At 36.6% G+C, this 71,114-nt stretch overlaps 4 protein-coding genes across 8 annotated transcripts; 3 read left to right on the forward strand and 1 right to left on the reverse strand.

Annotated features, from left to right (window-relative positions):
- Positions 1–23,720: 23,720 nt before the first annotated feature.
- Positions 23,721–24,981, forward strand: LOC140810916 (uncharacterized). Its single transcript, XM_073168842.1, has 2 exons — positions 23,721–24,551; positions 24,752–24,981. The coding sequence occupies exons 1-2, from the start codon at positions 23,781–23,783 to the stop codon at positions 24,845–24,847; spliced, it is 867 nt and encodes a 288-aa protein (XP_073024943.1). The 5' UTR covers positions 23,721–23,780; the 3' UTR covers positions 24,848–24,981.
- A 2,448-nt stretch (positions 24,982–27,429) lies between these two features.
- Positions 27,430–35,308, forward strand: LOC140803278 (uncharacterized). Its single transcript, XM_073159079.1, has 17 exons — positions 27,430–27,592; positions 28,067–28,208; positions 31,122–31,218; positions 31,401–31,471; positions 31,616–31,651; positions 31,849–31,905; positions 32,002–32,083; positions 32,182–32,244; positions 32,850–32,897; positions 33,453–33,514; positions 33,764–33,833; positions 33,909–33,974; positions 34,070–34,132; positions 34,433–34,498; positions 34,580–34,624; positions 34,701–34,777; positions 34,993–35,308. Exons 1-17 carry the CDS (start codon positions 27,430–27,432, stop codon positions 35,009–35,011), a joined length of 1,227 nt encoding a protein of 408 aa, XP_073015180.1. The 3' UTR covers positions 35,012–35,308.
- A 1,193-nt stretch (positions 35,309–36,501) lies between these two features.
- On the forward strand, positions 36,502–42,022 carry LOC140825720 (splicing factor U2af large subunit B). 5 transcript variants are annotated; one of them, XM_073187661.1, is made up of 14 exons: positions 36,502–36,647; positions 37,102–37,203; positions 37,673–37,938; positions 38,287–38,400; positions 38,657–38,730; positions 39,333–39,403; positions 39,483–39,527; positions 39,596–39,655; positions 39,985–40,045; positions 40,135–40,247; positions 40,411–40,857; positions 41,106–41,241; positions 41,495–41,562; positions 41,643–42,022. In XM_073187661.1, exons 1-14 carry the CDS (start codon positions 36,645–36,647, stop codon positions 41,778–41,780), a joined length of 1,698 nt encoding a protein of 565 aa, XP_073043762.1. In that variant the 5' UTR covers positions 36,502–36,644; the 3' UTR covers positions 41,781–42,022. The 5 variants fall into 5 exon arrangements, with proteins under 5 accessions (XP_073043762.1, XP_073043770.1, XP_073043754.1 ...); XM_073187669.1 differs by lacking the exon at positions 41,643–42,022 and having other exon boundaries at positions 41,354–41,564; XM_073187653.1 differs by lacking the exon at positions 36,502–36,647 and having other exon boundaries at positions 37,090–37,203.
- Positions 42,023–42,610: 588 nt separating this feature from the next.
- Positions 42,611–49,214, reverse strand: LOC140825746 (uncharacterized). The gene is given in 28 exon segments (XM_073187696.1): positions 42,611–42,918; positions 42,920–43,012; positions 43,149–43,519; positions 43,821–44,159; positions 44,245–44,376; positions 44,477–44,550; positions 44,638–44,709; positions 44,787–44,858; positions 44,959–45,030; positions 45,135–45,206; positions 45,286–45,357; positions 45,427–45,498; positions 45,570–45,641; positions 45,729–45,800; positions 45,883–45,954; positions 46,033–46,104; positions 46,188–46,259; positions 46,369–46,440; positions 46,563–46,631; positions 46,706–46,777; positions 46,871–46,942; positions 47,015–47,086; positions 47,241–47,312; positions 47,429–47,500; positions 47,608–47,679; positions 47,781–47,852; positions 47,960–48,098; positions 48,521–49,214. Coding segments are annotated over 28 exon segments (2,970 nt in total). The 5' UTR covers positions 48,639–49,214; the 3' UTR covers positions 42,611–42,651.
- Positions 49,215–71,114: the final 21,900 nt, after the last annotated feature.

Consider the following 71,114-nt stretch of genomic DNA (forward strand, 5'->3'; position numbering starts at 1 on the left):
TGCAAAGCGACTACATGAGAAGTAGGAACTAAATAGGGGTTTCACATCTCGAATTTTCTCCTAACCCTCAGAGACCCAAGCCTAAAAAGTGCAAGGGCAAGACATAAACTAGTAAAGAAATTGAAATACATGGAATTTAAAAAATACCCACACAAAAAATATGGATTTACAGTATGGAAATGACATTTTGTCATATGGAGAAGAATGAGTTTTGAGCATTTAGTTTCCTTTAGATAGGGTAAGATTTTTTGCGATATGCTGACAAATTTACTTTTGATATGTTTTTAAAATATGAATGCAAATGTAGACAATCGCACTGTATCATGTTAAAACCAGAACAAGAATACGTACACACACATCATTACAGTGAAACCCTTCTCCTTTATTGTTATACTATGTAGGTGTTCTTGCGAAGCAACAATGACTTATGAACATCTTGGAAAATGAAGAAGCATAAGAAGATAGTTTGACTCTATCCCATATGAAATAATGCTCTTATGTAGTCTTATTTAGTTCTCAAAAAATTTGGAGACGTGGAATCCTTATTTAGTTTTTACTTTCATGTAGTCGCTTTGCGCATATTTTTTTTTCTAGTTACGGCTCCATTTCTATCCATATCCCATCATTGCAAATCCCATCACTGATTCTTATTGGTCCTTCTTTCCCTGTTTGGCCACTGGACAAATTGGACTTCCTTAGCATATTCAATCAAGTTAATTCTGTAATTATTTGATTTTCTTACATCAATAATGATGAGCAAATGCCTTTCGGACACTTGTACAGTTGGAAAAACGAGTAAGTGGAATTCATTATGCTTAATGTGAAGCAGCGTCTTGCTTTATCTTATCAAGATGATACGAGTGACAATTGCACCGTGTTGAGCCTACAAGAATTAACACATGAGAAATTTACGGCTAACTGTTACGCCCCGAGCCCGGGCCCGCGGATGCGTGACTGTACAATGGGCTTTTATATCAACTACTTCGTATTCGTCCTCGCTTTACAAAAATGATTGTCCCAATTTGCTAGAAATCCTTTGTAAGTATAATATAATAAACTCATTTTAAATATTTAATTTTTATCATGTGAGATAAGGGGTATCACAATTACCCCTCTTTCATAACGCGACGTCGTCGTCGCAGCCTAACCCTCGATCCACCGGCGCCGAGAATCTAGAGATGTCCTACAGGTTCAAGAGGTGGCTCGCATCATGTAGCATTTTTTTCTCGCAGGTTCAAGAAAAGAAGCTCGACGGGTATCTTATCTGTAGGATGTTCTGTGGAGCATGTAGGCGGGGTATAATGCATTCTACCCCGCCTACATGCTCGACAGGAAAATTTGCATCATGTAAAATTTTTTTCTCGCATCATGTAGCTTGTAGCATTTTTGTAACTAACATCCAATTGTCCTCGTTTTACGAAAATGATTAACCCAAGTTGCTATAGAAGTCCATTGTAAGCTCATTATAAATTCATTTTAAATATTAAATTTTTAAGATATGGGACAAGAGTATCACACTTACCATGATATAGAGGTAGTTCCCTTGTCTGAATCTCTAGGATTCGTTACATAAAAGAGCTCCAGGATGTTCTTCCAAACTTGAACAGAGTCTTGGCTAAGGACTTTGTGAAGTAATGGAGAGTTATTGCTGACGAAGAAGCGGTCGCTAATCTGAGAAATGGATTGTCGCTAATTCAACATGATTGAATTTACTAAGGAAATCCAGTTTTCCTGGTGGCCCAACAGGGAAATAGGGACCAATAAGAATTAGTGATGAGATTTGCACATATGAGATATGGACATAAATGGAGCCGGTAACTAGAAAAACAAGATGCGCGAAGCGACTACATGAGAAGTAGGAACTAAATAGGGGTTTCACATCTCCAATTTTCCCCTAACCCTCAGAGAACAACCCCGACCTCCACCCTTAGAAAGGCATTTGCGCATCACTATTCACGCAAGAAAAACGAATAATTAAAGAGTCAACTTGATTGAATTTACTAAGAAAGTCCAGTTTGCCCGGTGGCCCAACAGGGAAAGATGGACCAATAAGAATCAGTGATGAGATTTACACATATGAGATATGGACATAAACGGAGCCGGTAACTAGAAAAACAAGATGCGCAAAACGACTACATGAGAAGTAGGAACTAAATAGGGGTTTCACATCTCCAATTTTCCCCTAACCCTCAGAGAACAACCCCGACCTCCCCCCCTCCCCCAGAAATGCATTTGCGCATCACTATTGACGCAAGAAAATCGAATAATTACAGAACCAACTTGATTGAATCTACTAAGGAAATCCCGTTTGCCGGGTGGCCCAACAGGGAAATAGGGACCAATAAGAATCAGTGATGAGATTTGCACATATGAGATATGGACATAAATGGAGCCGGTAACTGGAAAAACAAGATGTGCAAAGCGACTACATGAGAAGTAGGAACTAAATAGGGGTTTCACATCTCGAATTTTCTCCTAACCCTCAGAGACCCAAGCCTAAAAAGTGCAAGGGAAAGACATAAACTAGTAAAGAAATTGAAATACATGGAATTTAAAAAATACCCACACAAAAAATATGGATTTACAGTATGGAAATGACATTTTGTCATATGGAGAAGAATGAGTTTTGAGCCTTTAGTTTCCTTTAGATAGGGTAAGATTTTTTGTGATATGCTGGCAAATTTACTTTTGATATGTTTTTAAAATATGAATGCAAATGTACACAATCGCACTGTATCATGTTAAAACCAGAACAAGAATACGTACACACACATCATTACAGTGAAACCCTTCTCCTTTATTGTTATACTATGTAGGTGTTCTTGCGAAGCAACAATGACTTATGAACATCTTGGAAAAGGAAGAAGCATAAGAAGATACTTTGACTCTATCCCATATGAAATAATGCTCTTATGTAGTCTTATTTAGTTCGCAAAAAATTTGGAGACGTAGAATCCTTATTTAGTTCTTACTTCTCATGTAGTCGCTTTGCGCATATTTTTTTTCTAGTTACGGCTCCATTTCTATCCATATCCCATCATTGCAAATCCCATCACTGATTCTTATTGGTCCTTCTTTCCCTCTTTGGCCACCGGACAAATTGGACTTCCTTAGCATATACAATCAAGTTAATTCTGTAATTATTTGATTTTCTTGCATCAATAATGATGCGCAAATGCCTTTCGGACACTTGTACAGTTGGAAAAACGAGTAAGTGGAATTCATTATGCTTAATGTGAAGCAGCGCCTTGCTTTATCTTATCAAGATGATACGAGTGACAATTGCACCGTGTTGAGCCTACAAGAATTAACACATGAGGAATTTACGGCTAACTGTTACGCCCCGAGCCCGGGCCCGCGGATGCGTGACTGTACAATGGGCTTTTATATCAACTACTTCGTATTCGTCCTCGCTTTACAAAAATGATTTTCCTAATTTGCTAGAAATCCTTTGTAAGTATAATATTATAAACTCATTTTAAATATTTAATTTTTATCATGTGAGATAAGGGGTATCACAATCACCCCTCTTTCATAACGCGACGTCGTCGTCGCAGCCTAACCCCTCGATCCACCGGCGCCGAGAATCTAGAGGTGTCCTACAGGTTCAAGAGGTGGCTTGCATCATGTAGCATTTTTTTCTCGCAGGTTCAAGATAAGAAGCTCGACAGGTATCTTATCTGTAGGATGTTCTGTGGAGCATGTAGGCGGGGTATAATGCATTCTACCCCGCCTACATGCTCGACAGGAAAATTTGCATCATGTAGCATTTTTTTCTCGCATCATGTAGCATGTAGCATTTATGTAACGAACATCCAATTGTCCTCGGTTTACGAAAATGATTAACCCAAGTTGCTATAGAAGTCCATTGTAAGCTCATTATAAATTCATTTTAAATATTAAATTTTTAAGCTATGGGACAAGAGTATCACACTTACCATGATACAGAGGTAGTTCCCTTGTCTGAATCTCTAGGGTTCGTTACATAAAAGAGCTACAGGATGTTCTTCCAAACTTGAACAGAGTCTTGGCTAAGGACTTTGTGAAGTAATGGAGAGTTATTGCTGACGAAGAAGCGGTCGCTAATCTGAGAAATGATTGTCGCTAATTCAACTTGATTGAATTTACTAAGAAAATCCAGTTTTCCGGGTGGCGCAACAGGGAAAGAGAGACCAATAAGAATCAGTGATGAGATTTTCAAATATGACATAAGGACATAAATGGAGCCGGTAACTAGAAAAACAAGATAAGCAAAGCGACTACATGAGAAGTAGGAACTAAATAGGAGTTTCACATCTCCAATTTTCCCCTAACCCTCAGAGAACAACCCCGACCTCCTCACCCCCCCCCCCAAAAAAAGGCATTTGCGAACACTATTTACGCAAGAAAAATCGAATAATTACATAGTCAACTTGATTGAATTTACTAAGAAAATTCCAATTTGCCGGGTGGCCCAACAGGGAAAGAGAGACCAATAAGAATCAGTGATAAGATTTGCACATATGAGATATGGACATAAATGGAGCCGGTAACTAGAAAAACAAGATGCGCAAAGGACTACATGAGAAGTAGGAACTAATAGGGTTTCACATCTCCAATTTTCCCCTAACCCTCAGAGAACAACCCCCGACCTCCCCCAGAAATTCATTTGCGCATCACTATTGACGCAAGAAAATCGAATAATTACAGAGTCAACTTGATTGAATTTACTAAGGAAATCTCGTTGTCGGGTGGCCCAACAGGAAATAGGACCAATAAGAATCAGTGATGAGATTTGCACATATGAGATATGGACATAATGGAGCCGGTAACTGGAAAAACAAGATGTGCAAAGCGACTACATGAGAAGTAGGAACTAAATAGGGGTTTCACATCTCGAATTTTCTCCTAACCCTCAGAGACCCAAGCCTAAAAAGTGCAAGGAAAAGACATAAACTAGTAAAGAAATTGAAATACATGGAATTTAAAAAATACCCACACAAAAAATATGGATTTACAGTATGGAAATGACATTTTGTCATATGGAGAAGAATGAGTTTTGAGCCTTTAGTTTCCTTTAGATAGGGTAAGATTTTTTGTGATATGCTGGCAAATTTACTTTTGATATGTTTTTAAAATATGAATGCAAATGTACACAATCGCACTGTATCATGTTAAAACCAGAACAAGAATACGTACACACACATCATTACAGTGAAACCCTTCTCTTTTATTGTTATACTATGTAGGTGTTCTTGCGAAGCAACAATGACTTATGAACATCTTGGAAAAGGAAGAAGCATAAGAAGATACTTTGACTCTATCCCATATGAAATAATGCTCTTATGTAGTCTTATTTAGTTCTCAAAAAATTTGGAGACGTAGAACCCTTATTTAGTTCTTACTTCTCATGTAGTCGCTTTGCGCATATTTTTTTTCTAGTTACGGCTCCATTTCTATCCATATCCCATCATTGCAAATACCATCACTGATTCTTATTGGTCCTTCTTTCCCTGTTTGGCCACCGGACAAATTGGACTTCCTTAGCATATTCAATCAAGTTAATTCTGTAATTATTTGATTTTCTTGCATCAATAATGATGCGCAAATGCCTTTCGGACACTTGTACAGTTGGAAAACGAGTAAGTGAAATTCATTATGCTTAATGTGAAGCAGCGCCTTGCTTTATCTTATCAAGATGATACGAGTGACAATTGCACCGTGTTGAGCCTACAAGAATTAACACATGAGGAATTTACGGCTAACTGTTACGCCCCGAGCCCGGGCCCGCGGATGCGTGACTGTACAATGGGCTTTTATATCAACTACTTCGTATTCGTCCTCGCTTTACAAAAATAATTTTCCTAATTTGCTAGAAATCCTTTGTAAGTATAATATTATAAACTCATTTTAAATATTTAATTTTTATCATGTGAGATAAGGGGTATCACAATCACCCCTCTTTCATAACGCGACGTCGTCGTCGCAGCCTAACCCCTCGATCTACCGACGCCGAGAATCTAGAGGTGTCCTACAGGTTCAAGAGGTGGCTCGCATCATGTAGCATTTTTTTCTCACAGGTTCAAGATAAGAAGCTCGACAGGTATCTTATCTGTAGGATGTTCTGTGGAGCATGTAGGCGGGGTATAATGCATTCTACCCCGCCTACATGCTCGACAGGAAAATTTGTATAATGTAGCATTTTTTTCTCGCATCATGTAGCATGTAGCATTTATGTAACGAACATCCAATTGTCCTCGGTTTACGAAAATGATGAACCCAAGTTACTATAAAAGTCCATTGTAAGCTCATTATAAATTCATTTTAAATATTAAATTTTTAAGCTATGGGACAAGAGTATCACACTTACCATGATATAGAGGTAGTTACCTTGTCTGAATCTCTAGGGTTCGTTACATAAAAGAGCTCCAGGATGTTCTTCCAAACTTGAACAGAGTCTTGGCTAAGGACTTTGTGAAGTAATGGAGAGTTATAGCTGACGAAGAAGCGGTCGCTAATCTGAGAAATGGATTGTCGCTAATTCAACTTGATTGAATTTACTAAGAAAATCCAGTTTTCCGGGTGGCCCAACAGGGAAAGAGAGACCAATAAGAATCAGTGATGAGATTTGCAAATATGAGATAAGGACATAAATGGAGCCGATAACTAGAAAAACAAGATAAGCAAAGCGACTACATGAGAAGTAGGAACTAAATAGGAGTTTCACATCTCCAATTTTCCCCTAACCCTCAGAGAACAACCCCGACCTCCACCCCCAGAAAGGCTATTGCGCATCACTATTGACGGAAGAAAAACGAATAATTACAGAGTCAACTTGATTGAATTTACTAAGAAAGTCCAGTTTTATCGGTGGCCCAACAGGGAAAGAGGGACCAATAAGAATCAGTGATGAGATTTGCACATATGAGATATGGACATAAATGGAGCCGGTAACAAGAAAAACAAGATGCGCAAAATGACTACATGAGAAGTAGGAACTAAATAGGGGTTTCACATTTCCAGTTTTCCCCTAACCCTCAGAGAACAACCCCGACCTCCCTCACCCCCTCCCACCCCCCCAAAAAAAAAGGCATTTTCGAAACAATTTACGCAAGAAAATCGAATAATTACATAGTCAACTTGATTGAATTTACTAAGAAAATCCAATTTGTCGGGTGGCCCAACAGGGAAAGAGAGACCAATAAGAATCAGTGATAAGATTTGCACATATGAGATATGGACATAAATGGAGCCGGTAACTAGAAAAACAAGATGCGCAAAGCGACTACATGAGAAGTAGGAACTAAATAGGGGTTTCACATCTCCAATTTTCCCCTAACCCTCAGAGAACAACCCCGACCTCCCCCCCTCCCCCAGAAATGCATTTGCGCATCACTATTGACGCAAGAAAATCGAATAATTACAGAGTCAACTTGATTGAATTTACTAAGAAAATCCCGTTTGCCGGGTGGCCCAACAGGGAAATAGGGACCAATAAGAATCAGCGATGAGATTTTCACATATGAGATATGGACATAAATGGAGCCGGTAACTAGAAAAACAAGATGTGCAAAGCGACTACATGAGAAGTAGGAACTAAATAGGGGTTTCACATCTCGAATTTTCTCCTAACCCTCAGAGACCCAAGCCTAAAAAGTACAAGGGCAAGACATAAACTAGTAAAGAAATTGAAATACATGGAATTTAAAAAATACCCACACAAAAAATATGGATTTACAGTATGGAAATGACATTTTGTCATATGGAGAAGAATGAGTTTTGAGCCTTTAGTTTCCTTTAGATAGGGTAAGATTTTTTGTGATATGCTGGCAAATTTACTTTTGATATGTTTTTAAAATATGAATGCAAATGTACACAATCGCACTGTATCATGTTAAAACCAGAACAAGAATACGTACACACACATCATTACAGTGAAACCCTTCTCCTTTATTGTTATACTATGTAGGTGTTCTTGCGAAGCAACAATGACTTATGAACATCTTGGAAAAGGAAGAAGCATAAGAAGATACTTTGACTCTATCCCATATGAAATAATGCTCTTATGTATTCTTATTTAGTCCTCAAAAAATTTGGAGACGTAGAATCCTTATTTAGTTGTTACTTCTCATGTAGTCGCTTTGCGCATATTTTTTTTCTAGTTACGGCTCCATTTCTATCCATATCCCATCATTGCAAATCCCATCACTGATTCTTATTGGTCCTTCTTTCCCTGTTTGGCCACCGGACAAATTGGACTTCCTTAGCATATTCAATCAAGTTAATTCAGTAATTATTTGATTTTCTTGCATCAATAATGATGCGCAAATGCCTTTCGGACACTTGTACAGTTGGAAAAACGAGTAAGTGGAATTCATTATGCTTAATGTGAAGCAGCGCCTGGCTTTATCTTATCAAGATGATATGAGTGACAATTGCACCGTGTTGAGCCTACAAAAATTAACACATGAGGAATTTACGGCTAAATGTTACGCCCGGAGCCCGGGCCCGCGGATGCGTGACTGTACAATGGGCTTTTATATCAACTACTTCGTATTCGTCCTCGCTTTACAAAAATGATTTTCCCAATTTGCTAGAAATCCTTTGTAAGTATAATATAATAAACTCATTTTAAATATTTAATTTTTATCATGTGAGATAAGGGGTATCACAATCGCCCCTCTTTCATAACGCGACGTCGTCGTCGCAGCCTAACCCCTCGATCCACCGACGCCGAGAATCTAGAGGTGTCCTACAGGTTCAAGAGGTGGCTCGCATTATGTAGCATTTTTTTCTCGCAGGTTCAAGATAAGAAGCTCGACAGGTATCTTATCTTTAGGATGTTCTGTGGAGCATGTATGCGGGGTATAATGCATTCTACCCCGCCTACATGCTCGACAGGAAAATTTGCATCATGTAGCATTTTTTTCTCGCATCATGTAGCATGTAGCATTTATGTAACTAACATCCAATTGTCCTCGTTTTACGAAAATGATTAACCCAAGTTGATATAGAAGTCCATTGTAAGCTCATTATAAATTCATTTTAAATATTAAATTTTTAAGATATGAGACAAGAGTATGTCACTTACCATGATATAGATGTAGTTCCCTTGTCTGAATCTCTAGGGTTCGTTACATAAAAGAGCTTCAGGATGTTCTTCCAAACTTGAACAGAGTCTTGGCTAAGGACTTTGTGAAGTAATGGAGAGTTATTGCTGACGAAGAAGCGGTCGCTAATCTGAGAAATGGATTGTCTAACACAACAACCGGCTCCACTCCACCTGCTGCATTTTCCAACAACATGCCTCCGCCAACCTCCAACTCATGCTCTTCCAATTCTCCAACAGCCTCCAACTCATCAACGACAGCATAATGGCAAGTCGTTTCTCAGATTAGCGACCGTTTCTTCGTCACCAATAACTTTCCCCTGATTCACAAAGTAATCCACAACAACCGACTCCACTCCACTGGCAGCATCCTCCAACAACACGCCTCTGCAAACCTCCAACTCATGCTCCTCCAATTCTCCGAGAGCCTTCAACTCACTGACGAAAACATCCTCCAACGGCTAGCCATTTCTTAGATTAGCGACTGCTTCTTCTTCAACATTAACTTCCCCTATTTCACAAAGTAAGTCACAACAACCGGCTCCACTCCACCGGCAACATCTTCCAACAACATGCCTATGCCAACCTCCAACTCATACTCCTCCAGTTCTCCGACAGCCTCCAACTCACCGTCGACAACATCCTCTAATGGCAAGTCATTTGTCATATTAACGACCACTTCTTCGTCAGCAATAACTCTCATCTGCTTCATAAAGTCTTCAGCCGAAACTCTGTTCAAGTTTGGAAGAACATCCATGAGCTCTTTATGTAACGAACCTTAAGATGAGATTCAGACAAGAGAACTACCTCTATATCAATGCAAGCCATAAATTCCGTCTAACACAACAATCGACTCCACCCCACCAGCAGCATCCTCTAACAACATGCATCTGCCAACCTCCAACTCACACTTCTCAATTCTCCGATACCCTCCAACTTACCACCAACAACATCCTACAATGGCAAGCTATTTCTCATATTAGCAAGCGTTTCATCGTCAACAATAACTCTCCTTTGCTTCACAAAGTCCTCAGCCGAGATTCTGTTCAAGTTTGTAAGAACATTCAGGAGCACTTTTGTCGAAATACCTTTATATCAAGGTAAGCCATAAATTATGTACAACACTACAATCGGCTCAACTCCACCGGCAGCATCCTCCAACAACAAATCGTCGCCGACCTACAACTCATGCTCCTCCAATTCTCCGACAGCATCCTCCAACGACAAGCCATTTCTCATATTAGCGACCGCTTCTTCGTCAGCAATAACTTTCCCTTGCTTCACAAAGTAAAATACAAAAACTGGCTCCACTCCACCGACAGCATCCTCCAACAACATGCCTCCGCCAACCTCCAACTCATGCTTCTCAATTCTCTGACAGCCTCCAACTTACCGCCGACAACATCCTCCAATGGCAAGCCATTACTCAGATTAGTGAGCGCTTCATCGTCACCAATAACTCTCCCTTGCTTCACAAAGTCCTCAGCCGAGACTCTGTTCAAGTTTGGAAGTACATCAAGGAGCTCTTTTGTGTAACGAACCCTAAGATGAGAGTCATACAAGGGAACTACCTCTATATCAAGGTAAGCCATAATTCCGTCCAACACAACAACCGGCTCCACTCCACCGGCAGTATCCTCCAACAACATGCCTCTGCGAACCTCCAACTCATGCTCCTCCAATTCTCCGACAGCCTCCAACTCATCGCCGACAACATCCTTTAATGAAAAGTCATTTCTCATATTAGCGACCACTTCTTCGTTAGCAATAACTCTCCCATGCTTCACAAAGTCCTCAGCCAAGATTCTGTTCAAATTTGGAAGAACATCTAGCTGCTCTTTTATGTAATGAACCCTAAGATGGGATTCAGACATGAGAACTACCTTTATATAAAGGTAAACCATAAATTCCTCAGGTGTCAATTTTGTTTTGGCTTAGCACGGTGCAATTATCCCTCATATCATCCTGATAAAATGAAGCAAGGTGCTGCTTCACACGAAGCATAATGAATCCCACTTTCTCACTTTTCCACCCGTATAAGTGTCCGAAAGGCATTTTTGCATCACTATTGACGCAAGAAAATCAAATAATTACATAGTCAACTTGATTGAATCTACTAAGGAAGTCCAGTTTGCCGGGTGGCCCAACAATGAAAGATGGACCAATAAGAATCAGTGATGAGATTTACACATATGGGATATGGACATAAATGGAGCGAGTGACTAGAAAAACAAGATGCGCAAAACGACTACATGAGAAGTAGAAACTAAATAAGGATTCCACATCTCCAATTTTGTTGTTCATAAGCCATTGTTACTTCCCAAGAACACCTGCATAGTATAACAATCAAGGAGAAGGGTTTCACAGCAATGATGTGTGTGTACCTATTCTTGTTATATGTTTAACATACAATGTGATTGTGTATGTATGCATTCATATTTTAAAACCATATCAAAAGTAAATTTCATAACGTATTTAAAAAAAACCTTACCCTAGCTAAAGGAAACTAAAGGCTCAAAACTCATTTTTCTCCATATCACAAAATGTCATTTACATACTGTAAATCCATATTTTTTGTTTGGCTATTTTTTAAATTCCATGTATTTCAATTTCTTTACTAATTTATGCCTTGCCCTTACACTTTTTAGGCTTGGGTCTGGGGGAAGGGGGGCTGGGTTGTTCTCTGAGGGTTAAGAGAAAATCAGAACATATCATCACCGATGAACCTCGCATGTTCGCTCCAGACGGGGAAGAAGTATAATTTGACATGAGGAATAAGCGGAAAAAGAAAAACTAACGGAAAAATTTGGAGGAGAAGGTGAACGCAAAGTAGCAGAATGGTTGTCGGAGATATGGAGAGCTGAAGAGTGAGAATGTGCAATAGTTTTGTTAAAGTAAAAAATTGGGGAAGGCGTCAACTATTTATACTTGGGGGAAGATGATCCTGAGCCATATATTTCAAAACGATAGACGAGCACGATGCTCCTTGAAGATTGTACGGGGTATATGAAAAGACGGGTACAAAATTCGAAGTGACATCCGATCTTTTGACTACTAAGGCTTACTTCATGCTCACGTCAGCCCTACATCCATGAATTTCCCGCCCAAACATATTCGTATTACTCGGGACAACGAGTAGGACTCTAGCTTGACTATTTGAGGGAATGAGTGGTGATACCCTGGGCAAATCTTGTACTCGGGCCATCTCTTCTCTGCTCTGACCCGTGTTCAGAAGGAGTCAGGCTCATAGCTTGTGAGAACCAAAATTTTTGGGCTTGTAATTATTTGTTTAAATGTAGACATGTATAAGAATTTATTTTCGAGTTGTGATATTATTGTAAAAATAATAAATTTGAAAATATTAAATAATACATTATATTCAAAAAAAATTTCTAAGCCAATAAATACATATAATTTGAAATCTAGTACAAGATACACGATAAATTAAGGCTGCATATCAACCTAGTTTGAAAGGAAATATTACATACAAGACAGTTTCTCACAATAAGGAAGCATCTCAATATTTATGGAAAAGGTATCTCGAAATTTATGGAATGAGCATCTCCAAATTATGGAATGATATCAATCAAATTATGATAAAATTTTCACATCACTCTAATAAATACCACCCTACACCATTCAACATTTCACACCATTCATACACTCAAAATTTTCGAAATTCTCTCTAAACTCTCCCTAGAATTTTTGAAAATTTTGCTCTCCAAAATTATGCTGTAATCATCAAAATTATGTCCACGTTCAGCAAAATATTTCTCTAGCGCTGATGATCTGAATCCGATCTTCACCGTTTAGAATATGCTTTCATATATTTTGAATAACATATACGAATTTCAGCCAAATCCAACAGATAGTTTTTTGTTTATAGCATTCGCAAGAAAACTACTCAGATTTTAGATGTGAATAATATATACATACGGTTTTTTGTCCATAAGCAGGTTAAAATGACTTCAAACTCGATCTCGACCGTTCATAATTTATTTGACGTACTTGTGAATATACCTTAAAATTTAAGCCCAATCCAACTGTTCAATAAGGCGGAAGGAATTTTATAAGACGGCTACTTTTTCGGTAGATGTGCTGCTGCGTCTTCGAAGTGTCAGTTGCATGATTATTCTATGGTTTCCGAGTTCTTCACGTTTCCTTCCAGTATAAGGTAAGTGGGCTTGGTTTAAAATATATTGTGTATGAATTGTTTTGTTTTTGAAAGTTTCGGTCGAGCATCGTTATTCTGTTTCTACCCCTTCTTGATACGATTATCTTATGTTTTATGGTTTGGCATTGTGAGGATTCAACTGGATATGAGTGGGAACCCCAATATGCTTATGATGATGACATGTTATGAGAATAATGTTATGCATGATATGATATGTGGTTTTCAAAATTCATATGTATTTGTTATGTATGTGCTCGAACGACCCCTGCTTACTGAGTGATGACCATATCACTTACCCCTTACTCTATCCTCCCTAGATATCAGAAGAGAAAATCGAGAAAGATGAACAAGACCAATTTTGGGGCTGATAATAAAAAGAATCAAGAAGCTTATTTTAGTTTTCGCTCCGCATATTTTTATCGTTTTAAAAATCTACATTGTAAAAACAATCTTATGATTGACTGTGAGTAATAAACTGGTTTTTGGTTTATACTATACTACGAGGCTTGTTATTTTCAATTATGTGGTTGTAAACAACGTCGGTATTGACTAACCCCAGTCTCGGGACATGACATAGCTAAGCCTCGGGTAGTGGGAGCTCGGGTAGTGCAACTAAGAGCAGTGATCTACATCAAGGTAATTATCCATGCGCTCCAGTACAGGTGTCATGTCAGAACTCGCAGGTATGAGGCACCACGACTTGATCATCGTTAAGAGGTCTTTCGGCGCACGTAAGGGTGATGTGACTAGATCGGAGTAACAATATCAGTAAACAAGGTATGGGCAACTATCCATCATGAGTAACAGCTGGGCTGAAAACAAAGTCATCATTGACTTTCTTCCTATAAATATCAGGTTTGTTTGATATTAATGCATTCAGATATATACTCTTATACAAGAAAAAAATACACACTCTATAAATCACTTTATTGACTTGAGCGTCAGAGTGGTTACGTAAAAAAACCTCCTGACATCCAATTAACAATCGTTATTTAAGTGTGCATATATTTTAAATCTAAGAAGAACCCTTTAGGGGCAGAAAACAAATTGAATAAGTGAAATTACCCACCCCTCTCAAACTCACTTCACGTGGTCCTCATCACATTATCTTGCTTATGATGCATGTACATTTTCTAGAATGACAGTGACTTCATGTTTGCCAATGATTGTAGTGGAAAACTTGCAATGGTGCCTCGACGGTAGTTGAACCGACAAATGAAATATAACGGTGTTTCTTGATCATGGTGATGGCTACTTCACGGTATTCTCTTTTTTAAATGTATTCTTCACCATCAAACTATCCTACGACCCTCCATCACATTGGCAATACCTTCTTCTCCCAAATCAATGCTCCCCCGCTTCATAGGGTCCACTGCATAAACGTTTTTTAAATTTGGATGAACATCAAGAAGCTCTTCAATATAACGAAACCGCAACGAGAAATCACACATGTGATTGTAAATCGAACCAAATAAGGCATGGCATTCTTCCATTGTGAATGCTTTGATGCCAGCTGCAGAGATATCATTATCAACACGGCTCTCTGCCAAAACGAAGATGAACTGAAACGAATCAGATTTCCACATAACAAAAGGCTGAATCAAGGTTACGAATATTGAATTGCATTGCTGCGGATTTCACGTAGCAAAGTTTCTTTCGAAAGTTTTTGATCCCAGGTGGCCAAACAGGAGGCTCGCCAAATGGGCTAATCTCACACGAGATTCGGACAGAAACAAGGTGGCTGGCTTGAACAACATGAGCGGCAAAATTCTTGGAGACAGAATAGCAAACGCACAGCCATTTGGCATCCAGTATTTTTTCGAAAATGGAGATAATTAGCTTTGCTGGGAGACGATCGAAATGGTTCTCGGAGGCCATCGTTCTAATGTTGTGCAATTCACACGATTCTAGTATTTATCAATGATATGGATTGTAATCTTTTATTATTGTTACAGATATGTATTGTAATTTTTAATTGATTTTGTATATCTTATCAATGGTTAGAAAATTTCACACGCACACATACATATTTACAAGTAATTAATTTTTGTTTCTATTTTTTTTAGTAAGTTGGTTAATAGTCTCAATTCCTAAATAAATACATCGATCTATAAAATAATCTATATATTATTATTATCATTATACTTTATTATATTATATTAATATAATATAGTTTGTAGATATTTCAAAAAATTGAGATATTTTAGTAACAAAAAATTATCATGATAAGGTCAAAACAGTATAACTCAAAAGAGGAGTTTCGGTAAAACTCTCAACACTATAATTATTGTTATTATAAATAAACATATGAAAAATTGTAATATTCATTGTAAATTGTCAACTATGTCCATACTTTGCATATTTAAAAAAGTTGGTAAAAAAATGATGATATTTTTTGCAAAAGAAATTATTATGACAGTGTCGAAACTGAAAATGTCAATAAAACTCGAAATAAGAGTTTTCGGTAAAACTCTAACACTACAATTATTATTTTATAAATATATTGTCATATTTACAAGTTGTTCGATCAATAAAAAAATAATAATTTCTCTACAATTGCTCACATAATAAGGTGTGTATTACAAGAAATCTCGAACGAGTCTAGGGGGTTTAGGGCATTGAACCAACGAATATTAAAATTGAAAAGATTGTCGAAGCATAATATAAAATTAATCTTTAATCCTTTATTGTTATATTAATATATTCATACTAAATACATAAAATAGATCAATATCATTTTATGAGATATTTGAACCGTAAGGCTGAATTACATTTTTGATGTTTGACAAAATTAAGTTCTTGTGGAAACTCTGAATTCATTTGATAGATAAGAATTTACAAATTCTTCAACAAAAAACTGTAAGGCTGAAATATAAAGACTGTTCTAAGCATTGCATTCTGGGTATTTTGTTTTTTAACATCGATCGACTATTTGACTAAGAAAATGATCTCCGACCAAAGTAATTTTACAAATTTTCTCTTTCTGAAAATCTTTATGTCCATAATTCTTTCTACTTGAGTCAGTTGGTTTTCTTGGATAGTCAGTTGGCATGGGCTGTTATCTCTTGTTCAATACCGGAAGGTGCTTTTAGGTAGAAAAGTAGGATGACTAACTGACTGCTTACTCCATCAATATTCTCATTAAAATTTGCTTGAACTTCATCAATCTTGGTTCAATGCTGAAAATTATTTGTCTGAATCTTTTCACCAAGATGAGTAGCAGTAGCCAGTACCTGATTCTTCTTAATCTGATCCAAGCGACTGAAGTTATCAATCATGCCTCTGGACAAGTGAGAGACTTTCTTGAGCATGCCATCTTCCTCGAAAACAAGGCTCCACTGCTTCATAGGGTCAAGTGCAGAAACATGTTTTGAATTTGGAAGAACAGCAAGAAGCTCTTTAACATAAAGAAACCTCAGCATGAAATCATGCAATCGAAACGAAGAAGGCGTCACATTCCTCCATTGTGAGTTGACTTTGGGTTTTGATATCTGTCATATCATCGTCAGATGAAGTTGCAACACGCCAGCTCTAGCTGAAAACGAAGGTGAACATAAATGAATTGGACTTCCACCTAACTAAAGGCTTGGAGATTTGCTGGAGATTAAAGAGACGGAAGTGGATAGTTGTAGATTCAACTTTCAAGGCAACCAAGTTTCTTTAATAAGTATATGGTTCCCCGTGGCCAAACAAGAACATCAAACATGCATGTCCACCACATGAGATTTGGGCAGAAACTAAGTGTGTTTGAAGAACGCGCGGCAAAATGCTTGGAGACCGACTGGCAAAAGCACAGGCATTTGGTATCCAAGATTTTGTCTAAAACGGAGATAAGCAACTCTGCTGGGATACGATCGAAATGGTTTTTCTCTTTAGAGGTCATCTTAATTCTTTCCAGTATACTCTTTGCACTTTTATTATTGTGCGACTCACAAGATTCTTATCAATTTATAGCTCGCATGATTCTCTAATATTTAATTTAATTGATTCTACGACAAAATAATATCTTATTTATTTATTTATGGATATGCATGGATTGTAATATCTAATTGAGAGTGTACCATATAATAGTGCAATTCATATATATATATATGTATATATATGTATGTATGTATGTATGTGTGTGTATTTTAAGAAAAAATATCGTTGACTTCAATTACATTTTTATATTATTATTATATGATTGTAACTCAAGTGTAAAATTATTATTGGTTCAACGAGCAATAAGTTTTCGATTATAATGTTACCATAAATAAGTTTACAAGTACCCACAATTCTTTATTGACTGAGTCATTTCATCTAGTAGTTTAGCTTCACCAGGCATGTATATCTTAAACATCCAACCACTGTCCAGGTACCTGACTAATTTCTTAATTGGTTCAGTTTTGGTGTCATGCGATCACAAATGAATAATAATTTTTGGTACTCATACTTATTTAGGTCTAGATGGGATTAGTCTTTTTTGAACCCAAACTTGGATCGGTTTAACTAACTGACCATTTGTTGTGTTCCATATCGGTTGTGAATGTGTATGTGCATGGTGTGTTTTGTGTCCAGTAGAAATCATATATTTTTTATCTTTCCCAACTTCATTGGCCAGCTTATATCTTTTCTGAATAAGTTTGCAGTTAAAATATTTATTAAACTTGTCTTTCATTGAGTTATGCTTATCCTCCAGTTTAGCTTAGCATTGGAACTCTCGGGCACGTAACCTTCACCAAACTTCCTATTTTTGTTCATATCCTCAATAGGTTTTGCAACTTGATGGATGAGTTCTTGAGGTTCATGTACCATATTGGATCACACAAAGTGAATATATTTATCTTTGCATATATTCAGTTTTGGTTGAGTACTTGATTCAGAAATACTTTCCTTGTTACTGAAACCGAAACTAGTTTTGTCTCCAACGTATTTATGTAGCTTTTGCATTTCAGCTAAGATAATTGAAGACTTATTACATTATAAAACTAGTTCAGTTAGCTTCAAATTTTCGGTTTTGTCCTTCAGGTTCTCATCATGTATTCTTTCATTCTCCATTTTCAGTTTCGCAATTTCTACCCTTAGATTCAACATTTCACTAAACTATTCACAATCAGTTCAAATCCTGTTTTCTAGGAGATCATTTTTCTTAGCTTTAATTTTCTCGAATGATTAAGAATTTTTTTTTTACTAATTTACCATGTCTAAATTTATTCATTACATGATAAAAATAATTTATAAATTATTAAAATTATTTTTTATTTTTATATTAATAAAATTTTAAAAATATTATTGCAAATTAAAATTCATCGATTTATATTCCATTAATAATAAAATATAACTTTATATTAAATATATCATAGAATAAATTTATTTCAATCTTAAATATTATAATTTAAAATTATGGTTTAACATTTTCATTGTTCAATATAATAAAAAAATATATAGATTATGTATAATATATATTTATAAGAATATAGTAGGGTCAACAAATCTATTCTAAACATGTGGAGTTGTGCAATTATTATTAGGGATAAAATTTTCTCCGTGGATTTCGAGATTTTTCAAATCTACGAAGCAAATCCGGGATGGATATGATGAGAATATCATTTTCATCCCCGAGCTCACTCTGAAACCCTCGATAATAATATCATTACTAATATGATAATAATAATAATAATAACTAACAAAAAAAAACTCAAATTCATAACATTTAAATATTGTCTCTAACTTGTCATCTCATGATAATTATGTGGTTTCATCTTTTTATCTATTAAAACCAAGAATTACAAAAGTTTGTATTATTTTAATAATATTAATATTTATACATGTAATTGGATTATCGTATCAATGTTCTATAAGTGAATTTTGAAGATGTGATGAAAATAATTATTTAATTTATGTCTGGTCGGGGATGATAATGATAAATCTGACTCATCTCATTACTATTCTTATATTATTTGAATCGATGATGATTACTATGATTAAGATTTAATCCGCGAAATAGGGATAAGAATTTTTTTTAATGAATGATATGAAATTTTGAAAGCAGGATTTTTTAACAATTTCCCAAGCGGTATACTTTATATCAGTATCCTTCACACGACATGTGTACGTACATATTAACATTTTTCATATTCAATAATTTTTGTGTTAAAACATTATATATCATATTAAAATTAAAGAGTTTTTTTTTAATTACAACTAATTATGTTAGGGGTAATGTGATCATTAAATTTAAGAGAGTGTCTCATGTAAGACCATTTCACGGATCTTAATATGTGAGACGGGTCAACCCTACCTATATTCACAATAAAAAGTAATACTCTTAGCATAAAAAATAATTCTTTTTCATTGATGACCCAAATAAAATATCCGTCTCACAAATACGACCCATGAGACCTGTCTCACACAAGTTTTTGCCTAAATTTAAAAGCATAGGGCAAAGTAATATGTAATTTTAGAATATGAGTATTTTTTTTAAAAATATATCATGATACAAAAGCTCGTTATTCTGATTTAAAAAAAAGTTTGTTATTCTAATAATTGATAGACACGATAGTAATCATTTCAAAAAAAAAAAGACATGATAGTGATATACATCAAATTAATCAAAAATCACATTTCAAAAAAAAAAAACACATGAAATCAATTAAATATCAAATGCCAGATATACCAAAACCAAATCAATTAAAAAGTCACAATCCATTAGATTTTTAAAAAAAACAAAGATATAAGTTGCACAATTATGATAATCAAACTTGCTCAAACCAAGGATAAGACACCACCAAATCACATAAAATACTAGGATGGCGTGAGTTGCACAGTTATGAAAATTGCAAACCCGAGCTATACAAAAGTTTTCTCTTGCTCTTGCTCTCGCTCTGAATCATCGGAAGATCATGAAAGAAAACACACAGAGATTATGTAGCAGAATCCACTCGAAGAAGATTAGTGCCTCCGAAGAATTCTATACGGAGGAAAGCCATTTCGATCGTCTCCCAACAGAGCTAATCATCTCAATTTTCGACAGAATCTTGGACGCCAAATGCCTATGTATATGCTGTTCGGTCTCCAGGTATTTTGCCGCGCATGTTCTTCAAACCCGCTATGTTTCACTGGTAATCCCTCGCATGGTTGGCCAATCTGGTATGGTCGTTGTTCAGCCACAAGGAATTGAGAATTTTTTTAAGAAACTTTGTAGCGTTGAATCTGCAACCATTAAATTCGTTCTTAACAATCCTAATCCGAGCAGCAACCAGCGGATATGCAGGCCTTTAGTTTGGTGGAAATCTAATTCAATTGGGTTCATCTTAGTTTCCACCCTGAGTCGCGTTGCTTCATCAGATGGTGGCATCACATCCATCATTGCCGCACATAGATTTATAGAGGAGACCGCAAATCATGTGCATGATTTCAAGTCGAGGTTTCGTTATGTGCAACACTTTCTTGTTCTTCTTCCAAATATAAAAAATATCTCGGCGGTGGACTCTATGAAGAAGGGAAGCATCGTTTTGGAAGAAGGCATTGCTGGTATGATGAAAAAGGGGAAGCCATTGGAGGGTCGTGTTGGTTCCTGTGGAAAATCGACGATCATACGCAAGGTGATGTTGCCACTTTCTGGATGTGTAACGAAGAACGTGGCCCATATTTTGAACAGAGAAATTGGACGTTGCGATGGTTTTGCAGAGAATTTGTTGGAAGAGAATGACTATCGCCAAGTTGCCATTACCATGACGAAGGATCGCCGCGATTCATCTGCCGTCGGAGGCACCGTTGCAGATGATGTTTCAAAGATGCCAATAGTGTTAATAATGGCACGGCACGATTTCCACACAAAGTTCATAGATACCATTAAGCAATAACAGTACATAAAAAGAAATGTCATTTAGTATTTACTCAATGTGAATTATTCACCTTTTATTTCTTGATCATATTTAGTTTATTAATTTCATTAATTTATATTTAATCTCCAAAAAATATTTTTGCATGGTTGTGTTTATATTTGTTTCACAATTGAGTATGCCATATATGTCTCGACTCGATCATGAAATTTTTAGCCATTTCAACAATAGTGATATTTTGGATTTCTAGTTCAACATTTGTGTGACGAGTTAAGATGATTCTGTTTGAGGAGACGAAAATAGATTTTTAAAATAATTGATATTAAAAACTTTAAAATATAATAACACTTTTATCTACAAAATTATAGTATGATTGATATTTTATTAAAAACTATAGCTAATTGTGACTGTGTATCTCAAATGTTTTAAAATCGTACCTTGATTATAATATTTCCTCGTTTATCATATAAATAAAAATAATAATATTATTATATATATATACATATATATGAGCGAGTTTTATGTGAGACCGTCTCACGGACGTAATCTGTGAGACGGATCAACCATACTCATATTCACAATAAAAAGTAATACTCTTAGCATAAAAAATAATATTTTTTCATGAATGACCCAAATAAGAGATCCGTCTCACAAATACGACCCGTGAGATCGTCTCACACAAGTTTTTGCCTATATATATATATATACATACATATATATGGGCTGAAAACAATTTAAAATTGCAATTTTTCCAATATTTTATTTCAAAATCCTTTAATCAATGTTAGTAAATTCCTCAATAGTCTCACAAATTCCTAAGAGTAGGTCTCATATGAGACCGTCTAACGGATCATAATATGTGAGACGTGTCAACCCTACCCATATTCACAATAAAAAGTAATACTCTTAGCATAAAAAATAATACTTTTTCATGGATAACCCAAATAAAATATATGTCTCACAAATACGACCAGTGAGACCGTCTCACACAAGTTTTTGCCAATTCCTAAAATAAGTTTTCTGAACTTTAACAACTCAAAATATTATAGTTAAATATTTCATATTTTTAAATATAGAAAAATATACAAACGAATTGTTAAAAGCATTATTCGGTAAAAAAAAATATCACGTTATAAATTAAGACAAAAACTTGTGTGAGACGGTCTCACTGGTCGTATTTGTGAGACGGATCTCTTAAGACAAACATGAAAATACGGTCCATTTAGTATCATAAATTAATAAGACAAACATAACCATTAAACTTTAGTAAAATATGATTATATTATTTTTTCATGAAATTTAATTATATTGTTGTTCTGTTTATACGGTAAATTATGTTTTATTAGTCAATAGTCAATACAATGAATATTATTAAATTAATAATGAATATAATGTACTTATTTTTATAAATATATATGTAGAATGAATTTTTATCTATATTTATTCAAAGAATATAATGCATCCATTAATGTAAAACAGTGACTTTTTATGTAATTCAATTTATGTTTATTGAGTAAAAAAATTCTTTAAAATAATAAATTATTGATTTATCGATTAATTAATATATCTCTAAACTAATAAAATTTCATGATATCAATATATTAATTTATAGAAGTTTTACTGTATTGTAATAACTCCTAAAATCTAAAAAATTTGTTCCATTTAATTTTCCCGAATCAACAACCAAACTAAGAATATAATTTTAATTATAACAAGTAAATTATACAAATGTACTTCGCATCAATCAAAATAAGAATAACGATTTATCATAAAAATATCTTGAAGAAACCATTTATTAATTAACTTTATATATTTTGAGCAAGATTATATATTGAAATAACGACTTATTTCTCGTGCTTGTCTTTGGGGCACCAAAAGCGACTGGCAAAATCCCTAATCCAATAACTTTGCAAGCTTTACACTCTAATGAGTCCACAAGCTCGTACAATTTATCGACTGTGTTCGACGTTTCGGCTTTGTTTTTCGACATCTTTTCCTGAAGATTGATACTCGAAATAACAAGACAATATAAACTCTATGTCAAAATAAAGGTTGACTTACCGTCCAATAATAAATAATAATAAAAATATTTTATCCAATCGACGCGAGACAACTAACGTATCTTCTTACACCATACATGATGACAAAATTAGAAAGAACAAAAGATTTTTGACTTATATTTTATTAGTTTCATTTATTTCGGTTATATCAAAATACATATTTTAATCTTTTCTAAAAAAATAAAGGTTTTAATTATGATAGATAGATTCTCACCCCACAAACTCATCACTTTTAAAGTTGTCAGATATTGTTTGAATCAAAACCACAAAGTTGTAACGAGCAAACAGTACCATTAAACATTTCTTATTTCACATTCAATTTTTTTAAAAAAATTATGATTATAATAAAATTATAAATGCTCCATGAACCTTACCTTCCATTCAAGAATCATATAATAAAGTTTCCAACACAAAGCGCACTATATATATAAACAAAATTGACAAAAGTCCATTCAAAAGTCCAAGTTATTATTCAAATCAAACATTAGGTAAGCCTAATTTTCAAACGAAATGGTGCTGTTACACATGCCAAAATGATTTAGTTGGAAAGATACTAATCCACTCATCCTAAAGACCTATATATACATATACATATACACAAAATATTCAATCAACTTATCACATTCAGATTCAAAATGGCAGAAAAACAAACCTCCAAGACTGAGAGGAAAAGAGATAGGCAGTCTATTTCTGTCCCATTCTTGTGGGAAGAGAGACCGGGGACACCGAAGAGAGATTGGAAACCAACTCCTCGACCAATTAAGCCCGTCGAAGTGCCCGTTAAGCTCGTTGTATCCGTCCCCTTCGGTTGGGAAGAGAAGCCAGGGACACCACTCCAGCTGCTTTTACCTCCACCCCCTGCAAGCTACAACTTGGATCATGATGGTGCCGAATACCAAGGGGTTGATGACCTACATGATTCTGATCAAATGGATGTCTCGTCTGACTCGGAGCTCGAAACGTGTAGTTTTGAAACGGAAGAGTCCTTCAGCTCAGCTCCTTCTCTTCTGGCCAATTGCCTGATACCAACCGTGGAACTCACTCACGCTGTTCCTGTTGAAAAAACACCGCTTCCACGAAAAGTCATCGAACACCCCGGTTCGCCGGTTTCTGATATGGAAAGTACTGCTAGCAGCTATGAAACAGGATCCACAAGCTTGGTCGGGGCTTCTTTCTTGGAGTGGCTGTTTCCTCTACTGGTCCCAAGTTCAAATTCAGCCAACAAGGCGAAAACACCCGAAAACGATCCTCTGCACGCTGCGGATGCACGGTACACAGAGTTAACATGTGAAAGAAACGGCAGCCAGGCTAGAAGACCACTGCTGACACTCGGAGAGATGATAGTGATGAGCCGAAGAAGAAGCTACCAAAGGAAAGTAGCAAACATGCGTAAACAGACAACTATGGTAACCACTTGTTCCTTCCTTTTTCTTAGTAAAACATCCACAAAAACAACATATATACAAATGACATTTGTCTAACGATGAATTTGAATTCAGTTCATTTGACCAAAAGTCATCTCCGGATTTAATTCGGGTGTCGTTTTGTGGAGAAAGTCAAAGACTTTTACCTTAATTTGATTTTTGGACCTTGTTTTGGATGGCAGGACTTTATGAAGAGGAACTCTTTTGGATGTGGAATCTTTGGGATCGATGTATTGCAAAAGAAGTGGAAAAAGCACTTGCAACTAAAGCTAATATAGATAAACAAATGACAGGCAAATTGAGAAGTTCTGTTTTATTCTATACTAAAGTTTGTGCGGTGTTGGATTGTAATATTCTCGCTAGCTAATGTATTTATTTCATCGAACACCAAAAAAGAAATTTATGAATCCAAAGGGTACAATTGTCCGACTTTTTTAAAAAATAGGACTAAAATTCTTATTTATATAGAGGTATTAATGTCTGCTTAAGATCAAATTCAGACCTTTACAAATTTGAATAGTAATTACATGTGAAAATTAGGGGTGATCAAATTTTTTTATTAACCGTCCGAACCGCTCGAACCGAATTGCACCGCACCGTTTTTCATAATATTTAAAAAAAACCGCGATTAAAAATAGTAATCGTAAACCGCACCGCATACGTGGTTCGGTTATTTTTTTTGCCAAAAACCGCACTAAACCGCACCGCCTAAACCGCTTGCCATAATATTTGGCCTAGAATTATAATAATTTGTAAACACTATATTCAAATTAAGAAGTTGTCATTCATTAAATCTCAACTCTCTTCAAAATTATTATTTTTACAAATAAAACTTATCTTCCTCTTAATTATTCTTCATATTAATATTTTATTAGATTATTTATTTATTTATTTAATTTTTTTTTTTAATTCCTAAACTAAGGGGTGGGGGATCGAACCCATGCCATTTGGCTGGGGATTACAAATGAGAACCATTGGGCCACTGCCCTGGTTCTCTATTTTTTTTACTATAATATTCAGTTTGAAGTTTGAAAGTAGAAAAATGATAAAGTAGTATAAATGTCATTTTTAAAAAAAAAAAACCGCAAAACCACACCGTGATCACCCCTAGTGAAAATTAATGGGAAATCCGAGAGTTTTCTTAAATCTACAACAGGTTTTATTTTCAGGATATGAAAATATTTGTCATATATTTTTAGGTTTATTCTCTTATATATTAAAATATTCAATACACTCTGTTATTTTTTCCTTTAATTTTTAGGTCTTTAACATACTATACATTGTGAAACTAAAATTAAAATTTTTTACTTCTCGAAAATTGGAATTTCGTGAAAGAATAATTTAGACTTTCGAAAAAATAAATGGTTTTTTTTAATCTCTCTATTTTATTGTAAATTAACATCTCATCTTTATTATTTATACATGTACTACTTTTACTCATCATTGGTATTTTACTATCTTATAAAGGGTGCTATAAACTAACTCTATCTTTTTAGTATATACTCTAAAATTTCATCATTTGTCAAAATATGATAACTGCATTATATACTTTAATTTTATAATTTAAAATTTATCGAATGCAGTTAATACAAAACACTCATATATTTTCATATATGAGTAGATCTCTTGTGAGACGGTCTCACAAATCTTTATCTGTGAGACGAGTCAACCCTACCGATATTCACAATAAAAAATAATACTATTAGCATAAAAAGTAATATTTTTTCATGGATGACCCAAATAAGATATATGTTTCACAAAATACGACCCGTGAGACCGTCTCACATAAGCTTTTGCCTTCATATATATGAATATGAATATAATGTATATCATTAATAAATTTCTACAATTGCATGAAAATTAGATTATTTATCATTATTTCATTAATGTTTATAACGTTATTTGATTATTTTGACTGTTTTTAGTAATGTATATTTTATTAAATTAAATAAAGTTACGTAACAAGTTTTAAATGATCAATTTTAGTCATTCTCATAAAAAAAAATATAATTAGATCACCGATTTCATGAATAAATTTTTATCATTACATTGATAAACACAATATAATGGATTTTTTTATAATGTGATGATAAAGTTATATGACTTAGAAGAGAATGATTAAAATGGATTGTCGGAATATATTTATCGAACTATAATTGATTATACATGACTAAAAATATTACTATGCAATACAATGTGTGGGTCTCATGTGAGACCGTCTCACGGATCATAATCTGTGAGACGGGTCGACCCTACCCATATTCACAATAAAAAGTAATACTCTTAGCATAAAAAGTAATAGTTTTTCATGGGTGACTCAAATAAGAGATTCGTCTCACAAATACGACCCGTGAGACCGTCTCACACAAGTTTTTGCCTAATACAATTGAACTAAAATTGATGTTTTGCAGATATTATATTTTGGATTACATTATTATGAATAATATCGACTATCTTCTGATATCAATTCATCGGTAATGAAAAAATCTACTTACAAAATCCCATAATCATGGAATAAAATCTTAAAATAAACAATGGGATATAATATATATACACACACGCTGTAAATATAGAAGGCAACAAAGGGGACCCACAAATTCAAATCCCAACTGTATATATATACGACAGTTGCCGTTTTGCCATTCCTTCTCCTCCTCTGCTTTTCAACGAACAAGAAAAACGCAAATTTCATCACAAAACACCAACAAATACCTCAGATTCGTGCCTCGTTGTCCTCATCAGAATCTAGGGTTTTTGAATCCCCCAAGACTCCGCCGCGAAGCATGAATCCGATTATGTCAATTGCATGATATAAGGAGTTCTTTTCACATATTGCTGTGAAATTGAGATGGATTACGAAATGGACGATTATATCGATTATTTTTACTCGGAGGCTTCGGAAATCGATGAAGAATACGAGTTTGATGCTTCTCGGTTCTTCGATTTCACGAGGGCGGAGTTTGATTCTGAAATTGAGGAGGCTGAACGCTGGTTTGAAGTTTCCGGCGACTATCCCAACTCTCGTGAGCACATTTTGTTTCTTTGTTGATTCGAGATTGGGAATTTTTTTTTCGGTGCTTGTATTTGTTTCTATAAGGTGGTTTTGACAAGAGCTGCACCTGCACATGCATGTTCTTGTCTGAAAGAAGGCATTAGAACATTTGGTTGCTCAGGAAGTTAGAATGTCAATCATCCATGTTTTGATTATAACATGCCAATTGAAAATGAATTGAATACTTATTGATATGATCATTCTTGGCTTTTATCGTCATGGATGAAGTGGTGTTTGTGAATGTAATACAATGACATCGTTTTCTTTCCTAAGACTAAGGAGAAAAACAGGATGAAACATTTAAAACAAAGGAAATAACAAGAGTTTTGAGGGAGCTATATGAAAGAATATTATATATACGGAACTTGGCAACATTTGAAATTATTTGTTCCCAATGTTACCCGTGCTTTGCTGATTTTCAGTTGCTTTTTTCTTGTGTATTCAGCTTTTATCGTGAAGTTGAATTTGGAAAAATTACTATCTGTCGAAGCTGTGTATGACAATGCAAGTGATAAAGGTAGCAGCAATTTAGATATTGATAGTAGTCAAGGAGTTCCCGCCTCAGAAAAATGCAGCTTTGTTTCTCTGTAGGAAAAAGCAGTCAAGTGCTTCAAGATATCCCAAAAGCTAAAAATATGTCTGTGGGTAAATTATTTCAAACAAGTGGTTCAACTTTGATGAAACCTACGGCTAGTTATCTGGCAAAACAAAACAAAATGCTAGACATGAATTCCAGCTACTCACGTACAAGGTAAACCTTTCCTTTAAGTTGTAAGTATTTGTTTATTTAATTTATTATTGCCCTTTATTTACCTCTTCATCTTTATAAATAAGTGATAATAGACTTCGAATCAGTTGAGTTAGTTCTTGTTAATTCATCTAATATGAAACCCTATCTTTCTTTCTTTCTTTCTTTTAAAGTTGTTATCTTACTTGTTAACCAATTGGCATGTATTAATATATTGGTTGATGGTTGGAAAAAATTAATAAATATGGTGGTTGATGGTAGGCAAAATTAATATGCTGGTTGATAGTTGAAAAATGTGGAGGATTTTGAACCCTATGTTTCATCTCAAAATTGCATATAAATAGGCTTCATCTATTGCCTCGAAGAGCAACCGAAAGTGAGAAACATGAGAACCAATTCAAAGGGCTTCTTAAGAAAAATTGAGAGTTTATTTGTATAAAGTTGGGATCGGAAAAATATTGAGTGAGTTAAAGTTCCCTTGTAAACTTTCTCCATAGAATTAATTTGCTGCTCTCTTCCCCGTGGACGTAGGAAAATTACCAAACCACGTAAATTTCTTGTGTCTCATTTTTCATTATTTGCTCACAAATATAAATTTCTACAAGATGCATCACATCAAAGTTCAACAAACTGATATCAGAGCTTTGGTTGTAAGTCTTGAATTTCAAAATATGCTCTGTGTTTGCAACTTTGATTGATCTTACACTTCAGAAAAGATATTATTGGGAATATTGCCCAAAGTAGAGTTGGTCTTGAACTTGTCTAAGGTGTTGCCGGATCTATGGTAAGTACAAAATTCGAGGTGGAAAAATTTAACGGAGCAAATGATTCCTTGTGGCGGGTAGAAATGAAAGCACTATTGATTCATCAAGGTTTAGCGAAAGCCTTAGAAAGTAGAGAAAAGCCGCAAGATCTCTGTCCGCAGTTGAGAAGGATGAGATCAAAGATAAAGCACATAATGCAATATCGACTATATTTAAAGAATAGATTATACTATTCAAATGCATGGAGGAAAGCCCTTCAAAGAATATCTCGATGATTTGAACAAAATTATAATCGATCTAAAAAAGTATAGATGTTAAAATCGAGGACGAAGACCAAGCCATTATTCTGCTATGCTCTTTGCCGAACTCCTATGAAAACTTCATCGATACTATGATGTACGGACGTGAAACTCTTACTATGGAAGAGGTTAAGTTGCTTTAAATTCAAATGAGTTGAAGAAAAAAGTATCAGAAAATAAAAATGATGGCTCGGCAAAAAGTATGTTTGCAAGAAGCAGAATGGAAACAAAAAATCAAGATCGTGGAAGAAGCAAGTCTAGGACTAAATCTAAATTCAGACCAATAACATTCAAGTGCTACCAATGTAACAAAGAAGGGCATCTTAGAAGGGATTGTCCAGATCGGAAAGGACAATGGAAAGGAGAAGACCTATGATTCTGAAATTGCAGTCCTAGCAAATGAAAATGCAGATGTTCTTACAATTTCCGAACAGTGACTTAGGCGATGAATGGATCCTTGATTTAGGCTGCTCATATCACATATGCCCTCATAAGGATTGGTTTGCAACTTATCAATCCTTGGATGGGGGAAGGTCCTTTTATGTGACAACAAAGCATGTAAAGTTGTTGTTAAAGACACAAAAGGATCAAAATGTTCGATGGAATTGTGAAGACTTTGACAGATGTCAGACATGTTCCAGAGTTGAAGAAGAACCTTGTATCCTTGGGTATGCTCGCCATAATAGGTATACCTTCAAAGGGGAAGTGAAGTCATAAAATTTTCAAGAGGTGCCCTAACTGTTATGAAAGGCAAGAAAACTAAATGGAATCTATATACTGGAAGGAAGCACGGGTACTAGATCTGTTGCTGTTTTATGAATGGTTGATTTTGATGTCGCCAAATTATGATATATGCATCTTGGGTATATCAGTGAAAACTGTATGGCAGAACTAAGTAAGCAAAGACTGTTTTGTTGCCAGAATACTGGAAAATTACTTTTGTGAACACTATATATTCAGAAAACAGTGTCGAGTGAAGTTTAACACGGCAAGTACATCAGACAAATGGCACATTACATTACTCACTCTGATCTATGGGATCCTTCTTGAGTTCTTTCTATTGGTGGTGGCAGATACATGTAACCTTCATTGATGACTACTCAAGGAAAGTTTGGATACATCCTGAAACATAAAGATAAAGTCTTTGTCAAATTCATACAATGGAAAACACTAGTCGAAAAGCAGACTATAAAACAAATCAAACGTCTAAGTACTGACGATGGTTTGGAATTATGTGGACGGGAATTTGATAATTTATGTAAGGATCATGAGATCGTGAGACACACGACACAACAAAATGGTCTTACAGAACGGATGAACAGTACTCTGATAGAAAGAACATGATGCATGCTCTCAAATGCTGGTTTAACAAAAGATTTATTTGCTGAAGAGTATCCCAATGTGATGAGCATTAGAAGCAATTTAGAGAGCTTCTTGAGAAAAATTTAGAGTTTCTTTGCATAAAGTTGTAATAAGAAAAATAATGAGTTGGTGAAATATCTATTGTAAACTTTCTCCATAGAATAAATTTGTTGGTCTCTTTCCCGTGGACATAGGCAAATTGCCGAACCAAGTAAATTTTTTTTGTCTCATTTTTTATTATTTGGTCACATATATAATTTTTTACAAAATGCATCACATCAAAGTTCAACATTACTTTTATGCATCTTCTTTTTCTCTCTTTACTAGGTTGAAGAATTCAACGATTAAGTTCGATGAAAGAAAGAGTGGATTTGATAATCCTGCTACCAAACGACAAAAGCTTGAGATTGGCTACTTAAGAAAGGTACATCGGGGTTCCAATCTTTGATTGTGTCCAATATCCTTTAAATGCTATGGCTAGCTTAAATTTTCACCAAGTTATAGTAACATCATAGTTTTATCCCCACATACAAAGAACAGTAATTGACTGATTCATTCATCATGTTTGCTTTAACTATGTCTCAGGAAAAAAAATCTTTTCTTTAGCAACACCTTTTTATTATTGTTTGGTGGTTTGATCATCTTAACAATGGTTTACCAACTTGTAGAGCTTCTCAGTAAAACTCCCCGAAATAGAGAAAATGATTTTCTTGTTTGAAACTTAAAAAACATATTTACAGGAATTCTTGACTTAATCTCATGTTAACCAGGTTGCTTCAAATTTGACTTAATCTTATGTTAACCAGGTTGCCCATTTGAAGCATCAAATTGCGTTATTACACAAGTCATCAAAGAAGGTACAATTTCTTGAGAGAGAGTATGAGCATATCCACTTACCTTTGTATGATGCACTTAACTTTGGTAAGACTAGGTGTATAGGCATTCTTTTCTCTCTTAAAGACTTAACACTTTGAAGTTTTGCTTACTTTATGTGCAGCAAAAAAAATTGAATCAACTACAATTCAGTTAACTTTTATTTTTGAAAATTTTAAAGGTTACAGTTCCTGAGAGAACCTGAACTGGAGACACAGCTTAGAGCCCAAAGGCGAAGGTGCTTCAACAACTTTTACTCATTTACTGTTGTAGAAATTCCAGATATTGCACTTATTGTCTTATGAACGGAGTATTGCTCATTCTTTAACGTTAGGTCCAAGAATAGTTCTGCACCAAGTGAAAATGAAAGAACGAAGGGAGAGTGTACCTCTAAAGTGCATCCATTTAACAAAAAAGTTGGTATTGGAAAACTGAGCTTCTTGTACTAATAGAAGTTCAAATATGTTGTGGACTGCATTAATTTACAAACATTATTATTTTTTCTTCTTCATAGATTCTGCGAACTTCTTCCTTGCCTAAACCATTAAAGAGCCAGCGACAAGTGCCACAGTTTCAAGTAAATATCTCAAACTCATTCAGAGTCGTTCTCTTTATAATACCGAGGCAAATTAATCATTTGGAATTTTCTAGATGTAGAAATTCTCTTTTCTATCTATTGTTAAACTTTCTGTGAGAATTTAGCATGCTGAAATTGTCGGTTAATCAAGATCAGAAAAATTTCCCTTCCCTTACAGTCTTAATTATGAGTAAGTGGTGATTTGGTGATGCATTACAGCAGGCTAAAGGTCCCTCTATAAATCTTGACACATGCCGTGCCATCTATGTTATCTCTAAGTGCCAAGAATTTTAAGGTGGATAAAACGGATATGAGTGGAAATTTTTAAGATAAAACACTTGAGTTTTCTTACTTGCCACCCATTTGTATCAGTTTATGTCCTTGAAATCAAATACAATGCAGAGCACATATTATGGGCCTGTTGAGGTCTTTAACTAATTTTTTTCCTCTCGCATAACTAGTCATATTTTTAATACCATCTTTTCATTATTTTTTTATTTGTAAAACAAATTTCATAGATCTAGAAAAATATATACAAATTTCTCTTTTCAGCGATATTTTTCATCGTTTTGGATTATAACTTCATTTTTATCAATGCCCATCAGGTGGTTAACTTAAGGACTATGCAGAGGGCCAGTCAACCTTGTGCTAAGGTAGGTCGTTTATATTATTTTGGATGATATTGGTACTATTATTTGGAAGCTGTTTTTCCCATCAAAATGATTGGGTGAAAATGTTTATACTCCATCTCGTCTGTAAAATATAAGATTGAAAATAGTGGTGCAAGTATGGGAGGTCTGTTATGTCACTTACTGACTGGAAATGCAGTTTACTCTTTTTCATCGTATTTAATTCGCCATTAAAGAGGCATTTACTTACATTTGAGAATAAACTTCAAAGAGTGACTAGAAATTATGGGTCTTGTAACCTTGAGTTAATAAAGAGCCACTTGAGCATTGAAAAGCTGGCCGCCTGGTCAAGTATTGCATTTATGCCATCATCACGAAGAAAATAAACAGAAATTAGTGACAACTTCTAAAAGTTAAAGCATCTTACAATGACAAAACAACAGCTTTCAAGGACAAAGACATGAATTACTTGCAGGCACTCAATCTGCACAATCAGTTTTGAATGCATTTGGAGAAAGCTGTATAATTCATATGTTTTTATCAGTTCAGCATGAAACTAAAGATGTATTATTATGACAGATATCATTTCCGGCAAATAAAACCAATCCACGCGTGTCAAGTAATGTCACAGACCTGAAGAGGTCAGAATATTGCAATTGGTTTCTTGTAAATGTTAAACGAAAGAAGGACCTTCTCATTCTATCACTTTATGTCATGGTTGCATAGGGCTATTTATGTCGGTATCACCATGTCTTCATTGTTGATTTATTCTGGTCAGAACCAGGTTTTATGCAAATGACGCGTTAGCATGGTCTTTTATATAGAATCAAGTTTGCCTTTTTCGCCAACTTTAACAAAGTGTAGTTCACTCTAATTGCACCTTTGTTCAGACCAAGTTCTAGAGGTACCTTCAAGCCTGAGAAACACGAAGCAGCTAAAGGCCCTTTCCTCAGAGATAAGGTTTGGTTTATAATTTGGACAGGAACATTTGAGCTTCTATCAGGACATTAACTCAAAAAAATATTGTGTCTGCAGGTGTTTCCAATAACAGCAAATGTTGATCCAATTCAAGATGTAAATCAGGAAGCCACAACTCTTATGGTGAATTTCAGTACACCGTACACTAATAGTCAATAATTTCTTTATTCATGGAGTAAATTACCACTGTTCTTTATATTAAGGACCATTTGTTTCAGGAACCCAAATTTTCAACTAATGACAAGCTCTTGGAGATTCCACCTACAGAACAATTTAATAAGGTAACTTTAATAGGCCTAAAAATTTATATGTAGGGTAGTAGTTTTAAAAACTTTAAATATGTGATTCTATGCATGAAATGATATTTTAAAAAATGAGGTCATATTTTGAAACTGAAATTTGGAAAGGTTGCTTACCAAATTTCCAATAATAAATAGGCTTTCCAACCAGTTATGTATGCTTTTTCCGTTGGCCTCTCAGACTTTAGTCTTGATAGATTTTATGGATTATGAGGCCAAAATTGTAATCGGATTTGATCTCTGAAACCAAAGTAACTTTTGTATTCTCGCTGTATTTTTTAGCTCTCTCTAGGACCAGATATCAACAGAAATAATGCATCGCTGCTGCAAAGGCTTGTGTCCATCAAGGCAAGTTTATAAAGGCTTTGTAAAGATGATTCTTGTTTTAACAGAAGACTAATAATAAATTGTCAAATTTCAAATTTATAGGCATCGGAAGAAAATGCCCCTAATTCTTTCCAACCAGAGTTCTGGGTGAGAAAAGCTCTTTCATGTCGGAGTTCATACTTTCATTCTTAACGAAATTTGACCATCAAAAATAAAACTGTAGAGATGCCATGGAAAGCCTAATACGTGTGGAGATTCTGTGAAAGTTCATCAAACCAGTAGTTGGTCGAACTTGACTAGGTAAACTTAACTTATCAAACTTACCCAAAAATGCAAGTATTTTGAATCATGGATTATGTTATAGTTCGTTTCTTGAAGTATATTGTTTAATTTACACAAATACGACGTCGTGATATTACATGAATCGTATAAACGCCGATGATTAACCTTCCTCGACTTTGAGAGATAGTAAAGTCGATTTTTTATGTTCTTACTTAATCATCGACTCATCTCAGAAGCTTGGGAACCCATTGAGAGATCATACTCCTACCAGAAGCAGCTAACTTCAAAATCACATTGAAGTTCTTAGAAGGGCACACTTTTATTTTATTTTTTATGTATTTGAGCCCTTTTCGGTGAAGTGTATTGGGGTTGTCACTGAAATGAAATATTGTCACATTAAATTTATGCTGATTGTAGTGATCAATGATGCATAATACTCCATAAAAAATATATATAGGATAGTTAGAATCAACTCGATTATGGAACAATTGGGAAGGGATTGAATCATGGAATCATGTTTTCGTTTTTATTTTCTTTTTATCTGCTTTAAGGTATATAATATAATATAATGATTCATATGAATAAAATATTTATGCGGTTTTGTTTCAATGAAGTGTTGGATTATGTGTTAATTAATTGCTTTGGTTTTCAGTTAGGAGTTTATAGGACTATATAAAATTGTAATTTGTTGATGAAACTAAAGATATTAGAAATTAAAATTTTTGGCATATTTTAACTATTATTTAATAGAAAAAACTCGTTTAAAAACACATTAAAAATATATATTTATATCTACAAACTTCTCATAACTATTATCTAATAGAAAAACCCAATTTAAATCTCTATAATTGTAAGCCAAAAACAAAAACAAAAAACAACTCGATTTGCCCATATTTCCCAATGCCTTTAGCTCATTTTATTAATAAATCATTTATTATATTTAATTTTTTTAGTTAAAGTTATTGCAGATTATTTAGATCACCTATGATATGGTCTCACAAACAACTCAACCTAGTTAATACCTATAAATAAAAGCATTTTTTTCGACATAAAAAATAATATTTTTCATGATCGGACCAAGTTGAAAATCCGTCTCACAGATTGATACGTGAAACAGTCGCGTAAAAATTTTGTCATTATATAAGTTAAAGAATGTTACTTTTAATTTTTATTTTACTTTAACATAAATATATATTTATTTGCGTTAACTATTCAGATAATTTTTCTTATAATTAAAATAAACAATGGAACATAGTATCATCAAGAAAATCTTTTTATAAAAAATATTGAATTTTATATAAATTGATTGTGATTACATATCAAGTTATTTTATTCAGTGTAACCAAATCAATAATTTCGTTTATTTAAGTGAAAAAAAATTATACATATTTTATTATTTACGTAATAATTTAAAAAATATTTTTATTCAATTTTTTTGGATACTGTATATAATGTAGTGAGTTTTTTAAAAAGCAGTAAATAAAAAATAAACAAAGTATGATATACCAAATGTAGTATATTTTGTAGAATTTTTTATATCGGGCAAAAAAGGTTTAAATTGTTTTTCTTCGTAGAAAAATACTCACATCTATTATTATTATTATTATTATTATTATTATTATTATTATTATTATTCATCTATTTATATTAATATAAGTTAATTAGAGATATTTTAAAAACTATTTTGATATATTTAACGATAAATAAAAATTAATATTGTCCAGCGATGGGCAAAAGTGGAAAACGAGGAAGAAATATGTGTTATTTAAAACCAGTAGATCGAAAATTTTGAAGACTAACGCAGAATCTTAGAAAACGCAAAACTAGGGTTTCGAATGCGTTGAAAAAGAGTGCGATTCAATTCGTGCCAAATTCGGCTTCTGTAATGGTACGCCTCCCCGTACCCTCTCCCTCTGTATGCACGCCTGTGTGCGTCTCTGTATGTGCTTTGCTTCTCAATCTACTTGTGGACCTATCTTTCATGAATTGTGTAGTTTTTTTGTTCGCCTCATGGTTCTGGAATTCAGTTGACCCTAATTTTTGTCAGGATTAGAAGCCTTTCTTGTGTGCACGACATGAAATTGAGTAAATTGGTGCTTTTCTGACCATTTTGGTTTTATGATTGAAATTTCTGGTCTTTTGGAACGAGTTAATTATATGCGAAACGTGTTGTGATTTATTAGGACATTCTTTTGTGTTAAATAATGGAAGATTGGGATGATAAGTAGAAATAATTCTATCCGATTTTGGATATATTAAACTTTATTTTGAATGTCATTGGCTGAACTTCATGGGCCAATGGCTTATTGATGTTTACTTCACAAACTTATATGCTGACTCAGGAAATTGCTGGGAACTACTACTCTCCACCTCCTATGGACTCACCAGAAGCTGCAAGCTTGCAGCAACCAGCTCACAAAGGATCATCGAGCCCAAATTCCAGGGTATGCGACTTAAAAAATTTCACTATTTCAGCACGTGTTTTTGAGTGGACAATATGACATACAAGAAAAGTCTATTATATACCAGCTAATTGTGGTTGGAGGCTTAGTTATATATTAGAATTTGATTTCCGAAAAGTTTGAATCTCAAAATTTATGCCCAACCTATTAATCCCTAATTTAGGCAACCGTAAAAACACTTTATTCGGTGACCGTGCAACAAATGTCAATCTTATATCATTTGTTAATAGCTTACCTATCCCTTTTAGATATCAATTATTGATCCATCAATTCATAATGTGGTGTTTCATAATCATGATATTCTTGTCGCAATTTCCCAACAATTGATTGAAATTTGTGGTGATGTTTGGAAGAGAAAGATAATATACTAATAATGCTATTATGGATCTTTTCAATGATTTGTTGGTTTGACTTGTTTATGATTCATTATTTATGAGGGCGCTTTATGCAGCATACTTCTCTCGACCATGAAAAAGATAGAGATAGGGAGTCCGCCAGAAGCAGGGATAAGGATCGGGAAAGAGGTCGTGATAAGGGCCGAGACAGGGACAGGGAGAGAGAGAGGGAGAAGGACAGGGACAGAGACAAAGATAGATACCGTGATCGTGATCATAATCATCGAGACCGTCACAAGGATCGGAGTGAGAGAAGGGAGAGGGAGAGAACCAGGGATCGAATTGATGATGATGACTATTATAAAAGTCGAGACTACGAGAGGTGGAGAAACTCTAACTTATTGGTTGTTTTATATTACTTTTACCCTCTGTCTGTTTTCTTTTATTTGCATACTGTTTTGAGTTTTTGAATCCAGTACTACTTCCTATCTGTCACCTGATATTTTAGCGGAGGAAAAATGTGTGGCTTATTCTTTTAGCTAACGAGTTACTTGAATTAGCGGAAAGTTACGTGTGAGGCGCTTTTGTTAACTGGCATTCACCTTCGATACTGCATTGCTGCTTAGATGTTACTATGTCTATCCTTTATAATAATCTTGTTACTATTGTTTCTAAGCCATCTTTAACAAAGTGTTATTTTTCTAATTCTGGTATTGTTTTGGGCTTGCAGGCGGAGAGACTATGACAAAGATAGGGATGACAAACCCAAGCATAGGTCCCGGTCTCGCTCCAAGCCTAGATCGGACCATAGATCAGGGTCCCGATCTCCTTCACGGTCTAAAAGGTAGTTTGTAATTGTTATCTTCCTCGGTTTCGTGTTAATAGCATAACATTCCATATTATGATCTTAATGAGCTTTATAACTAAATTTAACCCATTCACTTCATCTGCAATACATAATAGTGTACGAATCCAGATTTCGACCTTGGATCTTCATAATTGCCATCGAGTTTATTCATTGGTCTTAATTCACTGATCAAAATCTCCACTGTTATCATCTATAGCTCTTATTCTTGTCATTGATGAATATATATTTACAGCAAAAGGACCAGTGGCTTTGACATGGCACCTCCTGTTGCATTGCTTCCGAATTCTGCTGCGGCTAATGCAGCAGGTACAAGCAACAATTGTTTGCCATGATGTCAATTATGATAACTATTATTCTTTCCCTTGATATAGTGGAAAGTTCATATCAAATACATGGTTTCATTTTGGTAAGCGTACTCAGTTCCTCAATTTGTATATATCTTGATATGGAGCATTCTTCTGTAGATTGGCTATTTGGTTTCCTTTAATTATTTGCTTGGTAATTGAAACTGAGAGGGTTTTGGTTTCTTGTTGTGTTTGGTGTTTGTTTGTTTGTTTTGTATGTCCTAAGTTATGTACTAAGAAGGCAATGTTGGGCTACTAGCCCCACTGTGCTGACAATGAGCTTGAGCAGACCTCTGTAGCTTTTTTGTACAAGGCAGAACAAATACAGGTCTTGTCCATCTTCAACCAGGATTTGCATGCTTACTAGTTTTTGCAACCAATTTTAATAGAATGCCATTTTTTCCTTCATAGTTATGTTTATTTCCAAGATGATAGTTGGTCTAAGAAATTTTTTTTTTGTTGCGTGAAAAAACATTATAGAATTCGATAACTCTTGTTGTTTAAGAGTAAGAAGAGGGTACACCTCTTAAATTCTTGAGATGTAACTTGGTTTAGCTTCTACAGGTCAGATTCTTGGGACCACTCCGGCCATGCCTGGAATGTTTCCCAATATGTTACCTTTGGCACCTGGGCAGGTTTTTTTCCACCTCTTTCAATGTTCCTGTATCAAGTTCTATAACTCAGCTTCTAAAATTTGTCTTGACTTTGTTGCAGTTTGGAGCACTCCCCCTAATGCCCGTTCAGGCAATGACTCAGCAGGTTGCGTTTTCTATTTATTTTTTTCATGTGTTATCTTGGACTTTAGTATCATGAAATAGTCTTATCAGGCTACCAGACATGCTAGACGAGTCTATGTTGGTGGACTTCCTCCATCTGCGAATGAACAGGTAGGGATACTCCATTTCGATGTATTTATCATATTTGGCCAGTAGTTGGATACATGGCTATCTGTCTTTGGCACTTTATAGATGTTTGTAAAGTGACTCCCTTTTTCTAGAACTTCAAATAATGACACCAGACCATCTTTAGATAAATGTCCTTTTTCTTTTCATATTTTATTAATCTATTTTATTGCTAGTGAATAGACTGTGGCAGTTAATTACATGTACCTTGCTATGGCTCTCTGAGCTGTAGGCTGATTAGCTTATATTATGTATATATAGACTTTGAATTTATTTGCCTCTTTACTTAACTTTTACTTTTGCGATGATGGCAGTCTGTGGCAACCTACTTTAGTCATGTTATGTCAGCAATTGGAGGAAACACCGCTGGTCCAGGTTGATATACTGAAATTATGGTTTTTTCCTGTATTTATTTATCCTGAAAAATGTGTCATGATGAATAAAATTGTTCTGTTTCATTTCAGGGGATGCTGTTGTAAACGTTTACATCAACCATGAGAAGAAGTTTGCTTTTGTGGAAATGAGATCTGTCGAAGAGGCTAGTAATGCTATGGCATTAGATGGAATAATGTTTGAGGTATTGAACGTCTTTTGTACCTTTAAGTTTAGCGGGGCTCATTAAATCTAGTTATTGAGTTCTATTTGAATATCTTTTCAATGGTATTGTCATATTTGATGCTCTACATTCGTCACCATATTTCCGTCACATTAGTGCACCTTTTTTCTGCTCGTTTGTTCAGGGTGCTCCTGTTAAAGTGAGAAGACCCAGTGATTACAACCCTTCTTTGGCTGCGACTCTAGGCTCTAGTCAACCTAGCCCCAATCTGAATCTCTCAGCTGTTGGGTTGACACCAGGATCTGCTGGGGGTCTTGAGGGTCCTGACCGTATATTTGTTGGTGGGTTACCATATTATTTTACAGAAGGGCAGGTTAGGGAGCTGCTGGAGTCTTTCGGACATCTCCGAGGCTTTGATCTGGTTAAAGATAGAGAAACAGGGAATTCCAAAGGCTATGCATTTTGTGTTTACCAGGATTTATCAGTTACAGATATTGCCTGTGCAGCACTTAATGGGATAAAAATGGGCGATAAAACGCTTACTGTTAGGCGTGCTAACCAGGGTACAGCTCAACCTAATCCTGAACAAGAGTGTGTGTTATTGCACGCCCAACAACAAATAGCATTGCAGGTAGTGTAATTTTATTTTGTTCGTCATTTTTAATTGATATTGCCATCCTAGAAAAGTGTCCAGTTTACAGGTCTAGACATTTTACAGTGCCAAAATCAATTTTATTATCCTGAAATTTGGTTGTCTGAAGAGCAGACCTTTGTTTTGTTTTTGGCATATTTTACTGTCTTCCCTTACTGTTGGTGTTTGTTCTGTTGTGATAATTTATTTAGCATATGCCCAGCTTAAGTTACGGCTCCAAATTGCAGAAACTCATGTTACAACCCAGTGTACTGGCAACAAAGGTTCTGTGCCTTACGGAGGTGGTTAATGCAGAGGAGCTCAATGATGACGACGACTATGAAGATATCTTAGAGGACATGAAAATTGAGTGTGGAAAATTTGGTAATCTTCTTCAATAACCATTAGACTTCTATGACTCACGAACTTTCAATGTTCACAATCTTCATCTACGCTAAATATCTCTTCGTTTTGTGTTCTACTCTCTGTTTTACAGTGTTCTCGGGTCCTATATTCTGCATAGCAGAAGCCACCACCACACAGAAAATTCCAGAACCTTATATTTAAACAAAACCCGACCTACTTTCCTGTTTTATGCAAAAACAAGTGTCTCAGCCCTTGACTTTAAATTACGCAGGTACTCTTGTAAATGTGATCATCCCACGCCCACCCCCCAACAATGAACCAGCTCCAGGTGTTGGAAAGGTTGACCTCTGAGAATTCTTTTTGTGCATTTATTATCTCGTTGCATTTGTGTTTATTAAAAAAATCATTTTTTTGTTCAGGTGTTTTTGGAGTACGAGGACATTGAAGGTGCTACGAAAGCTCGACAAGGACTGCACGGAAGAAAATTCGGGGGAAAAGAAGTTGTGGCAGTTTTCTATCCGGAGAACAAGTTTTCCGAGGGTGTGTATGATGGCTAGTTTATAGTCATTCGCTCTGCATTTCAAGTCGTATCGAGGTTTTGGAAACACTTCAAAATTAATGTCCGATGCTCATCTATTTCTATTCTATTGATTCTATGCTTTGCTTCCCCCTTTCCATATTTTTTTGCCTCTCTTTTGTTGGGAAGAGCTTTTGTATCAGCTCGAGGACTTGATTTTGAACTAGGCAGGGTGTTTTATTGATGTCTATGATAATGGTTTTACCGATTATAACGTTTTTTTATATAGAATATGATGTATTAAATTGATCGAAATTGAACTAAAACTATACCTTCCCATAAGAATAATGAATAAATTATGGAAATCAGATCTACTTAGATATAAATCCGAATATACACTAAAGAAACCAATCAACGTATTAATTCATAGAACTAACTAGAGAGATTATTAGGACCATGATCCTTATGTATATAAAACTCTATTTTCTTAACCTTTTTAATGTTTTTTTATTATATATATATTCTAATATTATAAAATAAACCAAGAATTAATGGATTGATTAACAGGATACCAACAGAATACCAGAATTAAATTAGAGACCATAAAAATATTTCCAATAATTTGTCAACACATTGATGATCCCTATTATACATCATTTGAGGAAGTGAAATCAATTGCATGAAATTAACGACAGTACGAGCGAAATTGTGTGTTCTGGTGCAATGGTCAGAAAACAAAGAACTAAACTAAATTTTTCAATGCATTCGGACAATTGTGTCAACAGCTAGCTATACCCTTTACAGATTAACCTCGAAATCCTCTCATCATGCCCACAAAACAATTAAGTGAAAATCCACAATCCATTCACCTTTTCCTTAAATGGACCAAAAGACGAATGTAAACCAAATCCTTAAACACTGCTCTTGGATATCACCTCTCCAAATCTAGCGTACCATTGGGCATCTGATGAATTGTTCTCTGGTTCGCCTTGCCGAGGCGTTTCTAAATGGGGTTGTCCTTGACTGATCACAAACTGTGCATAGTCGACGCTTGTTGGAAGAGTCCAGTGAGGTTTTGATGGCGGAGGTGGTGATAAGAATGACAGAACTCTTGAAACCTCATGCATAGTTGGTCTTTCAGATGGGTGGCGTTTCGTGCAAAGCAACGCCAGCTGAAACTGTTTTTCTTACATGAGATAAATCCATGCAAGTCACTGATACTTCAGGGTCGAGGGTTTCCATTATCGTGTTGTCGTCTGCTTTAGACAGCACCTGAAATATATAGCACATGACAAGGTTATCAGATAATTAGATCTGGTATTAGTTAAAAGTTACGAGGTGATTATAGTTGAACATGATCAAGTTATGAACTAAAAATGGTAATAAAAAAGGGAACAGATAATGTCACCAGATGATGCAAGTTTGAGTCATTGTCAACGGCCTTCTTGCCAGTCAATAGCTCGAGAAGCACAATGCCGAAGCTATAAACATCCGATTTTGCAGTTAGCCTAGAAGTCCTGGCGTACTCTGGGTCGATATACCCTATTGTTCCAAGAACATATGTAGACGCATGTGTTTTTGCCGTAGGTAAACATTTTGCGATTCCAAAATCAGATAGATGGGCCTCAAAATTTTCATCAAGTAGGATATTTGATGATTTCACATCCCTATGAATAATTCTGGGGTTGCAATCATGGTGAAGGTAAGCTAGCCCTTGTGCAGCACCAACAGCAACTTTTAGACGAGTTTCCCAGTCAAGTTTTACCTTTTTCGATGCACCTGTCATGGATATCAGCCAAATATCAGAACTTGAATCGTTTAAAACTAATTTGAAAACATGAAATATAGACGCTAGTTGTGCTTTGAAATAGACAGATATAGAAGAACACAAGATTTTCATGATGCTGATCATATTGATCAAATGTCAAGTCGTATGACCAGTATTGCTAACAGGAAAAAGATGAGTGACAACATGTTAATCTTTTAATTTCGAAGAATATGAGTGAGAAAGGAAGCCCAAATTTGTAGTGTTCGAATTTTACTGTGTTATCACAACTAAAATTGAAGATAAATTACTAACCATGAAGGAGATCCCAAAGAGAACCATTTTCCATGTAATCATAGAAGAGCAGGTCTCCCTGGGGAGATAAGGAGTAACCGTGCAAGCTGACAAGGTTTCTGTGCCTGATGCGGCCAATAGTCTCAAGCTCAGTCTCAAACTCGCGTGAGTTGTGAGGATATTGATTATAGAGTCGCTTAATAGCAGTATGCCTGGAATTTTTTAGTTCACATTTATATACTGTGCTTGAAGCTCCATATCCAATTATGTATTTCTCACTCAAATTCTCAGTGAGTCTCATTATATCCTCGTATGTATGAATAGCCATATCCATGTGAAGAACAACCAGTTTTGATGAACCTGTTGATAAAACACACGTGAAAAACAGAAGAAAAAAGAAAGAAAGAAAGAAAAACAGAAGTGATAAAAATAGTCCCCTCTTGACCTTGCATACTCTTATTAGAGCCCTTTATGAACGGCTTCGGTTGGTTGGTCTTGTATACGGCAACTATGATCATTGATAACAGAGTAATAAATCCCAGTGTGATGCAAACAACTGCTGTTCTTGAAAACATGGCTATTATAAAGATCAAAGGTAACAGTAGGTGTTAAGATCGAGTGAGAACAAATACAAGAATTAAGCAATAACATCAGTAGTATCAAATCATATGTTTTACCTTTGGATTTTGGGGGGTATGGATAGCATATTGAGCCCAACCAGTGACCACACAGTAAGGGGTTCCCAATGAAGCTGGATGACAAAAGATCAAGATAACCAAAAAGATAACGAAGACAATGAGAAACAGTAAACTCCCAGAGTCGATTTATTTTATCTTACCTATCAGGTGGAAAACGAGAGAAGTTTCTTCCAAGCGGAACTGAACCAGTGAAGTTGTTATAAGAAACATTCCTAAACACAAAAAGCTTTTGTCACATTAAGAGACTTGGAAAAATGAAGACTTCAAACAATGAAATGATAGAACTCACAGTCTGTCAAGACTCAAGCAATTGCTTAGTTTATCAGGTATTCTTCCAGTTAGATAATTGTTATTAAGAATGCTGCATACACAGAGCAACTTGCCTAAGGCATATAATCATTCAAGCCGTAGTTACAAGTGATTGCATTGGAGAAAGGATGAAGTTAAGAAAACAAACATACAGAAAAGCAAGATTTTGCAGCTGCCCCAACTCTTCAGGGATGCTGTTTGACAACTTGTTGAACGACAAATCCCTACGAAACGATTTCCAAGTAAAAGATACCACATCTAGTAAAAGACGGGTAGTATTGGGCAAATTAACATTTACAATAAAACTTCTTTTTAAATAGAAGCTTACAGAATCTGAATGCTCCTTAGGTTCCCAAATTCAGTAGGTATGGATCCATCAAGATGATTATGACTTAAGTTCCTAAATATTAACAGAGTTTGCATATGATTTAAATACCATGACGAGAATAATCTATTTTACTACTATATACACAACTTACAAAGTAAGAAGGTGTTCCAAATCACCAACAGATGCAGGAAGAGATCCTGAGAAATCATTGTTCGACAGGTCCCTAAGAAAAATGCCGTCATGCAAAGATTCCCGAAGACATCGATTGTAAAAGGTTAAGCTTGAAACTCACAATGTATCGAGATTGATAATGTGCCCAAGCTCAACAGGTATAGAACCATGAAACTGGTTGGAGGAAAAATTCCTGCAGATCAAGAACATAATTTCAACATTTGTACATGATGGTGAAAAAACAACTATAAGATGAAAACATACAGATATGTTAGGCTCTCTAGGTGTTTTAGCCCAGATGGAATGGATCCATTTAAACGGTTGCCATGCACATTTCTGAAAAAAAAAAACCAAGAAGATACACAATTAAGTCATGTTTTTGAAATGAGTATGTTCAAAATAAATATTAATTTACAGTCTTACAGTTGATTCAATGCCGTGCATGAACTGAGATTTTCAGGAATGGGCCCTTCCAGATTGTTATTAGCCAGATTTCTAGCAGACAGCGATCCACGACCAGTTGGTTCAAAAGAGTAAAGAGGAGAAAATAAGCCAGTTAAATAAAAAAAGGACTCACAATTCAAAGAGTTGTTCCAAATCCCCAAGTGCAGCGGGTATACCTCCAAGAAGTTGGTTGCCATTTAATTGCCTAGAAAATTACATCAATTAGCAAATGCAAATTAGGAAAATATCAACACTCCTACATTTTACATTAAGAATTTCTCACAAATAGCTAAGCTTTGTCATATTTCCCAGCTCAGGTGGAATAGGCCCCGTTAGTTTGTTACCATGAAGGTACCTGAAATAGAGAAGTAAAACTGATAAAAGGGGGAAAAAGAGAGATGTTCGGCAATTCATAAATTCAGATAGTCCAGAACTAACAGCTTCCCGGTGTAAGTAAGATTTCCAAGAATTGCAGGAATGGGTCCAACTAATTCATTTTCACTCAGATCCCTGAAAATATAATCAAGATAAATTTTATTATTTAAAAATGCCTGCAAAACTGATCAAATAACTATTTCATAGGTGAAAAACAAGTTCTGATCGGAATTTCAATGCTTACAAGACTGCGAGTGCTTGCATCAGACCTATCACATCAGGAATCCTTCCGGTTAGCATATTCCATTGTAAGGACCTGTCCAGAAATCAACCAGTCACATGGATAATCAGTTTATCCGTCGGATGATGCCGGCACTGTACGTATACATTTTGCAACACACTGTTCTAGATGCACATAGAAAACACAGATAAACTTACAGAGTCGCTACTTGCAAGAACCCGATATTGTATGGAATCTCTCCAGTGATTTGATTATACGAGATATCTCTGACACCGTGAACATTTAAATCATTGTTCTAAATTGTGCCAATAAACTACAACATATCTTGTCAAGAACTTACAGGATCTCGAAGCTTGTGCAATTACCAATATTATCTGGTATAGTTCCAGTCAGGTTATTGCCCCTTACATCACTGCAATAGTCGAAAAAACTCAATATTGGTTCTGGAAACAACTTGTTGCAGTGCTATAGTTAAAATAAAGTGAAAAATAGCACATGTACTTACAAATACCAAAGGCCGGTCAATTGACACATATCAGGGGACAATGTGCCGGTAAGCAAATTTCCTCGCAAGCCACTGTTGAAATAAATTTATGATACACGGAAAGAAGAATGACTGGAGAGTAAAGAATTCAGCCACAGTTCTTACAGATATTGAAGTACTTCATTCCAGTAGATTAATCTTGGTATCTCGCCTGTAAGCTGGTTTCGAGCAAGGTCTCTAGGAACACCCACAAAACAAAGTTCAATCTCATTACACAGGCACAAATAAAAACATCTTAAAATTACTGATTTCTACATTTAACTGCAAACTTCCAATTAAATTATTTTGAAATAATTTTCGCTGCTGATAATTTAACATGTAGCCCACTCACAGTGACTTTAAGTTAGGAATTTGGGTTAATGTCGAAGGAATTGGACCAGTCAACTTGTTGTTCTTTAGATTCCTGTCAGAACATACATCATATCAACCCATGACCAACATTAAAATCTCACATGATACACAAAAAAATCCATGATCGCCATGTAGAACTAAATAATATAAGACGTTACATTTACTTACAGTACTTCGAGCTGCTTAAGCTTAGAGATTGAAAAAGGTACATCTCCATCTAGAAAGTTATTGGACATATCTCTGAAATACGAAATTTTCAACTTCAGTATAATTGGCAAGGACAACCGTGGCTTCAAAACACCTAATGTAAACCTCAAAATTATTACCAAGAACCACATAAAACTTACAGGAGAATCAAAGAAACACAGTCGCCAATCTCGTCTGGAATCTGACCAGTTAATTTATTCCCCTGAAGATCTCTGCAAAATCAAGCGCATACAAGTGCATGAGAGAGTTAAATTACATGAATAGAAGTTGCCAGAGAAGAAGAGCTTCACTATTTTTATTGTAAAGATCTTACAAGGATTGAAGACTCTTCAGTTCCCCAATAGCTGGTGAAACTTCTCCACCCAAGTTCAGATTAGACAAATTTCTTCATATAACAATCCATAATACAAGTCAGATTCAGTAGAATTCACATGAAACCGCATATAGCCGAGTAATCTTTATATTCATTACAAATAAAAATAAAAAACATACAAGGCTACCACAGAAGTGCTGAAATTGCCACAAGATACGCCGCGCCATGAACAGAAGTCTTCACTTTGAACATAATCCCAATCCAAAAGTACATTAACCACATTACTAAAAGAAGCTTTAATGGACATCAATGCTTCGCCTGTGAACGTCAGTCACAAATTAGGATAGAACAAAAACTTCATCCAGAAGGATTAATTATTGAGCATTTTGGAAACAGCTGTGAATGTTATATATGCATATATCTCCAACAGTTTTCCAGACATTTCCAAAACCAAACAAAGGAAATGGAAGTAAGAAAACATAAATCTTCAGTGTCTAAAAGAGACAAATAACTTGCTACCAAAAAATTCAAAATTCCGAGCTTTCAAATTACGTTACGGCAAACAGAGAATGTAAGTAGTACAACAAAAAAAGGTAGAACACTGCCTAAAGTCACGTTCTTCATAAGCGGAAAGCTAAAGGCTAACTTTAGAAATATTAACCATGTTATCCATCAAACCCCAAAGGCCAAAAAAGAAGAGTAAAAGAACCACAAACACAGTGTTCATGACGAAAAATAACCTTCATTGCTGAGAGACGAAACCAGAGGAAAGAGAACCAAGAGCACCGCCACATACAAGAACAGACCCACTTCCAGCTTCCACCTCCTCTCCATGAACAACCCTTTTCCCTCCTCCATGCTCCCAAACCCACGAGCAAAAAATGCAGAAAAACACACAGAAACTCAATAAAAATGCGTTCTTGCAGCACAACTTCCAACACCCAACCACCAAATCTCATCCATATCTCCCTTCAAACCTTCAGTATGAATGTTTGTCACCACAAAACCGCATCAAATACTTGCAAATGCGTACGAAAAGCGTCCGTAAACGCCAGGGAGAAAGAGAGAGAGAACGCCGGCAAGAAAGTTTTGGGAGCAGAACTGTTGCAGGAAGCAGGCGTTTAGCGTGAACTGTAAGGCGGAACAATAAGAGAGGGGAGAGCGAGTAAGTTTCTATGCAGAAACAATAATGTTTCAGAGATGCGTTAAATGTATTTAGCAACAACACACTGCAGAAACACTATGCGGTACACAGACAACATTCGCTTTAAGAAGAGAGAGAGGGGATCCAGTGTAAGGATAGTGACTGCCAAACGGCGGCGAAGCGACTTTAAATAGTCGTCGGGTCAGCGGGTGATAGATGGGCTGATTTCCAGCCTCCGTCAGCCGTACCGCCGTTACCCAAACTCCTCTTTATTTTTTGTACGTTTTTTATAATTCAACGACGGTAATAGTATACTTAGCTTTGCAGACACACTGTTATGATTTATTTAATAAATTATATTTTATTAAAATCTAAATATCATGAAATCCTCCTAAATCTTGATCGTCAAACACACTGTTATGATTCATTTAATAAATTATATTTTATTCTGTAAAATTCATAATAGTTTTGCGGACGTGTCAAACACGAAATCGTGTCAAAATTTTGAATAATTTGATTCATATGTTCAAGCGAAGTGAATCTCCATTTGATAGAAAATTTTGAATAATTTGATTTATACTTTCAAGCGAAGTGAATTTCCATTTGCTAGTTAGTTATAATTTTATCGATAAGCCACAAACTAACAAATAAATGAATTTGGACGAAAATTCATGAACAAAAACAAAATTAATTGTGTTATTGTGAATTGGGTTCAGTTTCTTTTATAACTAAAAATGAAAATAAAAACGGAAAGAATATGCTAAAATCTAAGTGAGTTGCACTACATATAATTAGAAATAAATGAACTGTGATGAACTTGAATTAATGAAATTTTGCAGAAAAATCTCGGTATTATTTGTTGTAGAGCTTTATGATGATTTTCATTTCTTTTTATTCATTCTTCCAATCACTTTCTCTCAAATTCTATGATCACTTGTCGTGGATCGCAAATTAACTTCTTAAAAAATGTGGGTCAAATTCTCAAATCGTCCAAATACTTCAACTCCATGGACATTTGTTTTTACGAACTTTCAGATCATTATAGCAATTTGCAACTCACATAACAAGGAATTATAAAGATGAGTGTTCATCATTTTTATCTAAAATAATCAAAGTTTGTGATGATATAACTAAAATCGTTTAAATTGTATAATTATTCGACACTATCACGTTTCGATTGTTTTCCAAACAACGACAACAAACAATGGTTTGAAGCCTTTTGATTTTTTATTTACAGCCCGTTTTATTAGGATTTCAAAATCAATATATATTTTTAAAACTGGGAAAAAAATTAAAAATGAAAAATTGTAATATTAACTTCAAGAAAATACTTACTTAAGCCATTGAATGTTTGGTAGATGAAACATTTCTTGAGCACATCAGTATTCACTAATGCATGCATGTGGAGTCCTGGTCTACGGTGGTCCTGTGAGGATAGGGGTTGGGGCGCGTCCAATAGACGCTCCTCATCTGCGGGTTGGTATCGCATATTAGAGTGCTCGGAAAATATATTTTTTAAAGGACACACAAAATTGTTATTTCCACTCTAAAAAAATTGTTATGGCCAATGGGAACATGATACATGCATGATATTGTATTTTTGGTCTGAATACTACATAGAAGATCTCATGTATCTATATTTTTAAGGCAAAAATTTGTGTGACACGGTCTCACGGGTCGTAGTTGTGAGACGACCATCTCACAGATTAAGATCCGTGAGACGGTCTCACATGAGACTTACTCTATTTTTAAAATGAGATTGTTTCATGAATTTTTATCTATGAGACGGGTCAATTTTATTTATATTCATAATAAAAAATAATACTCTTAACATAAAAAGCAATATTTTTTCAAAGACGAACCAAATAAGGGATCTGTCTCACAAAATACGATTCGTAAGACCTTCTCATATAGGTTTTTGCTTAAAATTTATGTTCGACATATTTTTTTCGCAGGAAGTTAAAAATGAACCACAACAATAAGATCATTTTCGTCATTGCTCAACGGAGAAGGGCAATATCTTTCTCACGTGATCAACCCTCAAATAACTCATTGATTATTAACATATACACATCGCTATTTTTCGATATGCCTGATTAGGCTACGTTTTTTTTTTTTTTTTTTCCAAAAATCACGTTGCTTTGAATTCAAGATTTTGGTGTTAATAAGATTGCCTCAAAGAAACAGGAGTTTATTATTGAGATTACCTTGAATCTTTATTTGGCTCAAAAACCTAAGAACCAACCAAGTGTAATATTTCATATGACACAAAGATTCCAGATTTGAGGAAAAGTTTCGGACTCGAGACTTATTTATACAATTTGAAATATTATAGTTGAATTATTATGATCGCATGTTAATTTTCATAAAGTAGCAAACATTTCTCGTTTAAATAGGTTGAGTTACATCGATCTTATTCTACAGTGACGCGAGTTTTGGTTTTATCCATCCCAATTTTTTTTAAAAGAATTCAAATAAAAACATTGGGAGAAAATTTATTGAAGTAATTTGTATATATATATATATATATATATATATATATATATATATATATATTTGAATAAGTTTTGGAAGTTGATGTATATGATACGAAGAAATAAATATGGTACGATGAGCACATAAGAACGGTGAAATTAGACAACAAACGTTTTTTTAAAAAAAAAAAAAAAAACCGGCCAATTGACCCAATTATCTCACTTGTAATAACTTAAATTCGAGTCTCTCATCCCTTGGTATATAAAAAAATGGGAAAAAAATAATAATTGTGTTATTGTCATATTTTCTTTTTACTATTTGGAATTTCTAAAATAATATAAATAATTTACATCGAAATTCAAGATAGGATTTGAACGTCAACATGTTGTAGGATTGAAACTCGGACGAAAATGATATAGAAGAGACGAGAAGGGTCGATCCAAATAGTTTGACTACAAGTCAATTTAAAGTCAATTTTTTGAGAAGAATATGATATTCGGGTTATTTATTAAAAGAATATTATTTTAAAATAAAAATAAACAAATGTTTTTAATAAACCAATATGCAAGCGTTTATAGTTTATAGGGAACACAGCATAAAAGTTGGTTCTTGTAGGAGTGGAGCAGAGGCTACGGCTCATAAAATAAAAGCATCATGCACAGGATTCGAAGAGCGGTGGCAGGCAGCAAACAAACATCAAAGCAGCCGCGTCTCCGCCGTCAGACTGCGGCTGTCATTGGGCGGAGCCACCAGGCTTTGTCAGACTGGGCCCCGCTCCTCTGCATGCTCCATTATTTATTTTTGAAGTCTTTGAAAGGGATAGTGTTGGCTGTTGAGTCTCTTTCAATGGCTTCTACACTTGATATCCCTTCATGCCCTATTCCACTTACCTTTATTCATACAAAACTAGGGCTGCCAGGCCGCTACAAAACAATAATAATAATAATAATAATAATAATAATAATAATAATAATAGAATAAAAAAGACAAAAATTTGTGTGAGACGGTCTTACGAGTATTTTATGAGCTTATTTGAGTTATCCATGAAAGAATGTTACTTTTTATTGTGAATATCGATAGGGTTGAGCCGTCCCACATATAAAGATTCGTGAGACTGTCTCACAAGAGACATGTTCAATAAAAAATAAGTTGATGAATATACATAAATTTTTTTTCAAAAATAAAACAATACATATTTAAATAAATAATTTTTTAGAAAAACAAACAAGTTCAATTTTTTAAAGATAAATTCATTAATATTTTACTAAGAAATAAAAAAAAATAGTTGACTAACTCATTATTTAAAATTATTCATTTTTAAAATGACTGAACTTGAGTTTAACCCTTATTTTTTGTATGTAGCATTCTTATTTTACTAATAAGATATGTGTCTAAATTCAATAAAAAAATTATAATTATTAAAAAACCATGGTCGGCTACCATGGGCAGCTAGCTATTCATGGCAGCTTGGACGCTATTAATTACTATTAGTGATGAACACTACAAAATATATTGAAATGTCTATTATTGATAATAGTTTTTTGTCTTAATTTTACAAAACTCAACTCTCTATTTTATTTTTGAAATTAATTTTTTAATTTTTTTAAAAAAAACCAATTGGATCAACTTTTTTTAATTATGATTATTTGCTTTATTTCCACGTGGACCGTGGATTCAGTTACCAAAAAAGATAAATTCTCCACTTCTGAATTCCACTGTTGAATGGGAAATTATGAGTTAGTGACAACTCAATTGTAAATATATAAAAAAAGCAAAAAAAATAAAAATAATAAACAACTTTATTAGACTTACTTATATTCAAATAAAATAATTCACACAAATATCGTGTGCATGCCATTCTGCAATTATTATTTATTTGTATTTTGTAGTGTGGTACTTTGATATTTTTCAAAAGAATCGATGTGGGGATTCGGACGCTAATCAAGTTCTTAATCATAATTGGGACTAATTAATCAATTAAAAACAGGGTCTAAAAATTTTTCTTTTTTAAAATGCGGAACGTAGTGAAATCAAACTATATATACATATCTGTATATATAAAATACAAGTCCTGTATTACAACATTTATTCAAACTAGGGTTTGACAACTACTATCAAGTGTTCAACCCTATCTCTAGTCCAAGTCCGGTGCCACCACTCTAATCACGATCTCTCTCTTCATCTTCTGGACCCTGATCCTGTCCCACCTGTTGTCAAGTACACATACAGACAAGACAACAGCCGGATAAACCGGTGAGAATATACTCCCAGTATAAATCAACGAAACATGCAATCTTATAAACAATATAAAGCATGTAATCAGGTAACAGATATATGTAACAAAGTCTGAAACATAATCAATATCAAACTGTCGACAATACTCGTAGCTACATCATTCAGACTAGACTCAATCCTAGTCTAGGGATCCCGATTCCAGAAGTTGGCATGCGTATATCGACTAGCAGTAATAGAAAAGACTCCAGTTCTATCCACGCCGATATGGTATTGAAGAACCTAAAGGGGGGGTGAATAGGTTCTTTAAGGCCCTTTAGCGTTTTTAAAACGAGTTTGCAAAAATTGCAAGCGGAAGACTTGAGGGACAATCACAAATAAAAATGAATGCGTAAAGTAAGTGCGTAAAATAAATGCATAGTAAAGTGAATGCGTAAAGTAAAGAGGGATAGAGATGTTTATGGAAGTTCGACGAAGAATCGTCTACGTCTCCCCTTCTCGATGAGGATCGAGGTATCACTATAACGACTTGGCTTTAGGAGCTCCAAGCTAGCTTTTACAACCACGCCTCGATGCGTCTACTTGGCCTTGAGGGCTCCAAGGATAGCCACGAACTTTACAACCCACTTGAGAGTATTGCTTTCACTTTTTTTCTACAACTCTTTTGATATTACAACTCTTTTAATCAACGCACACAAGAGATAGTAGAAAGCTTTGTAAGAGACAAGAGAGAGTGGAGTGGGATGATTGAGAATGCATCCTCAAAGGCCTATTTATACTAGTCTTGGACGCTAAGGTTCGGATCTTCTGTTTATACTTCGGAACGTCCGATGTGATTGAAATCAATTTGCGTAATTCTGGAATGACTTCGGATCTTCCGATCTTGACTTCGTAGGGTCCGAACATATGCTTCGGAGGGACCGATCAAACTCCGTTTCTTCCGAACAATTCTTTCAGACAGTGTATGAACAGCTTCGGAAGGTCCGAACTCCAGTTCGTACCGTCCGAACATTCCCACGTTTCCGGAGATTTGAAATCTTCAACACTTCGTAGCTTCCGATCATGTCCATCGTAGCGTCCGAAATCTACTCAATCAACAGTCAGATCAATTTGTCTCCGGATTGAAGCGATTTGATTGCTTGTGTTCGGAACGTCCGATCAAGTCTTCGGACCGTCCGAACTTGCTCCTCGCAGCTTCCGAACATCTTCTATTTTGCTTCTGATTTGCACAATTTCGGAACGTCCGATCCAAATTTCGGAGCTTCCGAACGTAACCTTGTTCTTAATTTCCTGCATGCCTCAATATAAAACATTAGTACATTTTTAATCCAAGTTTTGGTATCATCAAAACAAAAACTTTGGGATATGTTACAGCATTAAAAACATTAATCTCATCCTCGAGATTTGTATGTGTTTAAGGCGTAACAATCTCCCCCTTTTTGATGATCACAAAACTTGGTTAAAAATTGAGAAACAATAATCAACATAATCTAAATGTTATTAAATAACTCCCCCTTAATCAAATAACAAGTCTAAGAGGTTGAATTAAGGCGAATTTATTTAATAACTAATTAATAGCAATTTTAACCAAATAAATTCTCCCCCTTTTTGTGATAATCAAAAGACATAAGCATAAAGAGAGACAAATAAACAGGTAAAATATCCACTAATAAAATTTAAAATATTTAGCACATAAATGAATGTTGAGCCATAATTATGGATAAATACAATTAATTTGTATTATCCGACATTATAATGCTCACATTAATAATACTCCCCCTCAATTTAACAAATATGTACGAGAGTATTTGACTAATGTTTACAACTCAATCATGCCAAGTTCACCACGCAAACGAGTAAAAGTAGATTCATCTAGTGGTTTTGTAAAAATATCAGCAATTTGATTCTTGGTGTCAACATAGTGAAGTTCAACATCATTTTGCTCAATGTGATCACGAATAAAATGATGTCGAATGTCAATATGTTTTGTACGAGAATGTTGAACTGGATTCTTTGTTAGACATATGGTGCTTGTATTATCACAAAAGATTGGAATTTTTGAAAAAGTAACACCATAGTCGAGTAATTGATACTTCATCCAAAGAATTTGTGCACAACAACTACCGGCAGCCATATACTCGGCCTCGGTCGTTGAAAGTGCAACACAATTTTGCTTTTTAGAAAACCATGACACCAAGCAATTTCCCAAAAAGAAACAAGTACCACTAGTGCTCTTTCTATCCACCTTATATCCTCCAAAGTCGGCATCACAGTAAGCTTTTAAATCGAAAAAAGAGTTCTTAGAATACCATAATCCGAGATTTGGAGTATTTGAAAGATATTTGAAAATGCGTTTTAAGGCGAATAAGTGTGATTCCTTTGGACATGATTGAAATCGTGCACACAAGCAAACACTAAACATAATGTCAGGTCTACTAGCAGTCGCATAGAGTAGGGAGCCAATCATGCTACGAAATAATTTTTGGTCAACAGGTTTACCTCCCTCATCTTTGTCGAGTCTGACTGTCGTGCTCATAGGTGTGGATGAGGCTTTGGAAGACTCCATTCCAAATTTTTTGAGCATCTCCTTGATGTACTTCCCTTGGTTGACAAAGAAACCATCCTTGCATTGCTTGATTTGGAGACCAAGGAAGTAGTTGAGCTCGCCCATCATGCTCATCTCAAAGTGATCCTGCATAAGCTTAGAAAAATCTCTACACAAGTGTTCATTAGTAGCACCAAAAATAATATCATCTACATATATTTGTACTATCAGCAAATCATTATCTTTAGTCAAGGTAAACAAGGTAATATCAACTTTACCCCTACAAAACCATTAGACAGCAGGAAAGTAGACAATTTCTCATACCAAGCTCTAGGAGCTTGTTTCAAACCATACAAAGCCTTATCAAGTTTATACACATAATCAGATAAGTGCACATCTTCAAAACCAACAGGTTGCTCAACATACACTTCTTCTTTCAAATCACCATTAAGAAAAGCACTTTTAACATCCATTTGAAACAATTTAAAGTCTCTAGAGCAAGCAAAAGCAAGTAGCATGCGAATGGATTCTAGTCTAGCAACAGGGGCATAAGTCTCATCATAATCAATTCCCTCTTCTTGACTATATCCTTTAGCTACTAGCCTAGCTTTATTTCTAGTGATTGTACCATGCTCATCTAACTTGTTCCTAAATACCCATTTAGTTCCTATGACAGGTCTATCAGTGGGTCTAGGTACAAGATTCCAAACTTTATTCCTTCTAAATTCATTTAGTTCATCTTGCATAGTAATAATCCAAGAATCATCAAGTAAAGCTTCTTCTATGTTCTTAGGCTCTATGTGAGAAAGAAAAGCAAGATAATTGCACATATTAGAGGAGCGAGTAGATACTCCCTTCGATGGGCTACCAATGATGAGGTCCATGGGATGATCCTTGTGCGTAGTCCACTCCTTCGGAAGAGGTGCGTCCTCTTGATCTTTAGGAACATCATCTAGGCTTGTGGACTCCAACTCTTCGCCAAGGATATCTATATCATCATCATCAGAAACAACAGGTCTAGGCAAGCAAGGGTTAGTTTCATCAAATATGACATGAATAGATTCTTCAACTAGTAAAGTGCGTTTATTAAAGCCTCTATATGCTTTGCTAGAAGTAGAGTAACCAAGAAAGATACCTTTGTCCGATTTAGCATCGAACTTACCCAGGTTGTCCTTACCATTGTTGTGGATGAAGCATTTTGATCCAAAAGCGCGGAAGTAAGAAATGTTAGGCTTTCTCCCTCTCCATAGTTCGTATGGAGTTTTCTTGAGAATTGGCCTTATTGATACGCGATTGATGATGTAACAAGCAGAACTCATCGCTTCAGCCCAAAAATATTTTGGTAGAGAATGCTCACATAGCATGGTCCTTGCAATCTCTACTAGGGTCCTATTCTTCCTCTCAACGACACCGTTTTGTTGAGGAGTTCTAGGACAAGAAAAGTTGTGACCAATGCCTTTGCTTTGACAAAAAATTGAAAAATTTTCATTTTGAAATTCCGTTCCGTGGTCACTACGGATTTGTTTGATCAACAGATTTTTCTCATTTTCAACCTTTTTGACAAAAATTTTGAAATGATCAAAGGCATCACTTTTGTGGGCTAAAAACAATGTCCAAGTAAAACGTGAAAAATCATCCACAATGACAAAAGCATAGGATTTACCTCCTAGACTAGTTGTCCTCGAGGGACCACATAAATCTAGGTGAAGTAATTCAAGGGGCATAGAAGTGGATACAAAAGTTTTATTTTTGAAAGATTCCTTTGTGTGTTTACCAAGTTGACAAGCATCACAAAAAGAATCTAATTTTAAATTCAGTTTTGGCATTCCGGAAACTAGGTCAAGTTTTAAAAGTTTTTCTATGGTGCTCATCCCAACATGACCAAGTCGTCTATGCCAAAGAATGTTGTCATCAACATTTAATGTTACAAGGCTTTTTATTTTTGAAAAAGATGAAATCTTTAAATCGACCTTGTAAACATTTTCACTTCTATAACCTTTGAAACTAATAGATTTGTCAGTTGTGAGTGATACAGTGCAATCGTGTGGTGTGAATTTGACTTCATAACCCCTATCGCACAATTGACTAATGCTTAGGAGGTTATGTTTAAGTCCTTTCACAAGAAGTACATCATCAATAATAGTAGAGTTAGATATACCTATTGAGCCGATGCCTTCTATGATCCCTTTGCTGTTGTCTCCAAAGGTCACCGATCCCTTTTCTTTTGGTTGAATGGATTGTAGCAGCTTCTTTTCTCCCGTCATGTGTCGAGAGCATCCACTGTCAAGATACCAAGTGCTCGATGACTTGTCTCCCCTTTGTCCCTACAAGATTGAGATACAGTTTGATAGTTGGTACCCGTTTCTTTGGGTCCTTTGAGGTTAGTAGTAGTTGGGGATTTGGGGATCCATTTCCAATAACTATTCTTATTGTGTTGGTGTCTAAGTTTCTTGCATTTAGGTCTTATGTGGCCTATCTTACAACAGTAAGTGCATGTTGGTGGTGTTCTTAGTTTTGCCTTTGCGATAAGACTAGCGAAGTTGACTGATTTCTTTTCATATCCTAGACCTCCTTTGTCGAAGTTACACCTTTGCATGCTCAAGAGGTTTTCTAGTTTACCGCTACTCACATTGAACTTGTTGAAGGCTTTCTCTAAGTCTCTTAGGTTTGTCTTGAGCTTAGTGTTGTCATGCATCCTAGCTTCTAGTTCAGTTTTAAGTTGCTTATTCTCATTTCTAAGTGACTTAGCCTTATTGTACATACTAGTGTAAGCGGAGAGTAATTCATCGTAAGAGGGTACCTCGTCGTCATCCGAGTCGGTCAGATGATCTTCCTTCGCCATGAAGCATAGGGTAGACTCCTCTTCGTTGTCGCTGTCGCTCCACGTGGCTAGAAGGGCCTTCTTCTTGTCTTTGCCGGCCTTCTTCTTGGAGGGACACTCGTTTGCATAGTGACCCTTTTGTTGACAGTTGTAGCAGGTCACTTCCTTCTCAATCTTTTTGTCCTTTTTGTTGAAGTTGGAACTCCGCATGAATCTTTTGAACTTTCTAGTGAGGAGTGCCATTTCTTCATCGTCGCTATCTTCGAGTTGACTGGTCAAGGCGATCCCTTTCGCCTTTACTTTGTCGTCATCTTTCTTTGTCTCCTTCCGGGTAGATACTTCAAGTTCATGGGTCTTTAGGGTCCCATGAAGTTGATCAAGGTCGTAGGATGCCGCATCTCCCTTGTTGGATTCAATGATAGCCGTGCGCTTTGCATCCCATTCCGCCGGTAGTGCTCGAAGGGCTCTCCTCCACACTTGTTTAGTTGGGTAGTTCTCACCAAGTTGGGCAAGCTTATTGATGATTTGGGTGAGCCGCCGGAACATGGTGTCGATATCCTCCTTGGGTTCCATCTCAAAGGTCTCGTACTTGAGTTGGAGAAGATCTATCTTCGTTTCTTTGACTTGATTGGTTCCCTCGTGGCAAATCTCCAATGTGTCCCAAATCTCTTTGGCGGAGGTGCAAGCCGAGATTCGGTTGTATTCATTCATATCTAGGGAACAATGAAGAATATTCATAGCTTTAGCATTTTGAGAGATAAGTTTCATATCGTCCTTGGTGAAGTCATCCATTCCCTTAGGAATTTCCTTATCATCCACCGTTTTCATGGGGATATAGGGACCTTTCACCGTTATTTTCCAAAGGTCGTAATCGACGGATTGGATGTATAGAGATATTCTATTCTTCCAATATCCGTAATTAGTACCATTGAAAAGAGGGGGACGATTTGTGGATTGTCCTTGGGCATACTCGCTTGCTAGATTGGCCATTTAAAAGATTTTGAAAAATCTGGCGCTGATACCACTTGAAGAACCTAAAGGGGGGGTGAATAGGTTCTTTAAGGCCCTTTAGCGTTTTTAAAACGAGTTTGCAAAAATTGCAAGCGGAAGACTTGAGGGACAATCACAAATAAAAATGAATGCGTAAAGTAAGTGCGTAAAATAAATGCGTAGTAAAGTAAATGCGTAAAGTAAAGAGGGATAGAGATGTTTATGGAAGTTCGACGAAGAATCGTCTACGTCTCCCCTTCTCGATGAGGATCGAGGTATCACTATAACGACTTGGCTTTAGGAGCTCCAAGCTAGCTTTTACAACCACGCCTCGATGCGTCTACTTGGCCTTGAGGGCTCCAAGGATAGCCACGAACTTTACAACCCACTCGAGAGTATTGCTTTCACTTTTTTTCTACAACTCTTTTGATATTACAACTCTTTTAATCAACGCACACAAGAGATAGTAGAAAGCTTTGTAAGAGACAAGAGAGAGTGGAGTGGGATGATTGAGAATGCATCCTCAAAGGCCTATTTATACTAGTCTTGGACGCCAAGGTTCGGATCTTCTGTTTATACTTCGGACGTCCGATGTGATTGAAATCAATTTGCGTAATTCTGGAATGACTTCGGATCTTCCGATCTTGACTTCGTAGGGTCCGAACATATGCTTCGGAGGGACCGATCAAACTCCGTTTCTTCCGAACAATTCTTTCAGACAGTGTATGAACAGCTTCGGAAGGTCCGAACTCCAGTTCGTACCGTCCGAACATTCCCGCGTTTCCGGAGATTTGAAATCTTCAACACTTCGTAGCTTCCGATCATGTCCATCGTAGCGTCCGAAATCTACTCAATCAACAGTCAGATCAATTTGTCTCCGGATTGAAGCGATTTGATTGCTTGTGTTCGGAACGTCTGATCAAGTCTTCGGACCGTCCGAACTTGCTCCTCGCAGCTTCCGAACATCTTCTATTTTGCTTCTGATTTGCACAATTTCGGAACGTCCGATCCAAATTTCGGAGCTTCCGAACGTAACCTTGTTCTTAATTTCCTGCATGCCTCAATATAAAACATTAGTACATTTTTAATCCAAGTTTTGGTATCATCAAAACAAAAACTTTGGGATATGTTACAGCATTAAAAACATTAATCTCATCCTCGAGATTTGTATGCGTTTAAGGCGTAACAGGTATCGATCAACAGTAATAGAAAAGACTCCAGTTCTATCCACATCGATACGGTATCGATTACCAGTAATAAGGAAGCTATTATTCTATCCACATCAATATAGTACCGATTAACAGTAATAGAAGCAACTCTAATTCTATTCACATCGATATGACATCGATTAACAGTAATAGAAGAGCTACTAATCTATCCACATCGATACAATACTGATTAACAGTAATAGAAAAAGCCACCATCCTATCCACATCGATAGCCAAACATCCAGTGACAGTCTTTGGCACATCCGCCAATACACAATCTTATGACATCGTGCAATGTGCCCGTGGTGATCCCACCACTAACGGTACTTCTGTCATAAGACTACTCGTCTAATACCTGCTGTCTAAAATCAAGAGAACAAGTATATCAATCAACTCAATGCAAATAAAGTAAAGTATGTGATTTAGGGAAACCCAAGTCTAAACCGACTCAAGTCCATCTCCCAATACCACATTGACTTATACCTTTCGTTGCAGTCTCGGTTTCCTGCTCAGTCCAAGTCCTGAACTCACAATCTGTCTGGTACTGACAATATCAATAATCTCATATCAATATACTAGTCAATTCCATAACAATCTGATCAATCTGGATTTGATTCAAAATTGACGGCATAATTGTACAATTCCAATATCCCCGTCAATACCAATTCACCAGATAACAGTTACAATCTATAACCCATATCCAATACAATCCGTAATCCCTTCACAATTCAAATCTATCCGGTATAAATCAATATACTCTAAAAATTCATAATAATTCCAGAATCAATCCTTTTCTTACTCTGACTTCGATTCTATGATGTCTAACATGTCAAGAACATCATATATGAATTCCATTCAATTCTGACAATAGCATAATTTCAAAGCCTGTCAAAACGTAGTAAAACTTACGTCAAGTTGTAGCCTACGTTGATAGGAACTCAATACCGAAGTCGGATTACAATTCGGACGGACGTATTTTGCACGGTTGGAATTTGAAATCACAAAAGCTACGCTTTATTCCTCGGTTGATTTTTGCTGTTTCTATTCAAGAATGAAGCAATTGTTCCTATATATATTGCATGCAAAATTCCATACGTGTCATTCTCACAATTCGTCCCCAGCCTCTCGCGCATATGCGCGCATTGTCTTCGCGCATATGCGCGAGACCATGTCTCGGCGCGTGCTGTACACCTCGCCTCGCGCATATGCGCGCACCTAGCGGCGCATATGCGCGAGGTCCTGTGCGATTTTGGGGTACCTACTGCCTCCTTCGCGCAGATGCGCGCATTCACCCGCGCATATGCGCGAAGCCCACTGCCTGCTGCGCGCATGTGCGCGCATTGGTTCGCGCATGTGCGTGGGGCTCCTCACACCTACACACACTTTTCACACGTACTTGTATTGCATGTCCCGATTAATCCTTTCATAATCATATCAAATTATAATTCAATAATTACAGATTACTAGGATTCAATTCTCGGGCATTACATTTCTCCCCCTCTAAGATACGATTTCGTCCTCGAAATCATCGATAATCAAATCATATCATTAAGAAGGAATGTAATTAAAATCAAGTACATATTTACATCAGTGGAACAATGCTGGGAATTCCTGTCTCATATCAGATTCAGTCTCCCACGTAGCTTCTTCAGTGCCATGACGAGTCCATTGAACTTTCACCAAAGGAATCATCTTTGTTCTGAGTTGTTTTTCTTTACGATCGATAATCCGGATCGGTTTTTCAATATAACTCAGATTTTCATCAAGTTCTGCCTCGTCTGGCTGTATCACATATGAATCATCAGGGAGATATTTCCTGCAGCATTGATACATGAAATACATCATGTATCGTAGATAATGAAGGCGGTAATACTAGTCGATAGGCACGATCTCCTATCTTCTCGAGAATCTCATATGGACCGACGTATCATGGAGACAATTTCCCTTTCTTGCCAAATCTGACAACTCCTCTGAAAGGTGAAATTTTCAAAAATACTCGGTCTCCAGCCTCAAATACCAACGGTCGTCGTCTGAGGTTGGCATATTTGGCTTGTCTGTCCTAAGCTGCCTTCATTTTCTTCTGAATCAACTTTACTTTCTCAGTCATATCTCTGATCATGTCAGGTCCAGTCTCAGGAACTTCAGAGATATCATCCCAATACAGAGGGGATCGACATTTCTTTCCGTACAACGCTTCAAATGGTGCCATCTCAATACTCGTTTGATAGCTGTTGTTGTACGAAAACTCACAAAGTGGCAATGCATCTTGCCATCCAGTGCTAAAATCAAGCACTACAGCTCTCAGCATATCTTCCAATGTCTGTATCGTACGCTCTGACTGTCCGTCAGTCTGTGGATGATATGCGGTACTCAAATGTAGCTTTGTACCTAGAGCTTGCTGTGAACTCTGCCAGAAGTGCGAAATAAACCGAGGATCACGGTCTGAAACAATCGACTTCGGCACTCCATGCAATCTAACCACTTCCTTGACATAAATATCGGCCATCTGATCATATCTATAGGTCATCTTGTATGGAATAAAGCATGCTGATTTGGTCAATCGATCAATCACGACCCAAATTGCATCACAACCTCGGGAGGATCTCGGCAACTGTGTCACAAAATCCATGGAAATGTGATCCCATTTCCATTCAGGAATCGACAAACTCTGTAATAGTCCTCCTGGTTTCTTCCTTTCAGCTTTCACCTGTTGGCAATTTAGACACTTGGCTACAAATTTAGTTACATCAGATTTCATTTGTTTCCACCAATACTGTGTCTTTAAATCATTGTACATTTTCCTGCCACCAGGATGAATGCTAAAACGACTGTTGTGCGCTTCTGTCAGTATTCGCTGTCTTAAATCCGAAACATTCGGCACAACAATACGATTATTCACATACAAAATACCATCTCATATCTGATATTCCGATTGATGACCAGCTCTGACTATTGCAATCGACTTCTGTATATTCTGATCACTCTTCTGAGCTTCTTTAATTTTCAAAAGCAGCTCTGGTTCAGCTCGAATAGCACATAATCTCAGAGGCTGACGATCTGTCTCAAATACTAATCCAGACAAACAGCAGTCTTCAATCAAATTCGATACACCAATCGTCGATAATGATAGTGCACATACCTTTCGACTCAGTGCATCCGCTGCTGCATTGGACTTCCCTGGATAATACTTGATTTCACAATCAAAATCTTTCAATAAATCCAGCCATCTCCGCTGTCTCATATTCAATTCTGACTGTGAAAAGAGATATTTCAAGCTTTTATGATCAGAATAGATTTCGAATTTCTCACCGTAGAGGTAATGTCGCCATATCTTCAACGCAAAGACTATGGCTGCCAATTCAAGATCATGAATTGGGTAACGAGTTTCATGGGGTTTCAGCTGTCTTGAGGCATAAGCAATCACATGCCCTCGCTGCATCAAAAACAACCCAATCCTCGGTGAGATGCATCACAATAGACCACAAAATCACCAGTACCTGAAGGAATCGTTAATACAGGCGCACTGGTCAATCTCTTCTTCAGTTCAAGGAAACTGGTCTCACAGTCTGCAGACCAATTAAACGGAGCATTCTTCTGAGTTAGCTGAGTAATTGGTTTGGCAATACTCGAGAAATCTTGAATAAATCGGCGATAATATCTCGCCAAACCCATAAAACTACGAATTTCTGGCACAGATGTAGGTCTTGGCCAAGAAATCACGGCTTCAACCTTACTAGGATCAACAGATGTACCATCTCCTGATATAATGTGACCCAAAAACACTACCTGTTTCAACCAAAATTCGCATTTTGACAGTTTCGCATACAACTTCTCAGCTCTCAGAATTCTCAACACAGTCCTCAGATGATTAGCATGTTCAATCATATTCTTTGAATAAATCAATATATCGTCAATGAATATGATAAAAAAATCATCCAAATATTTCTGAAAGATGCGGTTCATCAATCCCATAAATACTGCTGGTGCATTCGTCAAACCAAATGGCATGACAATAAACTCATAGTGTCCATACCTGGTTCTGAATGCTGTCTTTGAGATATCAGAATCCCTGACTCTCAGTTGATGGTATCCAGATCTCAGATCGATCTTGGAATACACAGATGAACCTTGCAACTGATCAAACATATCATCAATACGAGGCAATGGATATTTATTCTTTACCGTTGCCTTATTCAGTTGCCGGTAGTCGATACAAAGTCTCATCGACCCGTCCTTCTTTCTCACGAACAGTACTGGAGCACCCCAAGGAGATACACTCGGTCTGATATATCCCTTGGCCAGTAAATCCTCCAACTGTTCTTTCAACTCTTTGAACTCGATTGGTGCCATCCGGTATGGAGCTCTCGAAATCGGAACTGTTCCTGGCATCAACTCAATACTGAAGTCTATCTCTCGAATCGGAGGGAGTCCAGGAATCTCATCCGGGAAGACATCAGCAAATTCACACACCACCGGCAAGTCCGCCAATGATGGGCTCGATTTCAGTAAATCAACTGAATATACCAGGAATCCATCCGCTCCTTTCTGCAATAATCGAGTCATATTCATTGCAGATATCAAAAGAATTCTAGAACGAGAACCCTTACCATAAAACTTCCACTCCTCAGCCATTTCAGGTCTGAATCGAACTATCTTGTGGAAACAATCGACTGTAGCTCGGTACTTGGTCAACATATCGATACCGATAATACAATCAAAATCAGATAAACCAAGCACAATACAGTCTAACTCAATCGTATGTCCATCGTACTGCAGTCTACAAGGTTTCACAGACTTCACTGATATCAAACCTGTCCCTAACGGAGACGAGACAGATACTACAGTAGCTAAAGACTCAATAGGCAAAGAATGCATCAAAGCAAATCGCTCAGATATGAAAGTATGGGATGCACCAGTATCAATCAATACATATGCAGGATAACCAGAAATAACACAGTTACCTGCCACGACATCATCAGGTGCATCCTGAGCTTGCTCCTCAGTCAAAGCAAACAATCGGGCCTGCTGTCTAGGAGGCTGGCTCGCTGTCTGGTCCCCCTCCTGGCCTCTGTTGTGACAGAGTAGACGGTGCTGGCTGAAAGGAATTAACGGCAGAGGGCCGTCTTGTAGTAGCCCGAATGCCGAATTGGGTAATTAACGGATTAATGGTGATTAATCATGATCGGAAGGTCCGAAGATGGTTCGGAAGCACCGAAGAGTTCGGAAGGTCCGAAGTGAGTTCGGTGGATCCGATCATGAGGTGTCAAGAGCAGCTGGACACGTGCATGATCGGACGGTCCGAAGTGTATGATCGGAGGATCCGATCATGAGCTGTCAAGAGCCGATGGACACGTAGGAGTTCGGACGTTCCGAAGAGGGTTCGGACGATCCGAACATGGCCTATAAATAGTGCTCGGATTTCCTCATTTTTACTTGCCAATTTCTTGAGTTTCTCTCATTTTGGAGAGTTTGGAAGGTTTCTAGGAATTAATTGTTGGTCGAGCGATAGCCGGGAGCTGCCAGGAGTGGTACCATAGCGACGCCTGAGTTTCGAGGCAATCGACATCAAAGGGCTGTCGACGGACGAAGGTAAACCCTAAACCTTTGGTAGTACTAGGGAGTACTGGTTTTGCTAGCCGAGCATGGTAGTATTGTTCATTGGGTATGCTTTTGATGAATAGGCTTGGATTAGACCTGTTGTCTGGTTGTTCCAGTGGATTAGGATTGCAGTGTTAGAGGTACGAAAGTACTATCCGAGATATCCTGGTTGAGTATACATTCATATATGTGTTGCATGATTATCTGTTGCATTGTTATATGTCATATGATGCATGCTATTATGTCACGAGTTATGATGCATATTGCATTTCATGTTGAGCCGTATCTCCTTCGAGATAGCCTTTGCTGTTGAGCTGTATCTCTTTCGAGATAAGCTATATCTTGGGGCCGCTCAGCCCTGTCTTGTGGACGCATGGACACCGAGAGTACACAGTGGCCGACGGGTCGGGAGGGCTTCGGTGGTCCGGGACATTTTAGGTCCACGTCTGTCTTGTAGTGGATGCAGTGACCCAGAGGTTGGACCGCGCGGCACTATCCACTTGGCGCCTCTAGACTGAGCATTGTTGAGATCCTTTTGTGACTCCTGTTTCTTGACTACCCCGGTATCATGATCATAGCATGTGCATTTCATATAGGTCTGTATACTCATACTTTTGTACTGGGCGTTCTTATCGCTCACGTCCTCGGTTTTGTTTATCTTGGACACCCCATTCCCATGGGGCAGGTCTCAGGTTGGATGGTTCCGGAGGAGCAGGAGGAGGACGTTGAGTAGCCGGTTGGTTTAGTTTCGGTATCATTTGATTCGATATGGTTGTACCAGATATTCTTTACCTTATTTTGAGTTGTTCTAGAGTTCGTTTGGGTTGTATAACTATCATTTGTTAGTTGTTTCCGCTATTATCTCTGATTAGTAATTATTAAGTTAATTGCATGCTTAGTTTTCAATTAGTAGGTGATTCTGGAACGGGTCACTACATTTATGGTATCAGAGCATGCGTATGATTTTGGGATATAGATTCTGTTTTGGGATTTCCGTTGACCATTTTCCCTATTCTATCTTGTAGCGATGGCTGACCATTTTGATGACGGGAGTAGTCAGGGGAGTGTAGGTCGATGGGGTGACCAGGATGATCATAGGCGTCACCATGAGCATCGTCATCGTCGGGATGGTCCTAGGCGTTTTGATATGCATCGTTTCATGCAGATGGGGCCTAAGCCTTTAGTTGGCGGTGAGACTCCCGATGATGCGGAGGATTGGATAGAGCGCATGGAGAGTTGTTTTCGTGCATTCCAGTGCACCGATGAGCAGAAGATGGAGACCCTTAGTTTTCTTCTTGAGGGCCGTGCTCGCAGGTGGTGGCGATCGACTTCTGCGCCGATAGTTCAGTCTCAGGGTAGAGCGACTTGGGCCGATTTCCGTGCAGCGTTCATGCAGCTGTACTTTCCTCCAGCCCTTCGCCAGGCCAAGACGATTGAGCTTTTGAATCTGAAGCAGGGGAGTATGTCTGTTGATGAGTATCAGCAGAAATTCTTTGAGTTATTACCCTTCGCTCCTCATATCAGTGGCAGTTCTGAGGCCAAGTATGATCATTTCCTTCAGGGCCTTAATCAGGAGATCTTTGATCGAGTCACTGTCTGTGATAATCCTACTTCTTATGATGGGTTAGTGAACCGGTGTCGCCAGGCAGAGATCAGTCTCCAGCGTGGTAGGGCTATTCTTTCTTCTAGACCTCCGAGTACTTTGAGGCCTCGATCTCAGTCGTTCAAGAAATCTGGTTCGTCTTCTTCCGGATCTGGATCTCGATCTAGCGGTGTTTTCCGCTTTGGTAAGAAGAAGGAGTCTTGTGCGCATTGTGGGAAGAACCATCCATCGGAGCAATGCCGAGTAGCCGCAGGAGCTTGTTATCAGTGCGGAGAGATGGGGCATATTAAGAAGAATTGTCCTCAGTTGCGAGGTGGAGCAGGATCTGGTTCTGGATCTCAGACGACTGTTCAGCAGAGGAGGCAGGGTCAGGCAGTGGGTAGTTCGAATCTTCGACCTCGTGCCCAAGGTCAAGTTTTTGCGTTGAACCAGGATCAGGCTGCAGACGAGACCGAGAGAGTCATAGCAGGTACTTTTTGTTTATGCGGTATTCCTGCTTTTGTTCTTATAGATACCGGAGCATCTCATTCATTCATTTCTGCACGATTCGTTAAACGTCATAAGTTACCGTATGTTTCTCTAGACGTCATTCTTTCTGTTTCTACCCCGATGGGTCATTCGGTTTTAGCCAAGCGTCTAGTGATGGGTTGTCCTTTAGATTTTGAGGGTAACGAGTTGACTGCGAATCTTATGATTCTGGAGATGGAAGATTTTGATTGTATTTTGGGTATAGACATTTTGACTACCTACCGAGCTACTGTGGATTGTTACCAGAAGCTTGTTCAGTTTCGTACGACTGAGAGCTCTAGTTGGTTTTTCTATGGTGAGGGAGCGCGACCTCCGATGCCAGTAGTATCTGCTCTGAAAGCCTGTCGTGCTTTAGAGGCGGGCGGGGAAGGCTACCTCATCTATGCAATTGATACGTCCACAGGTAGTGTTGGTATAGAGGATATTCCAGTGGTTTGTGAATTTCCTGATGTATTTCCAGAAGAGATTCCTGGTTTTCCTCCGGTTAGAGAGGTGGAGTTTGGCATTGAGTTAATGCCAGGGACTGCACCGATTTCTCGTGCCCCCTATCGTCTGGCTCCGTCAGAGATGAGAGAGCTGAAGCAGCAATTGCAGGATCTTCTTGATAAGGGTTATATTCGCCCGAGTGTTTCGCCTTGGGGAGCTCCAGTCTTGTTTGTCAAGAAGAAGGATGGATCGATGCGGTTGTGCATTGATTATCGCCAGCTGAATCGGGTGACGATCAAAAACAAGTACCCATTACCCCGTATTGATGACTTGTTCGATCAGCTTCAGGGTACTTCTGTTTACTCCAAGATCGACTTGCGATCAGGTTATCATCAGATGAGAGTCAGAGATGATGATATTTCCAAGACTGCATTTCGTACTCGTTATGGGCATTACGAGTTTCTAGTTATGCCATTCGGATTGACGAATGCGCCAGCGGTGTTCATGAATCTGATGAACCGAGTCTTCCGAGATTTTCTGGATCAGTTTGTGGTGGTTTTCATTGACGATATCTTGATCTATTCTCATAGTGTGGAAGAGCATGTCCAGCACTTGAGGATTGTGTTGCAGATTCTTCGCGAGAAGCAATTGTATGCTAAGCTGAGTAAGTGCGAGTTCTGGATTGATCGTGTAGTATTCCTTGGTCATGTGATTTCCAAGGAAGGAATTTCTGTGGATCCCAGCAAGATTGAGGCAGTGCTAAATTGGTCACGACCTACGACGGTGGCTGAGATCCGTAGTTTTCTAGGTCTAGCAGGGTATTATCGTCGCTTCATCGTGAATTTCTCCCAGGTAGCTAGACCTTTGACGCAACTTACTCGGAAGGATGTTCCATTTGAGTGGTCATCTGAGTGCGAAGATAGTTTCAGAGAGCTTCGTCGACTTCTGACTTCTGCACCTGTTTTGGCGTTACCGTCAGGATCTGATGGTTTCAGTGTTTACACCGATGCCTCTTCTCAAGGCTTAGGGTGTGTGTTGACGCAAAACGGTCATGTGATTGCTTATGCTTCCAGACAGCTGAAATCTCACGAGGAGAAGTATCCTACTCATGATCTAGAGTTGGCAGCTATTGTGTTCGCGCTGAAGATTTGGCGTCATTACTTGTACGGGGTTAAGTTTGAAATCTTTACTGATCATAAGAGTCTGAAATATCTGTTCACTCAGGCTGAGTTGAACATGAGGCAACGTCGTTGGATGGATTTGCTGAAAGATTATGACTGCGAGATCAAGTACCATCCAGGATCTGCAAATCTCACAGCTGATGCTCTTAGTCGCAAAGTGAGAGTTTCTGCACTTCAGACCAGTGCTATGATTAGTACTATTCAGGATTGTTGTTCGTTGGGATTTAATTTCAAACATCGGAAAGGTATGGAGAGCATTCGTGTTGCTACCATTTTATCTGAGCCAGCCTTGTTCGCTCGGATTCGAGATGCTCAGATGTCTGATCTCAAGACTCAGAGATTAGCTCGGTTAGCGGGTGGAGATAGCGGTTTCCATTATCAGTCTAATGGTCTTCTGTGTTTGTCTAATCGAGTTGTAGTACCAGAAGATGATACTTTGAGGGAGGAGATCTTATCTCATGCTCATCGAAGTAAGTTGAGTATTCATCCAGGAAGTAATAAGATGTATAAAGACTTGAGGACACGATTTTGGTGGAAAGGGATGAAGCGCAGTGTTTATCAGTTTGTTTCCAAGTGTCTTGTT

The sequence above is a fragment of the Primulina eburnea genome, chromosome 1, assembly GCF_022965805.1.
Source record: "Primulina eburnea isolate SZY01 chromosome 1, ASM2296580v1, whole genome shotgun sequence".
NCBI lineage: Eukaryota > Viridiplantae > Streptophyta > Magnoliopsida > Lamiales > Gesneriaceae > Primulina > Primulina eburnea.

Bases quoted from the DNA above. Each gene is read 5' to 3' on its own strand.
- LOC140810916 (XM_073168842.1), top strand. From the start codon at position 23,781: ATGGCAGAAAAACAAACCTCCAAGACTGAGAGGAAAAGAGATAGGCAG. The intron at 24,552-24,751 runs GTAACCACTTGT...TTTGGATGGCAG, and splicing joins TGCGTAAACAGACAACTATG to GACTTTATGAAGAGGAACTC.
- LOC140803278 (XM_073159079.1), top strand. From the start codon at position 27,430: ATGGACGATTATATCGATTATTTTTACTCGGAGGCTTCGGAAATCGAT. The intron at 28,209-31,121 runs GTAGGAAAAAGC...TCTCTTTACTAG, and splicing joins AAATGCAGCTTTGTTTCTCT to GTTGAAGAATTCAACGATTA. The intron at 31,652-31,848 runs GTACAATTTCTT...AAAATTTTAAAG, and splicing joins TACACAAGTCATCAAAGAAG to GTTACAGTTCCTGAGAGAAC.
- LOC140825720 (XM_073187653.1), top strand. From the start codon at position 37,090: ATGCTGACTCAGGAAATTGCTGGGAACTACTACTCTCCACCTCCTATG. The intron at 38,731-39,332 runs GTACAAGCAACA...TAGCTTCTACAG, and splicing joins TGCTGCGGCTAATGCAGCAG to GTCAGATTCTTGGGACCACT. The intron at 39,528-39,595 runs GTTGCGTTTTCT...TAGTCTTATCAG, and splicing joins TTCAGGCAATGACTCAGCAG to GCTACCAGACATGCTAGACG.